The 72,089-nt window shown below is 45.8% G+C and overlaps 1 protein-coding gene across 1 annotated transcript; it reads right to left on the bottom strand.

Annotated features, from left to right (window-relative positions):
- Nucleotides 1-24,456: 24,456 nt before the first annotated feature.
- On the bottom strand, nt 24,457-49,943 carry LOC143930076 (pterin-4-alpha-carbinolamine dehydratase). Its single transcript, XM_077453992.1, has 4 exons — nt 49,794-49,943; nt 34,378-34,509; nt 33,013-33,093; nt 24,457-24,860 (listed from the first exon to the last, which is right to left on the bottom strand). Exons 1-4 carry the CDS (start codon nt 49,794-49,796, stop codon nt 24,762-24,764), a joined length of 315 nt encoding a protein of 104 aa, XP_077310118.1. The 5' UTR covers nt 49,797-49,943; the 3' UTR covers nt 24,457-24,761.
- Nucleotides 49,944-72,089: the final 22,146 nt, after the last annotated feature.

The following is a 72,089-nucleotide window of genomic DNA, read 5'->3' as shown; positions in this document are numbered from 1 at the left end:
GGGAGCAAAAGAGGAAGTAAAACCCATCAGTGTTTACTTCCTCTTTAAAGGCATCCCATTCTATTTGCTCCAATGCTGATCCTTCATTAACTTGCCAATAAGAATCGAAATGAGGCTTTAGCACCTCCTCTACTGAGGGCTCTCCCACGCAGCTAGGTAATAAGTCCCCTTAGGCCTAAGGGTCCCAAGTTGAAGGATAAGCCTTAGTGGGGTATGATCCAATACACCCCCAGGTAGATATGTAACTTCAGATACCATAGGCAGAAGGGCAGCATTGGCAAAAGCTGTATCAGTTCTAGATGAGGATGTAAACACTGGAGATAAATAAGCGTAACACCTATCTGTAGGATGTTTGCCTCAGAACCCATGTAATTAATATGTGTCCTGGATTAAAGGTATGATGTGGCAACCCTAGCTGCCGCCCAGTGAGATAAGTCATGATTGGGTGCCCGTTGTGGATTAGAAGTATCTATGGTATAATCTAAAATGTTATTAAAGTCTCCCACTATTAACAGCTTAAATAGGGAGTGAGGTGCTAATTTATCCAACACATCATAAAGAATGGCACTGGAGAATGGAGGAATATACATTTTTACCAGAGCTAAATGGTGTGAATAGACTTCAGTAAATACCACCATATAACGTCCCCCAGGGTCAGTAATTACCACATCGATTGAGCACGATTAAGGCTTAGGTAGCAAGATTGACACCCCTCTTGCAGAAGAGGAGAATGTGGCATGTATTGCTCATTGGATCCAGGGACATCACAGGGCAAGAGTTTTACTGCCCATCAGGTGAGTCTCCTGCAGGAAAATAATGTAGGGGTGTTGGGCCTGTAAATATTCAGTACCAGGGCCCTTTTAAATTTGGAATTAGGTCCCCTGACATTCCAGGAGATGATGTTAATATTTGATGACATTACTGTAATATCAAATATAACCACTAGATGGGAGGCCAGTACCAGAAATGAAGCCTAGGCCCATACATAGCCACTTACAGTGCTGAAACACATACAAATAACAAATACACTTTATGACATTAAAAGAACCCTTTCTTCCTGAGCAAACCTGTCCAGAAACAGAGGTAAATATGAAAGTGCAAAAAATTAATTCGCATTAGATTAGAGTGTCATAGAAAAAACAAAAAAATATATGAATGCAAAAACTCTGCTACTGTCTCGCCAGCATAGCAAACATGTGCAACAAAAAAACACGCTGGAGGACTTAAATCCCAAGGAAATAACAACAACTTGGATAATCTCCACTGAGGGGGTTACTCCATGAACTCCGCAGAGGAAAAGAGGGGAGAGTTCAAGTCTTAATGTTCCAGACCACAAACAAAAAGTCCCAAGGAGAACTCCGGTTCCTATATACGGTATAGATTCAGGAGATGATATGAAGGTTTGCTATGAAATAGAAGTAGTAAGGTAAGGCCAAAGGAACAAACCAAAAAATAAAGTTAAGTAAGCCTGATTTGCAGTATATGCAAGCCGGTTAGATTTAAAGGATCATATAGGGAAACAGGCTCCCTTTGTCTAAGCTCTTAAAGCGTTTGTATCCTCTGCTTGGTAATTTTTATCTACAGGTAAATCTATAATAAAGCTAACCTGTAGGCAAAATTAATATCTCCTAAACCGCTGACATCAGCGGTGCATGCGCTCTGAAGAAGTTGCCAGGACGGAGGACTCCCGCGTGCATGACGCCAATCACAGCGCCAGAGCCAGCGTAGAAACACTGAGGGAATATTTTAGCTTCCTCAGCAGTGACCAGGTACGCTGTGGGGGCCTTGTTCAAAGGTAAGTATTTCATAATGTGCTAGTATGCAATGCATACTAGCACACTATGCTATTGTCTTGCAGTTTTTGTTTTCTTTTTATTTCAGTGGTTTACTACCGCTTTAACCACTTGCCTACTGGGCCCTTTTACCCCCTTCCTGCCCAGGCCAATTTTCAGCTTTTAGAGACATTTTGAATGACAATTACACAGTCATACAAGTCTGTACCCATTTGAAATTTGTATCATTTTTTCACACAAATGGAGCTTTCTTTTGGTGTTTTTTAAACACCACTGGGATTTTTTTCTTTTTTGCTAAACAAACAAAAAAAGACCAGCATTTAAAAAAAAAAAACGTTTTCTTATTTTGTTATAAAATTTTGCAAACCGGTAATTTTTCTCCTTCTCTGATGGGCACTGATGAGGTGGCACTGATAGGCACTGATAGGCTGCACTAATGGGCACTGATAGGCTGCACTAATGGGCACTGATCAGAAGGCACTGATGGGGCTGCACTTATGGACGGCTCTGATAGGCGGCACTGATAAGTGACATTGATGATGAGGTACTGATGGGCACTGATAGGTGGTACTGATTCGCGGCACTGATGAGCACTGATAGGTGGCACTGATAAGAGGTAATGATGGGCACATATTAGCAGCATTGGTGAGCGCTAAGGCGACCGATGTCCCTCTAACAGAAGCCAGGTAATGTTTTTCTTCTGCTCTTCATGCTGACAATGTGAGGAAAATAAAACAATTACTGGCTTCTGTTTACTTCCGTGATCAGCTGTCATTGGCTGGGGCCTGGGGGGCGCGCCCTCCAGGAAAAGGATGCCCCTGCTGTAGCCATCTTTCAGCTACAACACGGGCTCCAAGTGGTTAGCAATATGCAAAGCAATATCACAACAGAAACATCCACACGGCAAGGAGAAAATTAAGCCAGGGTATCAAGCTCATCTGACGCATCACATAGGTTGGACTTGATGGACTTGTGTCTTTTTTAAACCTCCCCTACTATGTAACATCTGATGATGATTCAAAGAACTTCACAGAGCCCCAATGCTCCACATGCAACTTGCTAGGGTATAGCATGCTGCAGGTGAGCCCTTTTTCACGCAGCCGCTTTCTCACGTCCAAAAAGGTGCAACTATGCCTCTGTAGCTCAGGAAAGAAATCAGGGAAAAAGTGGAGGGTGGCATTTTCATACCTGAGCTGAGGTTGTTTCCTGGCTTCAACTAGGATAAGGACCCCATCCAGGAAGCGGACTAGAAATGGCCTGGGCGGTGACCCCTGCGGTCTTGGGCCTGTCAGAACTCTGTGGGCATGCTCCACGTTGTAGACAGAGGATACCTGTGTCAGCTTAAGGACATCTTTGAAAAAAGCTTCTGCAAAACTAGTAGGATTCGATCCTTCCAAGCTTTCCGAGAGTCCCACCACCTGCACATTATTACGGCGCGCCTGTTTTATGCGTCTTTAGAACGTGCCATCAAAAGTTTTACTGTGCGCTGTAATTCCTCTACATTATGGTGGGTGGTGACAGCAGTGTCCTCTGTTTCAGAAATGTGGGAATTAGCCGTATTTTACCGGCCCCTAAACTTGCCAAGATCTTGTCTGATGAGGCCACATCCAATTGCCAGCGTGTCTGTCCGGCCCATTAGTGTTATCTTGCTGGCCTCTATGACCGCTAGAATGGCCAAGGTGGCTGAGGTGGAGCAATCATCAGTCAGGTATTCTGTACCTACAATCTGGGAGGGTTCCCTGCCATCCATGCCTAGCAACAAGCGCAGGTCAGTCTGCACCGCCACAGCCTACCCGACTCCTGGAGACAAGGCAAGATGGCCACCACACATGTCACCACTGGGGAGGCGGCTGCTTCCTACTCAATCGTCCTTTGGTCGGCATAGAAAGATCAGAGGGGAGTTCCTGACCTGACCGCAATGTCTTTCTGAGCAGAATAGCGCTGGAAACAGGAGAATTCGGTAGGATTATTTAGCATGGGAGCCGGAGCTCTCTCCAAGGCGTCCGCTCTCCTTCACACCTGGTCACGCCCCCAACATCTGAGTAGATTTATAACTTTGGCCATTTCTGTAAATCAGTCACCCCTTCCAGACAACATAACCAGAACAGCAACCTTGCATTCCTCAATGCTGCTTATTATACAGTTTTGAGCCATCCATATTAAATGACGGAGAATAATCATAATGAAAATGTCACAATTCTCCAGTGCTAACTCGACAGATCTATTAAATGTAAAGGTTTATTAGCTCAGAGTGCAGAGAGGGAACTAATGTTTTTTTATGATGGCCCCAGGGCTCTTCCATTGTATGTGTATGAGAGAGATATTAAATTGCCATTTGCATTACTTTTTTTTCAAATACAACTAACATAAGTTCCCAAATCATCACACTCATCAAATAGTTGAACTCATATATTTTATATAGATGTGTTACACACAGTGATACATTTCAAGCATTTCTTTCTTTTAATTTTGATGATTAGGGCTTACAGCTAGTGAAAACCCAGAATTCAGTATCTCAGAAAATTTGACTACTACATAAGACCAATAAAAAAAAAAAGATTTAATTACAGAGATGTTGGCTTACTAAAACGTATGTCCATGTACAGTATATTATGCACTCAATACTTGGTTGGGCTCCTTTTTATATATACTGCATCATTACGGCATGTCATGGAGGCGATCAGCCTGTGGCATTGCTGAGGTGTTATAGAAGCCCAGGTTTCTTTGATAGAGGTCTTCAGCTCATCTGCATTGTTGGGTCTGGTGTCTCTCATCTTCCTCTAGACAATACCCCACAGATTCTCTATGGGGTTTGGGTCAGATGAGTTTGCTGGCCAAGCACTTTTCGCAGTATGGGTAGGTGCCAAGTCCTGCTGTAAAATAAAATGAGCATCTCCATAAAGATGGTCAGCAAAGGGAAGCATGAAGTGCTCTAGAATTTCCTGGTAGAGAGCTGAGCTGACTTTGAACTTGATAAAACACAGTGGACCAATAGCAACAGATGACATGTCTCCCCCAAAGATGACATGGCTCCCCCAAATCATCACATACTGTGAACATTTTTGCATTTCATTTGAAAATCAAGGACCCAGGGTCTGGAGGAAGAGTGGAGAGGCACAGAATCCAAGTCGCATGAGGTCCAGTGTGAAGTTTTTTTTCAGAATTCTGAGTTTGAATGTCAGAATTCTGACTTTCAAATTGAGAATTCTGACTTTCAAACTCAGAATTCTGACTTTCCAACTTTGCATTGTGTAAAAATATATATACATTTTTCCAAACTCACAATTCTGTAAAGAATAAAAATATATATATTTTTTTTCAGATTCACAATTCTGTAAAAAAATAAATAAAAAATGATGATGGTCCCAGGGCTCTTCCATAGTATGTGTGAGAGATAGATGTTAAATTGCCATTTTCATTACTTATGATTTTTTTTTTTCAAATACAACTAACATAAGTTCCCAAATCATCACAATCATCAAAAAGTTAAACTCATATTTTATAAAGATGTATTACACGGTGATATAATTCAAGCATTTCTTTCTTTTAGTTTTGACGATTATGGCTTACAGCTAGTGAAAACCCAAAATTCAGTAACTCCGAAAATTAGAATATTACATAAGACCAATAAAAAACAAGTAGTAAAAACTATAAGTGCAGCGCTATGGGTTTATCCAATAAAAAACAAGAGATGCTTGAACTGTATCACTCTGTGTGTAACACATCTATATAAAATATATAAGTTTAACTTTGTGAATTGAATTACTGAAATAAATTAACTTTTTGATGATATTCTAAGTTTATGAGATGCACCCGTATTTGCTGGGAAGTAGTGGGAAGTAGTGTTGGACTAGTGCAGGAGGAGTCCCATGCAAGGACAGCTATGATTCCATTGGGACTGCAGAAAATATCAGACTAGCTGCTTTCTAGCTATGAAGGAAATTAATGTGTCTACGCAGCCAAACCGAGTAATGGCTTGGAATTTTGTAAGAAGCTGTAGAAGTAAACAGTTTAGTTCCGCCCTCAATTTTAATGCCATATAACAGCGTAAAGGGGTTGTAAAGGTTTGCGTTTTTCACCTTAATGCAGCCTATGCATTAAGGTGAAAAAACATCCGACAATACCGCCCCCCCAAGCCCCCCATTTTACTTACCTGAGCCTGTTCACCTGCTCCGCTCGCTCTGTGTAATAAAGACGCACTCTGTACTACACAATAGGTTGAATTCACAAAGCAATCACACCAGTATAAGGGGATTGCTGGTTTGTATATAATTAAATGGAGTGTTTGTCCTTCAGTTATGGGTGAAGATGAAAACATTATAGAAATGCCAGAATCCCAGTTCTAATTAGTAACAACTTTGAAAATGTGTTGCTAAATTTCAGTTAATTTATGATTGTAAAGCTGCATCTATTCAAGGTAAATATATGATTATCATTTATGGGTGATATTGGTAGAATGCCTTTTCTGGAAGATTTTGTTTACAAGTTTAAATCAGTATTTTTTACTATAAAATTACATATAACCCTCAAATCTTATATATATTTTTTTTAGAAGAGACCCTCGGGAATAAAATGGAGATTGTTGCAATTATTTATGTCATACAGTATTTGCGCATCAGTTTTTTTAATGCAATTTTGGGGGAAAAATACCCTTTAATGAACAAAAAAAAACAATATATACCCCAATTTCTTTGTAAAATATGAAATATAATGTTATCCAGCTGGCCATACTTGTAATTGTAATTGCAATTGTAGTTCCTTCAACCACAGATGGAAGGAAAAGAAATTGCTTGATTCCCCTATTAACACAGACAGTGTTGATGGGGGTAATCCCTCCCTGATATTTACCAGCCCCTTCCCGAATGAACACAATGAGCCATTGGTACCGATTTCTCCTGTGTTCGTTCATGATTGTTTACTATACATTATTTTTATGAATGAACAGGAAGCCTCTGTAAAGATCGCCTCCTCGTCATTCGTTCAGTGATGAAAAGACAATTGATCTGTGTCCCCAATTCGATTGTTTTTCTGTCTCAAACATGAGACATCAATAGTCTGTTTAGACCCCTGATGTTTCACCAAAGCCCCCCAAACAAGGCTAATTAAAAAATTGTATATATATATAAATGAATAACCCGTTAGTCTGCATGGGGATCTCTGTGCAAGCAGTCCCATTCATGTCAGTTGTTATGCAGTGGCACAGCTGTTGCTCCCAATTTGACAGCCTTGTGGGTACATGGCCCTGAAAGTCCATTGTCTGCATTCGGGGCCGAGCACCCACATCTGCACAGCTGTCAGATTGGGAGCAGCGGCATCCCAATTGGCATAAATGTGACTGCCTGCACGGGGATGTGCACAAAGAACCTGGGCATACGTGGTCCTTGCATTCGTGTACACCATAGTATGCCCGTGTGAACGAGGCCCATGGATTGATTTGTACGCGTGCTTTGGTCCATACAGCACGATGAGTGGTTTGTTTATGTGGCTGGAGCTGCGAGCAGGCAGTCTTTGGGGACGCAGCGGCTGGACAAACACAGCCACAGGTTCTAATTTGACAGGTGTGTAGGTGAGCAACTCCAAACGCACCCTGTCTGCGTTTGGGGTCATGCATCCGCACACCTGTTTAGTTAGGACCTGTATATATATATATAGTAGCTTTAGCTGCATAAAAAAAACTCCTCAAATTCTACAAGCTTCAGTGCACATGTAAAGTAGCCCCCAAGACCTCATTCACACACACAGCACATTTCCACACCCAGAAGTCAGAGGTGTTAGTGTGCAGCCTGTACGAATCAATGACAGGCTGACAGATTCTGCAGTTGTACGCATGGAATCTCACATCCTGCATGCAAACTGGGCTGCTCAAAAATTTCTGTATGCATATAAACAATCGGATGTGCGGTTACTTGCCTACAGCCACAATGTCTGTAAGCCTGTCATTAATTTGTACAGGCTGCAGCCCACAGCTGTATGCAAACACCTTTGACTCCTGGGCACAGAAATACACTCCTTATTGATGACGCACATCCTTTATAGGCCATGCATTGTAATAAAATGTATGTCTGCATCATTTTATCACAACTTACACCAATGAAGTACACATATGGTACTGCGTTTTGATGTTAGCTAAATGCATAGATAAAAGTCAACTTCCAAATTGTTTTACAGTTTTGCGTATTGTTCACCATTTCGCAAAAAGGGCACAATTTAAATTGTACAAATATATTTTTTTTTTATTGACTAAATACAGTCAATAAGTCACGTTCCTTTCAGTGCAATGGAACTGTTCTAATCAGAGAGACTCAAGTCTTAGAAAAAGGTTTCTCTACTACTTAGGGGCAACTTCGGAGCGGCTTGCATTGACTTCTATTAAAGAAGTTGTTTGCAAGCTGCACTGAAGTCACGCTGTGTTGGGTGGCTTCAGAGTCGGACAACTTTGAAGCCGCCCCAGTGTGAACTGAGACTTATGCCCTGTACACAGGGTCGGACGTTCGGACGTCAAAATCCGTTGGATTTTTTCCAACGGATTTTGGCCCAAACTTGTCTTGCATACACACGGTCGCACAAAGTTGTAGGAAAAAACGATCATTCAGAACGAGGTGACGTACAACACATACGACGGGACTATAAAGAGGCCAGTAACCAATAGCCTTTGTCTCGTAATTTATTCTGAGCATGCGTGGCACTTTGTCTGTCAGAATTGTCTACCCACGATCGGAATTTAAACGATCAGATTTTGTTGTCGGAAATTTTAGATCCAGCTCTCAAACTTTGTGTGTTGGAAATTCCGACGGAAAAAGTCAGATGGAGCCCACACGATTGGATTTTCCGACGACACGTCCCGATCGCACATTTTCCGTCGGAAAGTCCGACCGTGTGTACAGGGCATAAGTGTATAATTTGCAAAAATATTGTTTGAGAAACAATTGCGCAAATAGCGTGGGAACTGAAAAAACCTCAGTAGCGCCTTTGTTTTATTCTACCGGTCATGCGCTTTCACAGGTATAGTTTTGGGGTGGGGGAGGGTCTTTACAAACTGACAGCTGTAAGGGAAAAAAAAATACTAGAAAAAAATATGGAAAAATTGCAAAAATGTAGAGTGCAGTGCTTGGCAGCGAAAGGGGTTGCTTACATTTTTTTTGCAAATTATGCTTTATTATTCCTTATGTAGGACTTTAAAGAAGGTAGAGGTTTTTTTTTATCTTAATGCATTCTATGTGTGTAGTAGCCTCCCCAGCACCCCCAAGTACTTAACTGAGCCCATTCTCTCTGTAACAATGTCCACGAGTGTCTTAGCTGTCCCAGACACTCCTCCTGATTGGCTGAGATACACCAGGGGCGCCATTGGCTCCAAATCAGGAGAGAGAGGGGCGGGGCGGGGCCGGGTCGGGACTCTGTGTCTGAATGGACACACAGAGCTCTGTCTCAGCTTGGGTGCCCCCTGTAGCAAGCTGCTAGATGAGGGGGCACTCACCAGAGGGAGGGGCCAGGATAGCAGAAGAGGGACGCAAGAAGAGGAGGATCAGGGCTGTTCTGTACAATCACTTCAAGCTGGCCATACACACATAATTTTTTTTCCATTCAGCCCACAAGCTGAACCAATTCACACTACACAGCACAAATGGTTAAAACAAATTGCACTTAGGCTGGGTTCACACTATTGCAAATTGGATGTGGATTCCCCGCATCCAATTCGCATGTCAGAAGATGTGTGAATCTGCTCCATAGAGATCTGGTCACAATCTCCAGAGCGGCTCTGGTTCGAATTGCACAGGAGTCATGTGCGTCTTCTGGTCTGTTTCAGGTCCGAAATCAGCCAAAAATTGATGAAATTGAACCTGAAACAGTGAACGGGGACACACTGGACTCCTGCTGCGAGTTACTCCATGCAGCAGTGTTAGCCCAGCCTTAAACAGTAGGTCGCCTACTGAAATGTTCTAACCTGCCCATGAAAACTATAGCGACCAGTCAATTCCTCCTGTAAGGCTGCTTTCACACTGGGGCGGTATTCAGGCGTTACAGCGCTAAAAATAGCGCCTGTGTAACGCCTGAAAAAAACCGGCCCCTTTAACTCCAGTGTGAAAGCCGGAGGGCTTTCACACTGGAGCGATGCGCTGGCAGGATGGTGAAAAAAGTCCTGCTAGCCGCATCTTTGCAGCGGTGAAGGAGCGGTGTATTCACCGCTCCTAAACCGCTCCTACCCATTGAAATCAATGGGACACCGCGGCAATACCGCCGGCAAAGCGCCGCTGCAGCGGCGCTTTGCGAGCGGGTTTAACCCCTTTTCGGCCGCTAGCGGAGGTTAAAACCACCCCGCTAGCGCCCGTACACCACCGCTAAAACGACGGTAAAGCACCGCTAAAAATAGCGGCACTTTACCGCCGACGCCGCTCCCGCTGCAGTGTGAAAGCAGCCTTAAGGAAATTTGTAAGTTCTGTATATAATTGTATTCTATTTTGTATGCATTGCACACTGCCCTCACTGTGCACACGGCACTAATAATGTTTTCAGTATATGTTTGCATTCTTTCCAGTCCTGATTAGAATTAGCCTGCCTATGGAACGCCCCTTGTTACCATAAATGTAGAATTGTAATATTAACGTGATACCTACGTAATCATGTGTATAAAAACCTTCAATTGCATCATAATAAAGCAGAACAGTTATTTGGAAAGATGCTGAGTGTATCTTTGGTGTCTGTTCCCTACTTCAGTAGTTATTATTAATTTGCAACCACTAATCAATATGAGGATAGGAGTTGCCTATCTATAAAATGGCAAGGTCAGGTGGCGAGCCAGCCAGGAGAGGATTTACAGGTGACCCTCAGTATCCGAAACGAGGAGCTTGAGACGATCCGGGAATTTCTGATAATCAGCCGGCTGAGGTAAGCCTTTTGCTTACATTTGAGATATCAGACTTCCTTGATCGGTAAGGCATTTTCGGGACAAAGGGTACCTATTTTACTCCCCTTAATCAAACTGTATTGATTGGTGGCTATATGTTATGTTGTCACTGTCTACTGTCCATTGGAGTGTTTTAGATAAGAAAGGGAAGAATAGTGCTGTTCACAGGTATATGTAGTATACATCTGCTAGACAAAGTAGTTTAGAGGCAAGAGGGTATAGGCACACATAGAGAAGACTGGCCAGTCATTATGGGCATTAAATTAAGTAAGGGAAAAGAGGAGCGCCATATATGAACCGAAGGTGCGATTCAGCCTATACAGAGCCACTAGATTAATGGTTAAAGTGGACAGGGATCCACAATGGGTAACTGGGTTACCAAAGTCCACAAGGACTAAGAATCAGGGAGTAAACAGCTAGAGAAATAGCTATCTATGTGAGCAGGATGGATCAAGGGTGACAATTAACACTAGAAAGAAAGGGACATTTTAATGTGACGTTGTGGGATATATTTCGGGATCAGGCACTACAACTAGCAAAGTTAAAAAAGAGAGATGAGAGGTAAAACAGAATGATTTACAGTATATGTTGTCAGAGAGGGAAGATGGGATGAGCATTATGGCTGCCCTACTGGTCATAAAATCATAGAAGCTAGAGTATGTGAAGTATGGGATTACAATACATGGGATGCAAAGGATATCAGAACAAAATAAGGAAAGCAGAATTTAATATTAAAGAGTTCAAAGAAAGTGAGAGAGTGATATGCATGTGTTGTGTACAAATGGGAAAAATGTAAATGATTTTAGAGATATATGTGTGTATGTGTGAATGCTGAGAACCTTTAGTTCTATCTCTTGTGTGTGCTATGTATGCAGATGTGACCCCTCCTTTGTGCTCTCATGAAAGAATGTAGCTGGGATGAGAAGTCAGTGATAAGCTGGAAGGGACACCATGCCAATTTAATTTTTTTAGACAAAACATTTATAGCAAAATGTGTCGGGTTAATTAATTTAATGATAAATAATGTGATCCCGGGACATACAGATCTCGGAGGTCCTCCAGGGTATAAAGGAACTCAAGTTAGGAAAGAGACCAGAAGCGGGCAGCTAAACAGTGCTCTATTACAGAAAGCTTGCCGCAGTAATAGCACCGCATCTAACAGCCAGTTAAAAGCGGTTCTTCCTTTACCCTGGACCTAACAGCAAACATAGTAATGATCCCTAAACCGAATCATGACCACTCCTCCTGGGCCAACTTTAGGCCCATTTCTCTTATTAATATTAACATGAAAATTCTGACCAAAATCTTGGCAAACCGCCTAAACTCTTTCCTCCCCCAATAGATTAGAAAGGACCAGGTTGGCTTCATACCTCAGGGGCAGGCGGGAGACGCCATTCGGCGTATATTGCAACTCCAACATATAGCCCACACACGCTCACTGGAATCTATGCTCCTGTCTCTAGATGTGAATAAGGCCTTTGACACTGTCTTGGCCTTACCTCATGTCCGTCCTTCGGGATTATGGATTTGGGGCTTCATTTATGCAATGGATGTCAGTCCTGTACGATTCCCCCCGGGGAAAAGTTAAGTACTATGGGTTTGAATCCCCTCTTTTTAACATCGGCAGGGGCACCCGCCGGGGGGCCGACTTTCGCCTCTTCTTTTTGTCTTGGCACTGGAACCCCTGGCTGAGGCGATTAGAACACATCCAGATATATGTGGCATTGAGGTAGCTACCCTACCAAATTTACAATCACTATTGCACACCTTTGCATCCCTTTCGGGTCTCCGGGTCAACCCTTCTAAATCCAAAGCATTATCGGTTAACCTCTCACCGGGTCTGCTGCGAGACCTACAATCTGCGTTCCCCTTTCAATGGGTCTCCTCATTGCCCTACCTAGGAATTCACCTCACCCCGGTGTACTCTGTCATGTACCAGGCAAATTTTCCTTTATTGTTTAAAAAACTAACAAATATGCTGTCGTCCTGGTCCAATTTGCGCTTATCATGGTTCGGCAGAAATACAGCCATCCGAATGTCCTATCTTCCGAAACTATTATATTATTTTCGGGTCTTACCTATTCTGGTCCCGTCGCATATTCTTCGCATTCACCAAAACAGGATTTTGCAATTTATCTGGGGATCGCCCCGCCCCCGAATAGCCAAGCAGATTTTGTTCGCTAAACGAATTAACGGCAGTCTTTCGGCCCCCAATCTACGGGCTTATTACATAGCGGCCAATATAGCCCCGCTTTCACGCCTCAATGAGACATATCAACTCCCGCTCTGGGCTACGATCGAGTTAGTCGATATCGACCCTACTCCTATTGCTTCACTCCCTTGGCTTCCTCCTGCGAATTGTCCGACGGTCACGGGGCCTTGTATGGCCCACACCCTGCGAATATGGGACTCGGTGAAATACTCGGGAGGATTGATTTCTCCCCATCTTCCTTTATTGCGGCTCTTGCACTGTCCATTATTCCCTCCAGGTCATCATAATCCCACCCAATTTTCATGGTGGACCATGAACGGGTTCACAGATATCCATTCATTGCTCAAGCCCACTAGAATCTTGACATTCGAGGCTCTATGCTCCTCTCATGATATTCCCTTGTGAGAGCATTACAGCTACTTACAACTTCGCCACTTTCTCCAAAGCCTTATAAAATCTCACCCCACGCCTTATACCCTGACTCCCTTTGAGAGCCTTTGCAGATCCAGGCCCCATTCCCCCGGCCTGATATCGCTGATATACTCGGCAGTGATATCCACGAAAAAAACCCCACTGAGTCCTTACCACCTCTAATGGGAGAAAGAACTGGGGAGCAGGTTGGACCCTGAAGATTGGCAGATAATGACAATAGCAATTTATAAATGTTCATGTAATGTATAAATTCTGGCATACAGACTGTGGGTCAGGGTATATACATTTCTCCTCAACCTGTTTCAGGTCAACCTTAAAAGGAACCCTTATGAGGCATTACTGGGCAAGCCCGTTGCCGAACTATTGCGCAAGGAACGACAACTTTCTCAACATCTTTTTACTGCAACTAAGCTGACAATTGCGAGAGTGTGGAAAACCCCTACATTAAGCTTTGAGGCAGTCAAAAACCACCTGAATGATATCATGACCAACGAGAAATTGACGGCTGTCCTTTTTGACAAGCATGACAAGTTCCTCAAGGTTTGACAACCCTGGATTGCATACCACCACCCTTCTAGGTTTGATGTAGCATTGCTATCATTGTAGGACTCTTGTCGCGCTCGCCCCGTGGACCCCCTTACCCCCCCTCTTTCTTTCAGTTCCTCTTCACCTCCTGCCCTCTTTCTAGTCACGCGCCACTCTTTTTCCTATCTTTGCATCCCTACTATTTCTTTCTATTCTCCTAACCTCTTTCTCCTCACGCTCCTTTTCTTTACTCTTCTCTCAAGGATGATAACCTTCAGGTAACAATATGGTGTATTGTACATCCCTAATACAGGTTTATAAGATCCCTGGCATGTGTCGGGACCCGGATCATCTGCTTTTTAGACCCTTCTTGTCAGAATCTAGTTAGGGATCATCGTTCCTGGTTCTTTTATACTGATGAAGTGTCAGAAACCATGAATCAGACTGAGACAGAAGTACAAATAAATAACTCTTGTTTATTAATAAAAATAAAAAAGGTACCGTATATACTCGAGTATAGGCCGACCCGAATATAAGCCGAGGCCCCCAATTTACCCCCAAAAAAACTGGCAAACTTATTGACTCGTGTATAAGCCGAGGGTGAGACATGCCTGTCCATCCCTGTGTGTGTGTCCGTCCATCCCTGTGTGTCCGTCCATCCCTGTGTGTCCGTCCATCCCTGTGTGTCCGTCCATCCATCCCTGTGTGTCCGTCCATCCATCCCTGTGTGTGTGTGTGTCCATCCATCCATCCATCCCTGTGTGTGTGTGTCTCCATCCATCCATCCATCCATCCCTGTGTGTGTGTGTCTCCATCCATCCCTGTGTGTGTGTGTCTCCATCCATCCATCCATCCATCCCTGTGTGTGTCTCCATCCATGTGTGTGTGTGTGTGTGTGTGTGTGTGTGTGTGTGTGTGTGTGTGTGTGTGTGTGTGTGTGTCCAGCCTACCTTTGTCCCGAGCCTCCGTCCCGTGCCTTGCCTCCTTGCCTCCGTCCCGTGCCTTGCCGCCTTGCATCCGTCCCGTGTCGTGCCTTGCCTTGCCTTGCCTTGCCTTGCCTTGCCCCCGTCCCGTCCCGTGCCGTGCCGTCCCGTGCCCTCTTCGTCGGCGGCCATTGTAAAGTTCAAAAGCTGCGCCGCCGCCTTCGCCTGTGATAGGCGGAACACTGAATTTCCCAGCAGCCTGTGTTCCGCCTATCACAGACGTCGTATCATCCTCGTCCGTAGTACGAGGATGATACGATGTCCGTGATAGGCGGAACACAGGCTGCTGGGAAATTCAGTGTTCCGCCTATCACAGGCGAAGGCGGCGCCGGAGGCGCGGCTTTTGAATAGAATGGCCGCTGTCTGTCTGCTCGACACGCTGATCGAGCGGGCAGACAGCGATGACTCGAGTATAAGCCGAGGGGGGCACTTTCAGCCTCAAAAAAGAGGCTGAAAATCTCGGCTTATACTCGAGTATATACGGTAAATAGAAAAAAGCGAAGTCAAGCATAGCCAGAGTCCAATAGCCAGATCGGGTAGTCAGCCAGTCCAAAGTTCATTAACCAGATAACCAGATCGGGTAATCAGCCAGGCCTGAAGTCAGGGATCCAAGGAGAGCAACTGCAAGCAGGATCAGAAGCCAGGAGGGATGTCAGCAAGCCAGTCTTGAAACAAACAGCAGGAGATGGTTCCTTGTGATGTGACCAACGGGAAGGGAAAGGAGAAGTGAGCTGGAAGGCTTTAAATAGGCAGGTCAGACGATCATCATCGCGAACAGCTGGTAACTGTGAAAAGAGTAGAGAGCTGGCAATTAGCTGACAGCCAAGCGGCCAGCCCAGAGGAGGAAGGGCTAAGCCAGCCCTGACATGAAGGCCATTAGGCCCTAATTTACGATGTATAATGAATGTAATACTGCTCTGTTATAAACCTGTACTGTTGCATATATTTGTAAAAGATAAACAATGTGATCACAATTATTTTGAATCTGGTTTCCAAACATGGTAAAATGAAGGTTACATTTAACCATGTATTACACAAATTATCAGGATTATCATTTGAGTATTAATTTTGAGTATTCATTTCTGATATGAGTTTAACAATTTTATTAATAATAGAGATATATTGTAACTAGTTTAGACAACCTTTGGTCGGAAATGAAATCCATGTTATTGGGGAAATTTGTAAGATGGGATTAGTTTAGTTTAAGATAACAATTTTGTAATTTTACATTTATACAATAAGCCCTTATTGAGAGAAAAAAAAAAAAAAAGATTAAGATGAGGTTATTTGGAATACAGCTGCCATAATATTTAACAAATCGAAGATGGATGGGATACATCATTTTCTACAAAAATGAAATCTTAAGGTGTGATAATAACTTAATGTGCGCTCCATGATGTGAGAGTAATAATAAATAAAATTTAAAAATAACAGACCCATCACATCAAGTCCAGACACCCTGTTAGGATCGATGCCACCTGCAGCTAATTGTATCATTTTTGATGTGGCTGAGAGCTTTCTGGTCCATCATATACAAAGATTGTTGGTCCTTTTGTTTTTATTTTTTTTTATTTTTGAAATCCAAAGCATAATGTGTGGATTGTTAAATGATGTGCCCCTTTTCCTTGTAAGTGCCGTGGTATAAGCACTATGACCCCAGGGTATTATCATCATTTATTATAATATTGCCAGGAAAAAGTAGTCTCTTTGAAACATGAAACTGGAGTTCTTACACAAACAGCATGATAGAAAACAAGCCATTGTAATATATATATATATATATATATATATATATATATATATATATATATATATACACACACACACATATATACAAGCTGGACCCAGTAATGAAGGGTTCATGCCGATATATCAGATCTGTAGCTTTTATGAAAAGGTGCTATTAGACAGTTAGACATTATTTTGGTCAAATATTACATTTTTAATGGTCCCACATTCTGCGCAGCAAATATACAGCTTACTAAATGTTTGTCTAATGAAAGGTTCAAAATATGAATTTGTTTTGTTTATGTACAAATCTAACAATGAAAAATGCATACATTTGAATCCAGCCACCTTATTGCCTCTATTGGTGGAAGCTGGAGACAAAAAAAAAAAAAAAAAAAAAAAAAAAAAAAAAAAAAAGCACGTGTTAAATTGATGACGTAGGAATCAGCTTCTGTGAGCCCAGTGCCCAGTGCAGGACACACTCCCTGAAGACCCAGATATTTCAATTTTTGTAGAGCTGATCCCGTTTTTATACTGAGGATGGCAATACCCATACTGAGTATGCAGTTCATGACCCAGAAGGATACTCTGTATTCAGAGTCATTGGATCCTTTTTTCCCAGCTCAAGAAGCAGAGCTCCATATTTTAGCAAAACCCGTGAGCTATAAAAAGAGTACATATTTATATAGATAGTCAAGATATAGAGAGCTTTTGGTTAAATTTGAAGGGCCAGAGGTTTGTTTTTACTTTGGCAGGTAAACCAATCAAGAGTGCCAAGTTAATTTGATCGGCTGTTTTCAGTCTTCCAGGTTCTTGCTGAGGTAGCCATATTAACATTAAAACTCACACATGAAAGCAGACCAGGAGACTATAAGGATGCTGCATTTACAGCCCGGACACTTGCTGGGTCTGTGCAACTCACAGATTCCACTCCCAGTATAGCTGGGATTAATAATTCAACTTTAACCACTTGCAGACCGGACCAATTTGCTGGTCAAAGACCAGACCCCTTTTTGCGATTCGGCACTGCGTCGCTTTAACTGACAATTGCGCGGTCGTGCGACGTGGCTCCCAAACAAAATTGATGTCCTTTTTTCCCCACAAATAGAGCTTTCTTTTGGTGGTATTTGATCACCCCTGCGGTTTTTATTTTTTGCGCTATAACCAGAAATAGAGCGACAATTTTGAAAAAAAAACGCATTATTTTTTACTTTTTGTTATAATAAATATCCCCCAAAAATATATAAAAAAACATTTTTTTCCCCTCAGTTTAGGCCGATACGTATTCTTCTACATATTTTTGGTAAAAAAAAAACAAAAAAAACGCAATAAGCGATTATTGATTGGTTTGCGCAAAAGTTATAGCGTTTACAAAATAGGGATAGTTTTATAGCATTTTTATTAATAATTTTTTACTAGTAATGGTCGCAATCAGCGATTTTTATTGTGACTGCGACATTGTGGGGGACCCATCGGACATTTTTTACACATTTTTGGGACCATTGTCATTTATACAGTAATCACTGCTATATAAATGCAGTGATTCCTGTGTAAATAACACTGGCAGTGAAAGGGTTAACCAGTGGGTGGCAGTGTAGGGGTTAAGTGTTCCTAGGGGTGTGTTACTAACTGTGGGGGTGTTAGGCTTTTATTTAGTGAACACTGATCTCTGCTCCAATCACATGGAGCAGAGATCAGCGTCACTAGTTGCTAGGCAGAATGGAGAAATGTTGTTTACACAGCATTTCCTCCATTCGGCCGCTCCGTGAGATGATCGCGGGGGTTTGCCCGCGGCGATCGAGTCCGCGGATCCCGCGACTGGGCTCACGGGGGTCCCGACCAGCGCGGGAGCGCGCCGCCGGCGGCGCGCTCCCGATGGCAGGGCGGCATTGAATATTGGACGTACCTGTACGCCAATATGCCTGCCCGTGCCATTCTGTCGACGTACATCGTCGTGCGCTGGTCGGGAAGTGGTTAAGGACCCCAGAACAAGAAAAACAAGTGGTCCACAGGGGGCAACTTCTTATGAAGTAGGACTTTGGAAAAGCTGATAATTTATGTCTGCCAGACACCCTTTTCCCTCCAGCTTGACACATGGACCGTGTCATCAGTCACAAGCAGTTATGGCTGCCTTAGTAAATGAGCATGGGATAGAGCCAGGGTTCTCCAGTGTTGTTTTTACAACATACCACTTCTTGTTTTACCTGTTACCAAAAGCTGAATATCCCTTCAAGAGATTACAAAAAGATATATCCAGATGCTCAAGTCAGGATCTTACGAGGATGCATTTTGTCTGTATGGACATGTTTTCTGGATGTCCAGTGGCAAATGCTACTGCAAAGGCCACAGTAAAAAAGTGTTATCAGAAGTAGTTTGCAAGTACAGAGTAAAGAATCTACAGAGAGTAACAGAGGAAATCATTTTTATAGGAGAGTCCTTACTAGAAGTTTTGAGGTATTATTTTTACACCCCCTATTGTCTATAATGTAGCGGAAAAAAAGAGTAAGAAACTAGAAAACTTTTGCCTGAATGTTTTCTTATATTTTATCAAGCCCCTAATGTTGGGCTCTCTCCCAATGGGATTTGGTTTGGGCGCATGTTACTCATTTGCCTATATTTTGTCTCAGCAGCTGAAGTCCTCCATTCGGATCTCACAAAGAATGTTGTTGATCTTTTAAGGTTTTTGACAAACTCATTTATGTGTTTTCTCCCCAATTCCAGATCCTAAAAGTCTGGAAAGATCTAAAACTAAAGCCAGGTGACTTGTGGATTGTTAAAAAAACATATATATATATATATATATATATATATATATATTTTTTTTTTTTTTTTTTTATTTATATTTGGAGACTCAATACAGCGTCTTTTTCATGTACAGTTGTGCAAAACTTGAAGGAAAAGTCATCTGGATCCACCCCAGACACTGCAAAAATGAGTAAATTAAATAAATCTGTGTTTTATTTCTTTCCCTCTTGCACTCACAGTCTAGGGTACTTTAATTGTGTGTATATATATATATATATATACACATACATACATACATACATACATATACACACATACACATATACACACACACACACACACACACACACACACATACATATACATACACACATTTTTTTTTTTTATATTGTGTGTAAATAATGTGATTTGAAAAGTAGTTTAGCCATGTTGAAGTCATATTTTTCTTTTGTGCCTCTTCCATTTTATGTAGAATGGTTTGTGTTTACTGATAAGTCGGCATGCCAACAATTAAGCTAGAAGGCCATTCTGGCCACAGGAGTGTACAGCCAGTACTCTGTAAATATGTCTTATCAATCATTTGTTTTTCACAATGAAAAGTCATTTGGTAATGAAAAAGCTGCTCAGCTATTTCCTCCGCAATGGAGTTTTTGCCTCTTTGGCCAGGACTACCTCCACCTAAGCGTGTGGTGGTTCCAAGTTAAAGGTGATAGCAGGTATGGTTAGTGATCAAAATATTGATCAAAAGAGGAGACTGTTAAGGAAATTTCTAAATTCTGTATATACTGCACTCTGCACATGGCACTAACAATGTTTTCATTACATATTTGCATTCTTTCGAGTCCTGATTAGAATTAGTCTGCTTATGTAACGCCCCTTGTTACCATAAACGTACAATTGCAATATTAATGTGATTCCTACGTAATCATGTGTATAAAAACCTTCAATTGCATCATAATAAAGCAGAACAGTTATTTGGAAAGATGCTGAGCGTATTTTTTTTGTCTGTTCCCTACTGCAATAGTTATTAATTTGGAACCACTAATCAATATTAGGCAACTCCTATCCTATCTATAAAATGGCCAGGTCACTCCTTTATTTTGGTATTGCCATGGTAGATTATGTATAAGATGGATGAGAGTGGTTGCAGTGGGCTACAAAAAGTAGACTTATTTTTTTTTTTCTTTGATCGTACCTGCTTTTTTATACTAGAAGCATTCCTTCACCCAAATTTAAAACAAACCGCTAAAATATTAAATGAACTACAGAGGGAATAGATGCACATTGAAAAATGCTGACAAATCTGCCAAGAGCCACTGCTGAAAGACATGGAAATGGTGTGCCAGGCTTATCTTTTCATATCTCTATGTTCACAACTTAGGCTGGGTATACACAGCGAATGTCTCGATTCCCCATTAGCAGTGTTGATGCGAGTGTTCCAGCAGTCTTCTGGCAGGGGCAGCCAGTGATTATAGTTAGTGGCTATAGCAGCCGCTACCAAAAATTGCAAGAGAATCTGGCAGGCTGGTTGTACCCAAGTTGATCGTTCAACTTAATAAAGTCATCCTGCCCCTTAACGGTTCATATCTGGCCAAGATTCAAACCGTGTCCGGCCGCAGCCCTACACCTGGAAGGATGTGCATGGTTATGTTATTGCATGTTCCAGGGCAACGTTTTGCAGTGGCCTAGCGGTTGCACTCCTACCTTGCAGCCAGGGCCGGTGCACCCACTAGGCGGATTAGGCAGCCGCCTAGGGCGCACTGCCGCCTAGGGGCGCAGCCGACCCTTGCCTCCCCTTTCTTCCTCTTCTCCCACCCCCAAGCTCCCGGCAGAGCCACTGACAGGGGACCCGGGGAGCAAGGAGTTCAGTGCGGCGGGAGGGTGGTAGCCGAGCGGTGTGGTGTGCAGCTTCTCCCCTCTCCCTCCCAGGATTTCACAATGCTGGAGGGAGAGGGACGTCTGTGTAGCAAGGCAGGGAGCCAATAGCGCTCCTCTTCTGAGTGGGAGGGCGTGACTGCTGAGTTGCTCCGCCTCCCACTAACTCCTTAGCCAATCGTATTGTCCAGCCCGCCACATTTGACTAGAAGATGTTGGTCAGAGCAGGGAGGGATGGAGAAGAGGACCCGACATACCTGAGCATGGGGAAGGTATGAGATAAAACTTGTCCCAATGCTGGCTGCAGAAACGTATCAGTGTTCTCCTTCTCCTGTGCTGTGTGTAGGATATGCAGAGATCACACTGATCGGGATGACTTCCCCTTGTCTTCTCAAGCTGCTTCTTATCTGTGGTTTTATTTATTTACACTGAACACAGGACAGGAGAATGCTGATTAGACTTCTGCAAGACCTGCAATGACTGCTGTTTCTATAGCTATATGTGTCCATCCATGATTTGTTTGACCTTTTATTTATCTTTGAAGGAATTAGGTTGGTCAGGCTGGGAGCGTCTCAGACCTGTTAACCATTTACTGTCCTCCTGTGCTTAAGAAATTACTGTTAGTTTTTTTGTTTTTTTGGCACATTGTTATATCTTGTAAACTCCTGTTTACACATATTGCAGTGATCAATGTTTTTCCACACTGGTCACTGCTAGCCTAGGAAACGCTTGTACTATGTCCCCAGTCTCTGACCCTCTTCTGTACCCTGTCCGCAGTTTCTGACCCTCTCCTGTACCCTGTCCCCAGTCTCTGACCCTCTCCTGTACCCTGTCCCCAGTCTCTGACCCTCTCCTGTACCCTGTCCCCAGTCTCTGACCCTCTCCTGTACCCTGTCGGCAGTCTCTGACCCTCTTCTGTACCCTGTCCCCAGTCTCTGACCCTCTCCTGTACCCTGTCCCCAGTCTCTGACCCTCTCCTGTACCCTGTCGGCAGTCTCTGACCCTCTCCTGTACCCTGTCGGCAGTCTCTGACCCTCTTCTGTACCCTGTCCCCAGTCTCTGACCCTCTCCTGTACCCTGTCCCCAGTCTCTGACCCTCTCCTGTACCCTGTCCCCAGTCTCTGACCCTCTTCTGTACCCTGTCCCCAGTCTCTGACCCTCTCCTGTACCGTGTCGGCAGTCTCTGACCCTCTTCTGTACCCTGTCGGCAGTCTCTGACCCTCTCCTGTACCCTGTCCCCAGTCTCTGACCCTCTTCTGTACCCTGTCGGCAGTCTCTGACCCTCTCCTGTACCCTGTCCCCAGTCTCTGACCCTCTTCTGTACCCTGTCCCCAGTCTCTGACCCTCTCCTGTACCCTGTCCCCAGTCTCTGACCCTCTTCTGTACCCTGTCGGCAGTCTCTGACCCTCTCCTGTACCCTGTCGGCAGTCTCTGACCCTCTTCTGTACCCTGTCCCCAGTCTCTGACCCTCTCCTGTACCCTGTCCCCAGTCTCTGACCCTCTTCTGTACCCTGTCGGCAGTCTCTGACCCTCTTCTGTACCCTGTCGGCAGTCTCTGACCCTCTCCTGTACCGTGTCGGCAGTCTCTGACCCTCTCCTGTACCCTGTCGGCAGTCTCTGACCCTCTCCTGTACCCTGTCGGCAGTCTCTGACCCTCTCCTGTACCCTGTCCCCAGTCTCTGACCCTCTTCTGTACCCTGTCGGCAGTCTCTGACCCTCTCCTGTACCCTGTCCCCAGTCTCTGACCCTCTTCTGTACCCTGTCGGCAGTCTCTGACCCTCTCCTGTACCGTGTCGGCAGTCTCTGACCCTCTTCTGTACCCTGTCGGCAGTCTCTGACCCTCTTCTGTACCCTGTCGGCAGTCTCTGACCCTCTTCTGTACCCTGTCGGCAGTCTCTGACCCTCTTCTGTACCCTGTCGGCAGTCTCTGACCCTCTCCTGTACCCTGTCCGCAGTTTCTGACCCTCTCCTGTACCCTGTCGGCAGTCTCTGACCCTCTTCTGTACCCTGTCCCCAGTCTCTGACCCTCTCCTGTACCGTGTCGGCAGTCTCTGACCCTCTTCTGTACCGTGTCGGCAGTCTCTGACCCTCTCCTGTACCCTGTCGGAAGTCTCTGACCCTCTCCTGTACCCTGTCGGCAGTCTCTGACCCTCTTCTGTACCCTGTCGGCAGTCTCTGACCCTCTCCTGTACCCTGTCGGCAGTCTCTGACCCTCTCCTGTACCCTGTCCCCAGTCTCTGACCCTCTTCTGTACCCTGTCGGCAGTCTCTGACCCTCTTCTGTACCCTGTCCGCAGTCTCTGACCCTCTTCTGTACCCTGTCCGCAGTCTCTGACCCTCTCCTGTACCCTGTCCCCAGTCTCTGACCCTCTTCTGTACCCTGTCCCCAGTCTCTGACCCTCTTCTGTACCCTGTCCTCAGTCTCTGACCCTCTTCTGTACCCTGTCGGCAGTCTCTGACCCTCTTCTGTACCCTGTCCGCAGTCTCTGACCCTCTTCTGTACCCTGTTGGCAGTCTCTGACCATCTCCTGTACCCTGTCCGCAGTCTCTGACCCTCTCCTGTACCCTGTCCGCAGTCTCTGACCCTCTCCTGTACCCTGTCCGCAGTCTCTGACCCTCTCCTGTAGCACGTTTTGCAGTCTTTGACCCTCTCCTGTACCCTGTCGGCAGTCTCTGACCCTCTCCTGTAGTATTTCTGCAATCAAGGGGGGCTATAGGTATGTTGGGTGGTGAGGGAAGAGGGCTGTGGGCGCAGTGGGTGGTAAAGCAAGGGAGGCTGCAGGCACAGTAGATGATGAAGAAAGGGGTCCCAGATGCAGTGGGTGGGGATGAAAGGCATGCCTAGGCACAAGTGATGGTTAAGGCGGGCCTGTAAAGAAAAATGTAATGTATAATTCAGGGCAAGGGGCTTCATAATCCAGAGCCCACCAAAATCTTCAGCACCAGGCCCATGATGCTCGTAATCCAGGCTGAGCAGTCGCACTTGCAATTGGCCCTGGTGTTCACAGTGAAATAATTAAAACTGACAGATTGTCACACAATACACACTGGGATCTGTGATCAAAGAGTGTGTTGTGCTATTATTTAATGACACTTCACAAAGCCATGCAGGGTATGTTTTTTTTTTTTTTTGGGGGGGGGGGGGGGGGCGCAAGTAGCTGGTCTTGCCTAGGGTGCAAAATAGTCTAGCACCGGCCCTGCTTGCAGCACTGTGGTCATTGGTTCAAATCCCAATCACAAAAGACCAAAATCTATTTTCACATTGGATAAAAACAAGAGGACATCATTTATTCAAAAAATGTCTAATACTGTTGATGGATTCTAACATTTAACTACTGTAAGAAATTATTACAAAATCAGGACTCAAGTACAAGACGGTTTAGAGCAATGATAGGAGGTTTGCGGCAGTGTGTCAGTTTCTTCCTTTGAATTACTTGGAGAAGGATTTCAGGCTGAAGGCTCAGGAAACTAATGACCATTCCCATCATTCACATCACCAATAAAACACAGACTAGACTAGTTTATTTATCTGGACATCTGACTGCATGGCAATGCTGCCACCTATTGTTAGGAAAGGGTATTGGCAACCTGTTCAATAAAGCTGGCCAAATTGATGTCTCTTTCTGATAAGCCACCACATTCATGAGTGCTCAAAGTTATATGAACCTGCAAACAAAAACATATTGGACACATGTTAATAACATACTAACATTCACTGTCAAATAGTATGTATCAATACTGAAACAAACATACTAAAAATAGTATCCTATCACATCAACAATAGCTTTCCTATATAGACAGCAAGTAGTTGATTGACTAATCCTGGGTACAGCACTGCAGGCAAATGTCTGTTAGAAGAAGGTACATTCATAATTAAAAGGATATGATGCAAAACATGTGAAAATTATCACATATGTATTTACATAAAGTTGAGATTAAAGAGGAAGTAAACCCTTCCAAACAACTTGGACCTACAGGTAAGCCTAGATTAAGGCTTACCTGTAGGTCCAAGCAATATCTCCTAAACCTATATGGTTTAGGAGATATTTGCCCGAAAATGGGCACCGCTGTCTACGGCGCATGCGCCGTAGACAGCGGCGCGCAGGCGCACTAAATGCGGCAAATCCATGAATGGATTTGCCAAATTTGTCGACTCCCGTGCGCATGCGCGGGAGTGACGTCATCGCGGCTTCGCCGAGTGGCAGCGGAGGAGCTGCGAGACGTGACTCCCGTGCGCATGCGCGGGAGTGACGTCATCGCGGCTTCGCCGCTGTGATTCGTCGGAGCTGCGAGACGCCACCAGCAACATGGATGCGGCGGACTACAGGGATCAGCGGCGACTTCGCTGGCTCCTGTGTCAGGTAAGTGACACATAATGAGCTACTATGCGATGCATAGTAGTCCATTATGCTTTACCTTTGCAGGGAAAAAAAGAGGAAGTAAACCCATCAGGGTTTACTTCCTCTTTAAAGTGCTTGTAAACCCTTCCATATATCCAGTGCAGAGACTATCCTTGGATGACACAGAGAGGAAATAAACCCTCCTACACAAGTTGTACCTGTCTATCTGCAGTCTTCTGTACATCTGTTCAAAATACTGAGTTCATAAGCTTGTCTGAGTGACCAAAAAACAAAGGGTGGAGGAGATTTGAAGTTCCACACTGCAGAGCTCAGTGAGGAGAGGTCTGAGAGCCGATTGGAAGGAAGAGACACACCCCCTTCACGCAGCACACAGAAACAGAGCTAAGGGTGTCAATCATCAGGAATTTCCTCCCATGTCACCATTTTTTCTCAGTGTCAGGAAAACTTGTCAGTGGTAATTCATGCCGATAGAGAAATGAAGCAACAGACAGAAATGACACTTAGTGCTCTGGACTGAGACAAGTACACACTACAGAGCAATGTTTCAACTCCAGTCCTTAAGTATCCCCAACAGGCCATGTTTCCAGGCTTTCCATTATTTTGCACAGGTGATTCGATCAGTTTCACCGCCTTAATAAATACCACAGCCATTTCATCTGAGGGAAATCCTGAAAACATGACCTGTTGGGGATACACGAGGACTGGAGTTGAGAAACATATTTATGTGTTTTTTTTCTTTTTGCACACACAGAGGGTGTGAATGGGCTGCATAGGAAACAGTGGTAATTCTCTTGTGGTGCATTAACAAACATTGGGCAACGCACGCTAAATCTCAAAAGGTGCAAACACGGCCTTACGAAGTAGCAAAAAGGTATTTATTAACTAGGATGCAAGAAGTAAAATTAGGTGTTTCGTTCGCTAAATCACTGGTTATTGTGGTATATTTGCTGCTGTACTTGAATTGAATGAATAGGAAATAAGCAAAAATCTGAACGATGAAGATTAGACAGGAGAAATGTGCACAGGAAAGTAGAAATACAATAAAGAGTATCTAAACCCAAGAACAAAAATGAAAGATATTGCAGCATCCCCATCCTTTGATGTGGTGGCTGCATTCATTTTTTGTATTTTTTCCTAGTAATCCTAACAGACAACTTGTCCTAGGGTGACAACGCTCACTCACTACACTGTATCTATGGTTGTCACCCTGGAACAGGAAGTGTGTTAGAACTACAGAACACATGCCACTTCTCATCTCTAGAACATAACCAACAGAACACTAAGGAAGCTAAGAGCCCAATGGATTTCTAGCAGGATCAACAGGAATTTTGTTGCACGAACAGATACATATACGATTGCAAATGTTTTGATATATTAGAGCAAATTAAATTGAATAAGAGAAATTCATTGTTGGGATTTACATATATTTTAAGACTGGACAAACAAACATACTAGGGCAGCACCAGGGGCGGACTGACAACTCAAGGGGCTCCCGGGCAATAGGAGATCATGGTGTCCCCAGTGTCCTGCCCACACTCAAGCCACAAACAAAAGCCCCACCTACATATTGCAGCTCAGCTGCATAGAGGGGGCATTAAAATATCTACTGCAACATAGCGTGCATGGAAGTTAGTGCCCAGCAGTAGTGATGGACGAACGTTTCGCCCGGCGGTCGTTTCGCGGCGAATTTCCGACTTTCGCCGTCCGCGGGTTCGAACGCCTTTTTCCGTCGTTCGCCCCGGCGGACTTACGTGTTTAATGTATACAAGAACTTTAACCTTTCGTGACACGTTTATCATGTGTTACAGGACAACCAATTGAGACATGACAGCTCATGGACACTTGGACATTCCCCCTAACCTATAAATACACCCGATCCGGTGGCCATTTTACATTCTTTCTTCTGTCACTGTAGGGAAAGGATCCTGTGTGGAGTAGGGACAGAGAAAACGCTAGCTATTTGGTACACAAAAGTTCTTTTCAGGACTGGTATAGGTGTTAGGTCAGCAGCCTGAGTTTCTTTTGTCAGTTTAGATAAAGGGACAGAGCGCTGTATGCTGCTATTTTAGGGACAGCTCAGCCAGATTAGTCTTTCTTCATCATCATCATCATCATCATCATTAGCTGTTACTATCAGGTCCACAAAAGAGCTGTTCCAGCTAATCGTTCCAGCCTACTCTTTTTTGCCAATTTGTATAGGGACAGGCAGGAAGCAGTGTGTCAGGCAGTGAGGATAATTTTAAAGACTTGCTGTTACTATTAGTTCCACAAAGGTTCTTTTCAGGACTGGTATCAGTGGTACGGTAATAGGCTTGTACACGTATAATATTCTTTCTTCCAAATATAGAAAGAATATTATACTTGACTGCTGCCCTTCTGCTGCAGTCTGCTAATCATTCACAACTCACTTGTTCCACAAAGCTCTTTATCAGGACTGGTAACTTGGTCTGTCTAGGGTGCTACGGTACATAGGCTTGGGTGCGGTACAGTCTGCTGTTCTGTAAGGACCGCTATCGGTCCACAATACATAGGGTTGCCGTGCACTACTGCTGACCGCTGCCCTATACTGCAGCAGTCCTTCAGCGGTATAGGGACTGACGCACAGTCTGCTAAACACTAATACACAACCTGCTTGGTCCACAAAAGTTCTTATAAGGACTGGTAACTTGGTATAGGGTGCTACGGTACATAGGCCTGAGTGCGTTACAGTCTGCTGTTCTGTAAGGACCGCTATCGGTCCACAATACATAGGGTTGCCGTGCACTACTGCTGACCGCTGCCCTATACTGCAGCAGTCCTTCAGCGGTATAGGGACTGACGCACAGTCTGCTAAACACTAACACACAACCTGCTTGGTCCACAAAAGTTTTTATAAGGACTGGTAACTTGGTATAGGGTGCTACGGTACATAGGCCTGAGTGCAGTACAGTCTGCTGTTCTGTAAGGACCGCTATCGGTCCACAATACATAGGGTTGCCGTGCACTACTGCTGACCGCTGCCCTATACTGCAGCAGTCCTTCATTGGTATAGGGACTGACGTACAGTCTGCTAATCACTAACACACAACCTGCTTGGTCCACAAAAGTTCTTATAAGGACTGGTAACTTGGTATAGGGTGCTACGGTACATAGGCCTGAGTGCGTTACAGTCTGCTGTTCTGTAAGGACCGCTATCGGTCCACAATACATAGGGTTGCCGTGCACTACTGCTGACCGCTGCCCTATACTGCAGCAGTCCTTCAGCGGTATAGGGACTGACGCACAGTCTGCTAAACACTAACACACAACCTGCTTGGTCCACAAAAGTTTTTATAAGGACTGGTAACTTGGTATAGGGTGCTACGGTACATAGGCCTGAGTGCAGTACAGTCTGCTGTTCTGTAAGGACCGCTATCGGTCCACAATACATAGGGTTGCCGTGCACTACTGCTGACCGCTGCCCTATACTGCAGCAGTCCTTCATTGGTATAGGGACTGACGTACAGTCTGCTAATCACTAACACACAACCTGCTTGGTCCACAAAAGTTCTTATAAGGACTGGTAACTTGGTATAGGGTGCTACGGTACATAGGCCTGAGTGCGTTACAGTCTGCTGTTCTGTAAGGACCGCTATCGGTCCACAATACATAGGGTTGCCGTGCACTACTGCTGACCGCTGCCCTATACTGCAGCAGTCCTTCAGCGGTATAGGGACTGACGCACAGTCTGCTAAACACTAACACACAACCTGCTTGGTCCACAAAAGTTTTTATAAGGACTGGTAACTTGGTATAGGGTGCTACGGTACATAGGCCTGAGTGCAGTACAGTCTGCTGTTCTGTAAGGACCGCTATCGGTCCACAATACATAGGGTTGACGTGCACTACTGCTGACCGCTGCCCTATACTGCAGCAGTCCTTCAGCGGTATAGGGACTAAGAGTTTTGTCACAGGGTGATTTAAAAAATGACAGGCAGAGGAAGAGGCAGGCCCTTCCGCAGGGGTGGTAGGGGTAGGGCAGGAGCAACAGCCTTGAGCCAAAGTGGGAAGTTGCAGAAGGTGCGTTCAATTACTTTAAAGGACGCACCAGACTTGGTTGAGTGGCTCACTCAGCCTTATTCTTCTGCACCCTCCTCATCCTCTCGATCTGCACCCTCTTCTTCACTCTCTGCTATGTGCACCCCCAAAGACACTACCACCAACAACACCACCACCACCACATACCTTCCGCTTGAGTGCAAATGGGGGCCTTCATGCTCCAGTGTTTTAATAGGGACCCCCGTATAAAAAGCATGAGGGTCAAGGACCAGTACTGGGTGGCAACGTACTTAGATCCCCGGTACAAACACAAAATGGCGGAAATGTTACCGCCGTCGCAGAGGGCTGTCAGAATGCAGCACTTCCAGGCCTTGCTTCGAGAAATGCTGCATTCTGCTTTTGCGTGCGCTGGCAGAGGAGCAATTCCCACTCCCAGAGAAGGATTTGCGGGTACCAATCCAACAGCGCCTGCAAGAAGAGGCCGGTTTGAAGATGTGTTGGTGACTTCGGATATGAGGTCATTCTTTCAGCCGACCCATCGACAGGTGTCATCCGGATCCAGCATCAGGGAACGCCTAGACCGTCAGGTGTCCGACTACATTGGGTTAACGGCCGATGTGGACGCTCTGAGGAGTGATGAACCCCTAGACTACTGGGTGGGCAGGCTTGACCTCTGGCCAGAGCTTGCCCAATTTGCAATCGAACTGTTGGCTTGCCCCTCATCCAGTGTCCTGTCCGAAAGGACGTTCAGCGCAGCAGGGGGGATTGTGACCGATAAGCGTACTCGCCTAGCTCACGACAGTGTTAACTACCTCACATTTCTAAAAATGAATGAGGCATGGATCTCGGAGGAATTCAACACATGTGATCAGTAGACCATGTATATGTCTATAAACAATTTTTGGAATCAAGCACACAGACCTTCTTAATTCATTTGGCTCACTTCCCTGACCCAAAAAAGCACACCGTACTATATGCCCCTACCCTCCTCTTTGAAGAGGTTGAGCGGTGTCATATTTCTACTGGGGCTGCTTATTATGAGGGGTTCCCACCATCCCTGTGCTGTGCTGACTTCCTCCTGGGTGTTCTTATTATGAGGGGCTCCCACCATCCCTGTGCTGTGCTGACTTCCTCCTGGGGGTTCTTATTATGAGGGGATCACACCATCCCTGTGCTGTGCTGACTTCCTCCTGGGGCTGCTTACGGTGCTGCTGTCAGCGCTGTATGTCACGGAGCTGCTGTCAGCGCTGTATGTCACGGAGCTGCTGTCAGCGCTGTATGTCACGGAGCTGCTGTCAGCGCTGTATGTCACGGAGCTGCTGTCAGCGCTGTATGTCACGGAGCTGCTGTCAGCGCTGTATGTCACGGAGCTGCTGTCAGCGCTGTATGTCACGGTGCTGCTGTCAGCGCTGTATGTCACGGAGCTGCTGTCAGCGCTGTATGTCACGGAGCTGCTGTCAGTGCTGTATGTCACGGAGCTGCTGTCAGCGCTGTATGTCACGGAGCTGCTGTCAGCGCTGTATGTCACGGAGCTGCTGTCAGCGCTGTATGTCACGGTGCTGCTGTCAGCGCTGTATGTCACGGAGCTGCTGTCAGCGCTGTATGTCACGGAGCTGCTGTCAGCGCTGTATGTCACGGAGCTGCTGTCAGCGCTGTATGTCACGGAGCTGCTGTCAGCGCTGTATGTCACGGAGCTGCTGTCAGCGCTGTATGTCACGGTGCTGATGTCAGTGCTCTGTATTACGGTGCTGCTGTCAGTGCTCTGTATCTCCTGCACCCTCTTGTTTGCCTACCCTGGTCCCTGACCTTCCCTCTCCTCCATTGCCTTCATTAGCTCCATAGTCCTGAATTGTCAGAACAATTTCCCAAATAAAAAAAAAATGCTTGTAGTTATCGATCCCAAATTCACCTCATACATGTATTATGCTATTGTCCAGGTGGTGGGACTACGTGCTACCCCCTAATAATTACCCCGTGGCCGCAAATTCGACCTAAAGGTTTGCGAAATTCGCCTCCCATTGAAGTCAATGGAGCCCGCGGCGAACGGTCGTTTTCGCGAACGTTTGTGTCCGTTCGCGTTTCGCGTTCGCGAAACGTCCCGTCGGAAGTTCGTCCATCACTACCCAGCAGTTTCTATGGAATGAAGCCACTAAAAGCACAGAAAGAAGTCATGCATAGCAAAAACTAAGTGTGGTTTTCTGGGCTGTAACCTGCTGGTTACATAGGACAGTAAAGATGCCCGATGATGTGCGGCCATTCAGCTCCCACCCAACTCCTTCCCGACAGGGTTCCCAACTTTTTTTGTCAGCATTACATTGTATATTGCTGTATGTTGTGGTGCTTATCTAATAGTTTCTTGAAACTATCAATGCCCCCCGCTGAGACCACCGCCTGTGGAAGGGAATTCCACATCCTTGCCGCACTTACAGTAAAGAACCCTCTACACATATAAATAAGAGAGAGATAAAATTAAGAGGGGGATAAGAAAAAGAAAGAAAAGAAAGAAAAGAAAGAAAAGAAAGAAAAGAAAGAAAAGAAAGAAAAGAAAGAAAAAAAAAAAAAGAAAAGGCTCCCCTATCCTGCACCAAGAGACACCCCTCCCCCCACAATTACACCAGGACACCCCCCCTTAAAATGTTATACTGTATAATCCTATCAGCGGGGTTCCACTACATCGGCCGTAATGAAGGGGTCAGTGTTCAGCCATGCCACCTAATATTATGGACTCCTCTCACCTTTCCACTGCTTGCTGGCATCATTACCAGCACCCCTCAATTGGCAGTCACTTGATCTGGGAACCATCCCGCTAGTCCCTGATCAGAAGCTGTGACTGACAGCTATGGGAACTGGGAGCGCGCCCTCAGCATACAACCTCAGGCTGCTGTGGATGCGCATGTGTGGCAGCGGTAGCGCATTAAAGCCCACTTTTCTTGTGTTATGCAGAGGTTAAAAGGAGTCGTAAAGGCAGTTTTTTTTTTATCTTAGTGCATTCTATGTATTAGGATAAAAAGCCTTCTATATGTGGCAGCCTCCCCTAATACTTACATGAGCCCTATCCAGCGATGTCCACAAGTCCCTGGGCCATCTGGGACTCTCCTCCTGATTGGCTGAGACACAGCAATGGCACCATTGGCTCCTCCAGCTGTCAAAGTCAGTTAGCTAATCAGGAGAACGGGTGGGTGGAGCTGGATGGCAGCTCCATGTCTGAATAGACAAACAGAGCTGCAGCTCGGCTCGGGGACCCCCCAAAGCAAGCTGCTTGGGCCCTCGACAGGAGGGAAGAGCCAGAAGAGGGACCTGAGAAGAGGATCAAGGCTGCTCTGTGCAAATCCACTGCAACAGGGAAAGTAAGGAGGTTTTGTTTTTCTTTAACTAGACTTTATAGATCACTTTATCGAAGTGAAAAATACTTTTTAATACATTTGTGTTGACTGCTTTACCTTGTTATAGACATTAAACCATTCCGGGTGGTGATCTAATTTTTCAGCCTGTAGTGCTACCCGGGTCATAAATCCAAAGGCCTGCAATAAAATAAAAGAATTGTACATTGGGGCATACAGATATACGTGTTAAGTCAAGTTGTACAATGAAAACCATAGCCAAATTACAGAGCTTTCATCAAAGCCAACTATCAAGACATCAAATGGCTGATGTTGTAGCTGATCTTATAAGTAGCACCAGGGCAATTGCAGATCCAGAGGCTAATATGGCAGCTTCCTTGGCTGTAAAGGACTGGGGGGTGTAGTTCCGCTTGAACACAATCTACTGGAAGATATTCATAACTGAATTCAGCGACTTCCTCCTGTTACGATGTAAAGCTGGGTGTACACTCGTAGCATTTTGTTCTAAGCTTCTGTGTGAAGAACATTTAATTTCCTTATAGATCATGGGTGATCAACCTGTGGCCCTCCAGTTGTTGCAGAACTACAAGTCCCATCATGCCTCTGCCTTTGGAAGTCATGCCTGTAACTGTAATCTGTGCAATGCCTCATGGGACTTGTAGTTTCGCAACAGCTGGAGGGCAACAGGTTGAGCACCAATGTTATAGATGGTAGGGTTAAATTGATGTTCATTTTTGACCGCAGTGATCAGAAAGTTTGAAGGAACAGGATAGAAAGTGTTCTTTCGAACAAATTCATTTCTAACAGTATATGTGTTTTTTGTTCGGCAACATCCATTCGCTCCAAAAGTCGAATGCCAAAAGAAAATGAAAATTTTGAACTACTTTCTAATGACATTGGTCAGGCCGTCAAATGTATTGAGACTTTTTGTATAAATTTTTATTTGAAAGAGCCTCCTTTGGAAAGATTATCTAGTAAGCTGGAAATTCTCTTCATCTTAGAGCAAACCTTTCCCTTTTTCCAAATGGGCGATTCTGAAGCAGAGATTCTTCACTGCTACAAATCGATACTGCCAGTGATCACCTATTCAACTTTAGCCAAAATATATTTTTATCTACTGGCACCCCCTTACCTGCCTAGGTAGTTCTCTAGTAAAGGTAAACGTACCCTTTAAACGAACTGGGGTGTTATTCATTTAGTATATCTTTTGCATTTAATGCTACCTTAGTGATGGACATGTATCTGTTGGGAATGCGTCTGCCCAACTAAGGCCAGCTTTCAGAATAAAGTGCAAAGTTACCGCTTGTTAGCAGTAATCCAATTTACAGCACCTTGAAGTCCAAGGGTTTTAAATGAATCGAGGGAGCGAAGGATAACATCATTCAGCAGTGTGACATTAAAAATGAACTTGCATATTATTCATTAGATTTGTGTTAGAATATTTAATATGTGTGTCTTGCTTACCCGATTAAAATCCTTGAAATGGAATTCTTTGTAAATAGCATCTCGGCCATCCAGCTCATTCCATCCAACTGCCCTGAGGTTAGGTAAGAGCTGATCTCGTTCTTCCCCGCTGAGTCTGTGAGCTTTCCCAGCCTGTTGGCATAAAAGAGATAAATAACTAAATCAATTGCAAAGTGCCATTTGCTAGAACTTACAGATGATTATATCTCTTCTAGGGCCCATTCGTACCTACATGTTGCAGCAACATGCTCAAGGGCACTGTTTTATATGCAGCGCCATTAATTTTCAATTACACTCCAATGTACTGTATGGCGACTTAACTGTGGCATTAACCCTACTACATTTCAGCAGAGCCTGTCTCAACCTTTTTATACCCAATAGTTACATAGTTAGTAAGGTTGAATAAAGACACCAGTCCATCCAGTTCAACCTGAGTGAGTGTCTACAATTGTCCCTATCCCTGTACATTGCACACTCACATCAGTCCCTACCCTCAAGGAGCCCACAATCCAAGGTCCCCATTCATATACTAGGGCCAATTTGGGACAGAAGCCAATTGGCCTACCTGCATGTCTTTGGAGTGTGGGAGGAAACAGGAGTATCCAGAGGAAACCCACACAGGCACAGGGAGAACATGCAAACTCCAGGCAGGTAGTGCTGTGGTTGGGATTCAAACCAGCAACCCTTTTTACTGCTAGGTGAGCTTGCCAACCACTACACCACTGTGCTGCCCAAATGGACCTTTGAAAAAATGTTTAGATTCCCAGAGAACCCTGTGCTAAAATTGATAATACCTACAGTCCATGGTACATTAGTGTGATAAGTTGGAGAGAGAGTGTTAGATAAAATAATATGACATACATCGCATATTTGAAATCCAGAGCTGATAATTGTATTGGAATCCACCTGTGGTAAATTCAGTTGATTGGACAGGATTCGTAAAGGCGCACACCTGTCTACATAAGGTCCTACAGTTATGGCTTGGTTTGTGCTCCGACATACCCTATAAAGTCCAAGGAATTGTAAGTAGACCGCCGAGACAGGATTTTATTGAGGCACAGATCTGGGGGAAGGTACAGAACATTTTCTGCAGAATTAAAGGTCCCAATGAGCACACAGTGGCCTCCATCATCTGTAAATGGAAGAAGTTTGGAACCACCAGGACTCTTTTCCTAGAGCGGGCCACCCAGCCAAACTGAGCGATCAGTGGGAGAAGGGCCTTAGTCAGAGAGGTGACAAAGAACACGATGGTCACTGACAGAGCTCCAGCATTTCTCTGTGGAGAGAGGAGAACCTTCCAGAAGAACAACCATCTCTGCAGCACTCCACCAATCAGGCCTATATGGTAGCCACTTCTCAGTAAAAAGGCACATGACAGCCAGCCTGGAGTTTGCTAAAAAGCACCTGAAGGACTCTCAGACCATAAGAAACAAAATTCTCTGGTCTGATGAAACAAAGATTGAACTCTTTGGCCCGAATGGCAAGCGTAATGTCTGGAGGAAACCAGGCACCGCTTATCACCTGGCCAATACCATCCCTAAGTGAAGCATGGTGGTTGCAGCATCATGCTGTGGGGATGTTTTTCAGTGGTAGGTACTGGGAGATTAGTCAGGATTGAGGGAAAGATGAATGCAGCAAGTGCAGAGACATCCTTGATGAAAACCTGCTCCAGAGCACTCTGGACCTCAGACTGGGGCAAAGGTTCATCTACCAACAGGGAAACGACCCTAAGCTCACAGCCAAGATAACAAAGGAGTGGCTACAGGACAAGTCTGAATGTCCTTAAGTGGTCCAGCCAGAGCCCAGACTTAAACTAGATTGAACATCTCTGGAGAGACCTGAAAATGGCTGTGCACCGATGCTCCCCATCCAATGTGATAGAGCTTGAAAGGTCCTGCAAAGAAGAATGGGAGAAACTGCCCCAAAAATAGGTGTGCCAATCTTGTAGCATCATACTCCAAAAAAGACTTGAGGCTGTAATTGGTGCCAAAGGTGCTGCAACAAAGTATTGAGCAAAGGCTGTGCATACTTCTGTACAATACATGTGATTTTTTTTCCCCATTTTTAATAAATATGCAAAGATTGCAAACAAACTTCTTTCAAGTTGTCATTGTTGGGTATTGTTTGTAGAGGTTTGAGGAAAATAATGAATTTATGAATGAATGCATTTCATTTTGCAATAAGGCTGTAACATAACAAAATATGGAAAAAGTGAAACACCGTGAATATTTTCTAGATGCACTGTAGGATATACAGTATAAGACCATCACTTTAGCAATGATTAATCGATAATGAAAATCGTTGTCAACGATTTTCATTATTGATTAGTTGGTCTAACGGCACCTTCCTCCCTGCCAGTCCCATCTCCATCCCAGTGAATCCTGTGTACAAGGTGGTGGCACAGCCGTATTCTCATAAGAATACAGTGGCGCTCATGTGGCCAGGCCCAGAGAGAGGTGAGAAGAAGCCGTGATATAAGGTAGTGGCTGTATACAATACTGAATACTCAGTAGTAGTACATTGTGAATTTGTGATGACAAGTTGACAACACAATTGCCCCTTGAACATAAGTATTTCTAGGGGGTGGGTAAAATAGTGCCCCACCATTGGTGTTCCCGGGAGGAATAGTGCCCCACCATTGGTGTTCCCGGGAGGAATAGTGCCCCACCATTGGTGTTCCCGGGAGGAATAGACATGACAGGATACCTGTATACGACTGCCATGCATTCATTGCATTATAATATTACAGTACTGTCTGAAAATCTGCAGAATAGTATTTCAGGTCTTTTTCATATTTTTTTTCTTCTGGTGTTCTGAGAAGCGACATTACATTTTTTTTATCCCCTAATCATATAGCTGGTTATTATATCTTAACACCAGTGCATATAAATATTGAAGATTTTTTTTTTTTATAAAACTGTACAATACCTATTAAATTGCACTCTATCTGCAAAAAATAAATTATTATAAAAATGGCAGAGGGTGTTGCTGCTGACACGACTTCAGAAAAAAGTGTGCGACCCAAATCTTCTAAGGCAGTGGTCTCCAAACTGCAGCCCTGGGGCCGGATGTCGCCCTTTGCTTGCCTTTATTCAGCCCTTGAGGCGTTATTCCTGCCAATGTCACCAACAATGGGGCATAATTCCTGCCACTGACACAACATTGGGGCACCATTTCTTCCAATAACACCCATGATGGGGCCTAATTCCTTCCACTGACATTAAAAAATGGGCACTATTCCTTCCAACGACACCAGATCGGACATTAAATCCCACTGGGCACAGTTTGGCCCCCCTGAAGTCTGAAAGACAGTAAACTTGCCCTTTCTTTAGAGAGTTTGGAGACCCCTGTTCTAAGGCATGGGATCATTTTAAAATTTAAATGCTGCAAAGAAGGTGGTCACCTGCAAACTTTGCAAAATGGAACTTGCATGGCATGGAAGCACAACAACGATGAATGAGCACATGAAACGGAAACACGTGGGGCTCACAGAGGGACGGTAAGGTAAACCCAAATGATATATTGAGTTACACAGAAATAGCTTTTCCTGCATGCTAATCATTCATATTACCTTTGCAGAACAAAACAGCGCACCATGACAGTTTGTGCAGCAAAATCGTCAGTGCACTCCCCAACAATCAGCAGTTATAACAGATTCTAACAAAAAAAAAAAAAAAAGCTAGTCACGGACAGTGGACACTCCACTGTCCATAGTTTAAGACCGAGGATTTAAAAGCATGATCAGTGCATTGAACCCTGGATATACTTTACCGTCAAGAACCCATTTTACCAAAACTAGTGGAGAGAAAGTACCAGGAGGCATTTCAGAATGTGAAGGATGCCATCAGCGCTAATGAACACAGAATTGCCATTACTGCAGGACAAGTATAGCGACCGAGGATTTCCTTGGCATTACATAGGGGAGGAGTGGAAGATTATTTCTGTCTGCCTCATTACCATGCCTCTGCAAGACAGGCATACAGCAGCAAATATTGCAGAATGGTTGGAGGTCACTGAAAAATTTGAAATTCCATACCAGAAAATAAATTGCCATTGTGCATGACAATGGTGCAAATATTGTGGCTGCTGCAAAAATCCTGGTGGACACGCATGGCTGGGCCAGTATCTGCTGCACTGGCCACACCTTGCAACTGATGATCAGTGCGTGTTAAAGAATTCTGGAATCGAGAGAGCTGTTAGTGCGGCAAGAGGACTAGTTGAACTTTAAAAAAAAAAAAAAAAAGAAGTGAATTAGCCAGCAGCAAATTGAAGGAGAAACAAAAGCAAATGGGTACATCTGAGCACAGGCTTCTTCAAGATGCAATAGCACTTACTATATGATTGAACGACTCGTTGAACAAAGGTGGCCGGTAACTGCAACTCTGTCTGACCCATCAGTTACACAAAGGGGCAAACATCTGGGCTTAAAACCAGACCAGTGGAGTATTCTTGAAGAACTTTCCACTGCTCTAAAGCCCTTGGAATGCTGCACTGTATTCATGAGAGGCAAAGAATATATGTTACCCTATCATCCATGCCTGCACTGGTAAAGGGGCTGTTGCGGTCCAATGAAGATGCTTCTTTTGAATCATCTCCGCTGAAGAGCTTCCAAGCCACTGCAACAGATCAACTTCAAAGCAGATGGAAAGGGATCTTTGAACACGTCTCAGACACCGTAATCCTTTCCTCTGCCATGGACCCACAATTTAGAAGAGAACATTTTTTAATCACCAGAACAAATCATAAATATGGAGGCAAAAGTACAGACAGAGGAGCTTGCTTTAAGAAGGGAGATGGTGCAGCAGCAAATGACCACCACGTCGCCTGTAACTAGAGATGCTGAGCCTTCAACGTCTACAGCATCTCATTCTCTACTTGACGCACTCCTTGAGTCTGGGGGCAGCAGTGAAGAGGAAGAGGGGCAACTTGAGGAGGATATTCAGACACAAGTACGAAATGAAGTGCAGGCTTATTTTGCTGAGAAGCCACTTCCGAAGTAGGGAAACCCTTTGAATTGGTGGAAGGGTAATCAAGATAAATATCCTACTTTGGCAAAACTTGCAAAATCATTCTTGTGCATCCCAGGCACCTCCACTCCAGAGAGCCTCTTTTCTGCTGCAGGCAACATAGTTTGTAAAAAGAGAGCCAGCCTTAGCCCCGAGCATGTTAACATGTTAAATTTTTTACTAGGGCTGTTACGGATTAAAATTTTCGATTAATCTTTTTAAATCAATTAATCGACTAATTTTGATTAATTATGGACGCACATACAGATCCAACTACTTTTAGCTGATCTCCTTGCATTGCAACTTGGCATTAGTCAGTGGTAAATGCGGTATACACTATATACAATCACCCGACACTAGTTTGTTTCCACAATCCATGACTTAACTTCACAGTTCACACAAATACGTTTTAAATTCAAACTGTAGCATTGACGTAAGTAATTATTTATTTTTTTCCACAGTAGCGTGACAATCCCTCCACCTCCGGTCTGACTAATCCCTCTCACCTTATGGCATGGACCCCTGTGCAAACAGGTGGTCATGCAAGCGGGTATCAAAAGGGTTAACACGGACCATGAACGTCTCTCACATCTCCTTAGATCTCTGCAAAGACGCCAGGTCATGGGTAGAAAGAAAAGATCTAAGTGCTCATCGCTTAAGTAGAAGATAAAAATGTTTGCGTTCAAACACAAACTACTCACATAAAGATGATAAAAACACAGCATGTAAATCCGGCAATCATTTTAGTTCCGTAGGGCAGCAGTGGGTGATGTCATGCATGGCTCCTCCCCCATACGCATTACGTTCAATCAGAACTTCGATGTTACCGGACTCCTCCCCCCTTCCCTTCGTTAGCAGACGGAGGCACTTGGGGAAGGGTGGAGGAGTCCCGTGATGTTTATGTCCTTGACCTCACCGGATCTCCATCGGAACTCCCTGAAGACCCGGAAGCTGTCGGAGAGGTGAGTACTGATCAAAAGAATTTTGATCGATCAAAAAAAATTAATCGATTGAACTTTAAAATTTCCACAGCCCTATTTTTTGCATTCAAATGCAAAATTTCTTGAACAGTTATAGTTCAACTCTTTTTAGAATGTTTGTTGTTTTTGTACTGTTGCACAGTTGTGTAATATTAATGTAAAACATTTTTTATTCTGCAGTTTGAGTGTAACACTCGCTTTTTTCATTATTACTTTTAAACAAACAGAAAATGGCATATTACGTTTTTGTTTTTACGATTTTATCCGATTGATCGAAACGAATCGATTTTGAAAATATTCATTAGTTGCAGCCCTACATCTCTTATTAATCAATTTTTACAGACATGCCGATATAGGATATAGGAGACCATCTCTTATTAATCTCAATGTGGTGTACATGATGAATGTAAACAGGAAAAAAGCGATATCACATGCATTGCTCATTTCACCGTGTGATGCGTAGTGACAGAGGATGTCTGGTAACTTAGCAACTAGATGAAAAAATAAATATTGCTCAGTTAACGATAGGGGGAAAAAAAAAAAAAAAAAGTGTAATAACAAAGCTGTATTGTTAGAAGGAAAAAAAGATATTCCATAAACTGCCTCCTAGGAAAATGTTTGAAATGGAAATCAATGAAAACTAGCATCAAACACGCCTGAAGATGAGCTACTAGTCTATTTCCATCCATATAATGAGGCCATCATGGCTGATTCACTTGCTCAGTAAGAAAAAGTATATTCATGAGCAAGTATTCTCAACTAGATGTTGTTTTTTATTGGATATATTAAAAAAAAAAAAAAAGAAGATATTATTTAAATGCCATGATAGCCCTCCAAAAACACACATTTCTTCTCCTGGCGATTGGAGAGCAGGTCGTACTTTCAACCAAGGGCTACTGATGATGTCCTTGGATCTATGATTTTTCTGACCACATCGATGGTTGGTGGCTGGTTCGTGATGCTCACTGAACCTTCCAGTGGACAGGTCACTCTCGCCAGGGAGTTTATACAGTATATGGCAACCAACCAACTGGTGTTCATTCTGCAAACGTGACCAAACCAAACCATACTGCATTTTTGGATTTGTTCTTTGACTGAAGGTTGATGGGTGCAAATTGTCTGGGCTGTCTCATTCTGATGACAATTAGGAAGACACCCAAAATCTGTCAGGCATCGCATTTGGAAGGCACACATACTGTACATCAGAAGAACATATGGGATAGGGTAGGGTGTAGGTGCTATTGTTCCTGAGAAAAGTTTGCTTAGTATGTAGACATAGTGGCAATATGTAATTTCCCTACAAAATTCATTCAGACTGTGAATATGTGACCATCATATATCGTAGAAGGTCATGGAGCTATGCTGGAGGCCAGCTGAAAATATACATTTAAAGTATATACACTATATTACCAAAAGTATTGGGACTCCTGCCTTTACACACACATGAACTTTAATGGCATCCCAATCTTAGTCTATATGGTTCAATATTGAGCTGGCCCACCCTTTGCCGCTACAACAGCTTTAACTCTTCTGGGAAGGTAGTCCACAAGGTTTAGGAGTGGGTATATGGCCTCGATTGAGAATCTTGGCACCCCAGATGTTTTGGGACTATATTTCCCATGATGCTCAACTACACTGCAGAGTACATAAGCATTATGGGAAATGTAGTTCCAAAACATCTGGGGTGCCAAGGTTCTACATTCCTGGTCTATGGGAACGTTTGAGCATTCTTCCAGAAGCACACTCCTAAACCTTGTGAGGTCAGGCACTGATATGTGCAAGAAGGCCTGGCTTGCAGTCTCTGCTCCAATTCCTCTCAAATGGTGTTCAATTAGGTTTAGGTCAGGACTCTGTGCAGGCCTGTCAAGTTCCTCCACCCCAAACTCACTCATCCATGTCTTTGTGGACCTTGCTTTGTGCATTGATCCAAATCATTTGATGGGGGGGGGGGGGGGGGGGATTATGGTGTGGGGTTGTTTTTCAGGGGTTGGGTTTGGCACCTTAGTTCCAGTGAAGGGAACTCTTAAGGCGTCATCATACCAAGACATTTTGGACAATTTCATAATCCCAACTTTGTGGGAACAGCTTGAGGATGGCCCCTTCTTGGTCCAACATGACTGCACACCAGTGCACAAAGCAAGGTCCAAAGTCCTAACCGCAACCCGATAGAACACCTTTGGGATAAATTAGAGTGGAGACTGCCAGCCAGGCCTTCTTGTTCAACATCAGTGCCTGACCACACATATGCCCTTCTGGAAGAATAGTCAAACATTCCCATAGACACATTCCTAAACCTTGTGGACAGCCTTCCCAAAAGAGTTGAAGCTGTTATAGCTGCAAAGCGTGGGCCAACTATTGAACCCTATGGACCAAGAATGGGATGCCATTAAAGTGATTCTAAAGGCAGAAGGTTTTTTTATCCTAGTGCATTCTATGCATTAAGATAAAAAAACTTTCTATGTGCAGCAACCCCCTACCTGAGCCCCTTCACGATCCAGCAGTGTCCACGAGTGCCTCGGCACTCCAGGACTCTCCCTCCATATTAGCTGAGACACATCAGCAGCGCCATTGGCACCTGCTGCTGTCAAACAAAGTCAGTTAGTCAATCAGAAAAGAGAGGGGGCAGGACTAAACCATGGCTCCAAGTCTAAATGGACACACAGAGATGCGGCTCGGGTGCCCCCATAGCAAGCTGCTTGCTGTGAGGGCACTGGACAGGAGGGGAGGGGCCAAGAGAGCCAACGAGGAACCCGAGAAGGATTCGGGCTGTGCTGAGGAGGAAAGTATAACATGTTTTTTTTTTCCTTTAAAAATAACAAAAGACTTTAGTATCACTTTAAAGTTAAAGTTAATTTGCTTATAAAAGGCAAGTGTCCCAATACTTTTGGTAATATAGTGTACATAGTGGCCATAGACAGTTGTCTATAGGGCTGTCCTTAAAAAAAAAAAAATAATAATTATAAGCTGTGTGCTGATGAATGCTTAGGACACCAGGGTAAAAAAGTAACATTGGTTCAGTAATTTATATTCTCTCTTTGCCAATGGGAATTCTAACAGAGGTTCTGTTCTTTTGTTCCTGTCTATGTCCCCTCTGAAAGTTGTGCCGTCAGCTCTGCCAGATTATCTTCTGCTTAGCCCTTGTACACACGGTCGGGCATTCAGACGGAAGATGTCCGATCGGACCGTGTTGTCGGATAATCCGACCGTGTGTGGGCTCCATCGGACTGTTTCCGTCGGAGTATCCGACCGACAAAGTTTTAGAGCTGGGCTTTAAAATTTTCCGACAACATGATCCAATTTCTAGAGAATTCCGATTGGACAAAGTGCCACGCATGCTCAGATCAAATTCCTAGATCAAAGCTATTGGCTACTAGCCTGAACGTAGTCCCGTCATAACGAAATAACGTCATCACGTTCCGAACAATCGGATTTTTCGACAACTTTGTCCGACCGTGTGTATGCAACACTAGTTTCGGACAAAATCCGTCGGACAAAATCCGACAGATTTTGTTGTTGGAATGTCCAACCGTGTGTACAAGGGCTTAGACCTTACAATGTGCTTACTATGCCCTCAAAAGGTCTATCATATACTAGGTAGTACCAAAAAAAAAAAAAAAAAAAGTTTTGGTATGCACTTATGTTTAATGGAAGGAATTAGTTGTAATGTGAAATTTTAAATACATCTGCATTTCTAGGATTCAGTGCTACCATAAATTAAAGACCATGAAGTTTCTGTCCTCTGCAGATCACGCTAATTCTTTCCTTATGCATAGACATGTGGAATATTTCAGGCTGGTCCTTTGAAGATAAACAGCGCAAACCTTGTACTGAAGATTTCTTTGGAAACATGGGGTGTGTGTGATTGGCTGTACGTATAAATAGAATATGCTCCCTATACATTTGTGACTATTGCTTAAATTGTATGTAAAGCCAACAACATTTTTTTTTTTTAGTTCAGAACAGGGAGGGGTTATAACCCATCAGTTTATTTTTTTCTGATTCTGTCCTTTTGGAGAAAATTCCCTTAAACTTTCCTGTAATGGCGATGCAACGGGAAATAAGAAAAAATCTCACCAACGCAAGTTGCATTCTCCTCTTGGACCAATCATTCTGAGCCAGGTTTTCTGTATAACCCTGGGGTTCCTCCAGAGGTTTTCAGGGGATCCTTGGGCTAAGGACTAATTGACCCCCCATTTGATAGCGCCTGCACAATTCCAAGGCCAGCACCAATTGGCATTCCCATCTGCAGGACACCAATGATTTTTGTAAGGGAGAGGGGCATTCTTTCCACTGGCCAACAAAATAAAGGGCATTTTACCTTAGTGTTTGGCACAGGTGCCATATTCACAGAACACTTTGCAATTTATCAATGAATGCAAAGCGGTCTCTGATTGGATAAGGTGGGACAGTGACATCATGATCTCCACTGCTGGGCACGGTGTTCCAAAAGCTAGTGGCAGTCACTGTGCTAGAGGCGCCTATTACATTGTTTTCCACCTTCCACAAGTATTGGACAGGTATGGCACATGCATGCGTATTCAAGCTGAACCAATGTACCTATGCAAAAATATTCATATGCAAACTTCTGCTTTAAAGCCAACAAGCGCTTTACCCATTAGGGCAAAGGAACAGGTTTGTTTTTGTAGCGGCGACACTTTTGACAAGGTGTCCGCTATGTACAAATTTAGTTTTTTCCTCAGAACAGTAAAGAGGTTCTGAGGGTTGATTGTGTAGGTTTAACTTTGGCATCAGTTTGGCTGGGCTGTATTAGGATTCTGCCTGGTCATGTGTACAGTTAGGTGCACATGACAGGCCCAGAATCAGGCCTGGTTGGACGCTTTGAGTATCAGCATTCCCCGGAGCCAATCAGTGGGTGCGTCTGGCCCACCTGAGGAGTCTGGGGAAGGGTACTGAAGATGCTGAAGTCCCGTGTTCGGGGTTCGTTAGGCCAGAGCTGCCTGTTCCTGAGTCTGGACCGGGGTAGCCCCGAGAGGAGTCCCGGTCACGTGTGCCACCCCGCGACATGGTCAGTTTGACTAGCCCCACTAGAACCACATGGTCTGGGGTAAGGATCCATCTGTTCCAGAATCTAGGCGCAGTACTTGAGGGAGGATTCAAGGCATCCGGGTGTGTTCTCAACTTGGAGGGGCACCGCAGCTCATGTAAGCGACAGGGGGAGGACTCTTCGGAGGAGGTCCAACAAGCTGGCATCCCAAGAAGTGCCTGGTTGCTGGGTTGTTAAGGACACTAACGAATCCACGCTTTTCCAGTACTGCCAAGGAGACAGAGCACATTCCAGGTACTGAGGAAGGGTTCCCGTTCACTTTCGGTTGCAAATATATTCAAGGCCAGACACTTTGCAAGTTCCGGATTAAGCTGCTGACTGCCAAAATATCTGGCTAGAGATTTGTTCAGCTTTGAAGCGCCCAGTTGCGAGTGGTTACTCTCTGGGAGGCATTAGAGACTTTCTAATGATTAGCAGTTCAAGGTGCCTCAATTTTTTCACCATTGCCCTCGGTTCCCATACGAGACTGTGTTTGTTGGATGTTACCCCCTGCAAATAAAAACCTTTCTAAAAGGACTTTTATGGTGTCAGCGTCCAAAGTCGTTGGGTACCAACCCTGGGAACCCCTAGACATGGAAGAACAAGCCAAGCGGAGGTAACTGGTAAGCCCAAAAGTCAAGGCCGTCCCATGGAGGGTTATGGCCGCTACACTTTCATTTCCCCATTCCCCAGGAGCAGCACTGGAAGCTGAAAGAAACACACTGCACTTTCATATATGGGATGGTACTGGCACGTGAGGAGTCCATAACCTTGTGTACGTTTTGACTCTGGAGACTTGTAACTCACATAGGGCTTTGCCTTCACTCCTGGATGCTAATGGAGAAGTGGGGGAGAGAAAGGTAAGTAAATGTATGCCAATGAGGTGGTTTGCATTAAAGTGAACATGTTGCTTTGACCTCCATGGGGGTATCCCCCCCCCCCCCCCATCATGCTGGAAGGCTAGCCCTGAGCATCATTGGTCATCCTTGTTAGTCTGTGCATATCCTAAACCTCATTGGCTCAAAAAAGGAGCACATTTAAGAAGGTGAATGGGGCTAGATTTCGCCAACCAAACATCTAAAGTCAATATTTTCAGGTTTTGGTTAGAATGTGAAAGCGTTGAAACCCCTTAAGTTTTTATTGTTGTCTGTGTCCCCACTGGAAAGATTCACCCCCCCATTAGTTAGTCCGACGGATTGTGTCCGAAACTGTTGCATACACACGGTCGGACTAAGTTGACGAAAAATCCGATCTTTCAGAACGTGATGACGTAATTTCGTTACGATGGGACTACATTCAGGCTAGTAGCCAATAGCTTTGATGTAGGAATTTGATCTGAGCATGCGTGGCACTTGGTCCGATCAAAATTCGCTACACATGATCGGAGTATGTCCGATCGAACCAGTTGGTCGGGAAATATTTCCAACATGTTGGAAAATTGGGTCCGACGGATATTCGGACGGAATCAGTCCGATGCATACCACACACAGTCGGATTATCCGACAACGCGGTCCGATAGGACACATTCCGACGGATTCTCCGACCGTGTGTACAAGGGCTAAGAGCTGTGAAAATGTGGAATAGACTCCCTGCAGAGGTGGTTCTGGTCAGCTCAGTAGATTGCTTTAGAAAGGCCTGGATTCTTTCCTAAATGTACATAATATAACTGGGTACTAACATTTATAGGTAAAGCTGATCCAAGGAAAATCCAATTGCCTCTCGGGGGATCAGGAAGGATTTTTTTTCCCCCGCTGTAGCAAATTGGATCATGCTTTTCTGAGGATTTTCACCTTCCTCTGGATCAACTGTGGGTGAAAGATACACAATATGGAATTGTACGTTTTATTTATTGGTTGAACTAGATGGACTTGTGACTTGTGTGTCAACTCCTCTTCACTTCCTTTTGTCTTTCCAGAACAGGAAGTGAATGAAAAATTTGCAAACCCAGATATTATCTTGTAAAGTAGCAGGGCCATCATCACTGTGCTGTACATAGTCTGTGCAGAGAGGAGAGCTGTGGGAGTGGCCCAACAGGCTCCAACCGCTACAGTCTGCCTGCAGAAAACTACAGGAGGGGGGCGGAGACAAGACCAGTCACCCTGCACAAGGAAAGGGAGCGGCAGTGAGCGGTCTTTATTATAGGAAGATCCTGCACAGATCTGGAAGCAATTCACAAAGCACACGCAAGATTCAAGGAAGAATATATAATATATCTTTTGTATTTAGGAAATATATTCTTATACTGGAGTTCACCTTTATTATGGTTTTTAGGTAAACTTTAGAGTTGTATACACAATGATTTAGGCAAGACTCACACTGCTGGACTGCAGCAACATGTGGCAATTAGTGATGAGCTCAGGCGTGTTCCCATGGACCATGTGCAGAGCCCGCCAGGAAGTCGGCGCAGCGCTGTGCTAATCACAGACAGTGAGACATTGCCCGATGTCTGCAGCCACACATCGGGGCAATGTCTCACTGCCTGCGATTAGCGCAGCGCTGCGCCAACTTCCTGGCGGGTTTTGCACGTGGTCCATGCGAACACACCAGAGCTCATCCCTAGTGGCAATGCATGTCATGCTCATCAGTGCCCTGTGGTGTTCTTATATCAGAATGCCATTGCTGATACTGCTAAAAATATTAAATGCATTGCAAGAAATAGTGCATGCACCCTTTTCTGTGTACTTTGATGCATTAGCTAGTTCAAATAAAACGGCTGCCTTAACACAATGCACATCAACACACAACGCAAGACATTTGTGTTAAACACAATGCACAAATGTCAATTGGTGCTTACAAAATGCATAAAAGAGGGTCTTTATTTTGTTACGGTTTGTTCTGCTGTAATAACTATAGACTGCCTTGTATAGTTGTGCTGAAGCCAATCTGAGCACAAAATGTTTAAAAGCAAAAATATATATTTCTCCCCGTCCAAGTTATGTCTACAATTTGGGTTGCTTGGAAAAAAATAAGTCTCAACATGTGATTATTTAGTATGTTTGCATCATGGGATCTACAAAGGCTTCCAGATGTCCTTTGTTGTGTTTTAAATGACATTTGTAGTCTTATTGGCAATGCTAATTAAACCAGCCAGAGAGAACTGGAAGAAGCCCTCTGCAAACCTTCCCCTCCTCTACAGCCCAGCTCATTAACCGTCTCACTTCCAGCATAGGGATGGGACTTTATTAAAAGCACCCCTATCATCAGGGCTACATGGATAGCTTTTACTTTGTAGCCATTAAGCTCTCTTTCTAAAGTATGCGGCTAATAACCGTATATTTTCCAATATTTACAGTTTGTATGGAGACAGAAATAAAAGCCTGACAGAGGATGTAAAACAAACTATGTATCGCTCTTCAGGAGGGCAACACTTGCATAAACAAACCCTAAGGCCGGTGTCTTGTCAAATAACGTCCTCCATCGGATAGTGTCCGCTGCGTACTGCGCATGCGCAGTACACAGCAACACAGATTCCGAAAATTGCCGAGGATGAACGACGCCCGCACCGTGAGTCCAGGTTCTAGCCCCACTATCCAAGTGGACATAGAGTAGGAATAAAAAAGAGCCGAGCGCAGCGAGGCCGAGCCCGAAGCGTGGCGAGCTAAGCTCGCCCGCGAGGGGCCCTCTAAAATTCACAACCCTATGTCCGCTTGGATGGTGGGGCTACCACCTCCACTCACAGAACAGGCGCCGTTCAGCTTCGGAGATTTTCCGAAGCTTCGTCTGCTCTGTACTGCGCATGCGCAGTACGGAGCGGACACTATTTGATGGCCGGACACTATACGGCAGAACACCAGATTCACACCTAGGCATTTTTTGTGTTTTTTTTGCATTTTGCACTACAGGACATTTTCCATAGAAAACAATGTTAAATGGACTGTAGTAAAAATCTGCAAAATGCAAAAAGCATTGAAACTGCATACGTGTGAATCTAGCCTAAGAATGGAATAAAAGTAACAAAAAAGTAAATAAATAAAAAGTTAAAAATATAAAAATACAAAAAAAGTCAATAAGTACAATAAATAAAAGCCATTGAGTAAGAACAATGCTATAGTCTTCATACTTCCGCCTTGCTCTCAGTCAATAAAACAGAAGCTCAGAACATGGCGGGGAGCTCAGGTAGGTACATAGGTTATAAATTTACAATCCGAGGCTGGGATTGGTCCATATCGCCAAACTCTCTACCTTCCCCAATATGTACATTAGAGGAAAGGAAACAAAGCCTTATCACACTGCATTACTGCCTGAGCTATTCATTAACTAATGTACTTTGACTTCAGATGAGACTCATTACCTGCACATCAATCAGAGTCATTTTTTTTTTTTTCTAAAATAAAAGATGATAAAGAGAAGGAAATCAGAGGCAGAGACATTAAAGCACCACCTTACCATGTCTTCACAAGGGATTTAGCAACTGGTGGCTGAGCCTGTGTGCTGTCACTGGTCCCAGCTGAGCTGCTGCTGCTTGTCTAGCTGTGTGATGGGAGGAGGCTTGACCTGGGTGTCCGCCCATTGTAAATAGCCAGGGCTGAGCCTCCATCCCAGTCATTCAGCAAGCACAGCAATCCCCATACACCGCAGCCAGGAGCCATGTTTGGAGGTGAACATGCTGCTCCATGCTGTCTGCAAATCATTATCGCTGCAACCGGTTAATGATCTCCCATGTACTTTATACACAAGAACTGCTTACATAAAGTATCCACTGTCACTGGTGTTATCAAAGTGCAATCATTTCTTTCTTATGACTGGTACACACAATGAGATTATCGGACAAATGACCGTCCATTTTTTATTTATTTTTTGCATGCTAGTCTTATCAAAAAGGAAGTTTACTAAAGTGACCAAAATTCTCATACGACAGAATACAAATTTCATGTGATGTAATGTGTTGTACAGTATTTGTATAGTATTTTTTTCGAATGACAACTATACAGATTAAATGAAAATCGCACAATTTGGTATTGTACGAGAAAGTTTTTTGTGCTTGTCCCATCAAACTGTCGTGATCGGCTCTCCAAAGCTGCGTACTGACGATCAAATTATAGTACGATCGCTTCAAAAGCAGTATTTTTCATACGATTTTCTGATCATGTGTACTAGGGGTGCTGGATTGAATCGATGCATCGCGATTCGGGTGTCCCCGATGCGGCATCTATACATACAACCGTAAAAATAGATTGCCGGGTGACGTCATCCCGACTTGCCCCGCCCCTCCCGGGAAAGCACTACGAGCATATTGTTAAAATAACTGTGTTTTAATAAATCCCGTGTTGTGTGTGTACAATACATGCAGCTCGTGATTGCCCGGCCCGCCTCTCTCCTCTCATGTCTCACATCTCTCCTGACATCAGCGGGGAATTCTCAGCCCCACCCACCAACTGTAGCTATTAGACATGTGCGATTCGTTTCGCACAAATTTCCCTAAATTCGTACGTTCGAGAGGATCCGAAATACAAATTGCCATGCGTCCGAATTTTGTACGAAATACAAACTTTTGTTTACGAATCCCCAGGAGGAAGTCAGCATAGCACAGGGATGGTGGGAGCCCCTCATCTAATGAAAATTCGTATTTCGGATAGGAAATACTTCAACGGAATTTCGTAATTCAGATAAAAACCAAACTTCGATCAGCATCGACTGTCATATTGAGGTATATTTTTGCCTTTAAATTCATCGGAACGAACGTTCGTACAAGTTAACGAACCTAACGACAATTCGTATTTCGTATGAATTGAAATTGAATTTCGGACACGAAATACGAAGTACAAATTAATTTTAATATGAACTGTAACGGAACAGAACGAAACAAATTTATTGACGGGGCCCATGTCTAGTAGCTATCAGATCAGAAGAGAGGCGGGTGGGGCTGAGAATTCCCTGCTGACATCAGGAGTGACGTGAGAGCAGATCGGTGAGCCAGGCAGTTGCATCGGGGGTGCCAATGTTCGTGGCCGGCTGTCGCGATGAATGATCGCGGGCATGAGAGACAGAACACTGGGCTATGGAGGTAGCAGAAGCAGCTGGCTAAGTCTCTCAGCGGCTTGCTGAAAGGCTGAGCCAGGTGCCGATCCAGGCATGTGGGTGGATCCCGAACATATGGTCATGATCTTTCCCCAGCCTGGACTGGATCTTTTATGTCGGCTCACAGCGGGCTTCAGTGAATCCTGTGTGTTCCAGTACCGCATTTAAATGGCACTCCATTCATGCGATCTGCTACGGGTGTCAGTGTTTAATTACCGATACACCGAAACAGCTTGCAAAATGCAGTGCGATTGCCAGAATCAGATCACATGGATGCAATCCGATTCAGGTGCAGCGGAAAAAAAAAGGATCCTGAAACATATTGGTGCAGATGTGGTGGGATTTGATCCATATAAAATGAATGGCTAAAACCGCACCGCACAGACATTGCATGTGATTTGCACAGGAATGCAGTGTGCATCCCACAAGTATGAACCTATGATCTCCCTCTTCTTTCTAGAACAATCTGGAAAGAGTGGAGAGGAGTGGTGGAGCAGCCTGGGTTGTTTTAGGGAGCCCTGGCCAATCCCCAACCTGGATTGGTATGGGGCAGGCCTCCTTAAATACCCAGGGTCAGTGGAGAGATTGACAGAGAGGAGTAGCAGAGACAGAGCGGTTGGTAAGGTGGATGAGTCTGGCTACAGCATTCATGATGGACTGAAGAGGGGATAGAGTATACAGAGGTAGGCCAATGAGAAGGAAGTTGCAGTAGTCAAGGCGAGAGATAACCACGGAGTGAATTAAGAGCTTTGTTATGTCATTGGTTAGAAAAGGGCATATTTTGGAGATGTTCTGGAGGTTGAGGCAGCAAGATTTGGACAGTGAGTGGACATGGGGCTTAAAGGAGAGTTCAGAGTCCAGGACTACTCCTAGGACCTTGGCATGTGGGGATGGGCTGATAGTTGTGCCATCAATTTTGACAGAGAGATCAGGGGAAGTGGCATGTGGGGGAGGAAAAATTATAAGTTCGGTTTTGGATAGATTAAGTTTGAGGAAGTGGTGCGATATCCAGACTGATAAATTTGATAGTAAAATAGTGATACGCGTAATAGATTTGAGTGTCGTCAGCATAGAGATAGTATTGGAAGCCCTGGGAAGCTATCAGCTGACCCAGGGAGGAGGTGTAGATTGAAAATAGGAGAGGTCCAAGAACGAAACCTTGGGGGACCCCAACAGAGAGGAGAGGAGGTAGTAGAATTATAGGTCATGCTAAAGGTGCGTTTAACCACTTGCCGACCGCCGCACGACGATATACGTCGGCAGAATGGCACGGGCAGGCATATGGGCGTATATATAAGTCCCTGCCTTCCCGCGTTCAGGAGCGATCCGGGATGAGGGGGCGGCCATTCATTCATGGCCACCCCCTCGCGATCGCTCCAGACGAATAGAAATGCTCCGTGACATCACTTCCTCTCCTGTAATGTAAACACAGGAGAGGAAGTGATGTAATCTCTCCTCCGTGTCGGTATTTTTCGTTCCGGCACCGAGGAGAGAGGATCGGTGAGTTGCACCAACACACCACACGTACAGTAGAACATGCCAGGCACACTCACACCCCCCTTTACCCCCCGATCACCCCCCCAATTACCCCTGCCCCCCCCAGTCACAGTGACACCAATTGCATTTTTTTTTTTTTGCATTGGTGTCATTTGTGACTGTAATAACTGTTAGGGCAGTTAGGGTTAGCCCCCTTTAGTTCTAATGTGCCCCCCTAACCCCCCCCAATAAAGGTTTAACCCCGTGATCACCCCCCGTCGCCAGTGTCACTAAGGCTGCGTTCACATTGCAGCGGTTTATGAGAACGAATGTGATTCGCACCGCACTGCAGTGCAAATCACATCCGATCTCTGTGCGATTCGAGTTCAGCCATACAGATAGTATGGCTGAATTCGCGCCGCACCCGCCGCAAATTCGCACGGGACCCTTTTTTTGGTCCGCAGCAGAATCGGATCGCATGGGTGTTCACACCATGCGATCCGAGTTTGCAGATCGCACTGCGATATGCGAACTGATCTGGGGGTGTCATTAACATTTCACTGACACTCCCAGCAGTTCGCATAGGGCAGTGTGAACTGCCGCCGGGAGGCATGCGATGCGGGAACCCGCTGCGGATTCGCGGCGTTCCCGCATTGCTCCAGTGTGAACCCAGCCTAATAAGCGATCGTTTTTCTGATCGCTGTATTAGTGTCACAGGTGACGCCAGTTAGGCAGGTAGGTATTTAGGTTCGCCGCAACTTTTTATAGCACCAGGGACCCCCATATACTACCGCATAAAGCCCCCTGATTGCCCCCTAGTTAACCCTTTCACCAGTGATCACCATATAACTGTTACAGGTGACGCTGGTTGGTTAGTTATTTTTTTATAGTTTCAGGGCACCCGCCATTTATTACCTAATAAAGGTTTAACCCCCTGATCACCCGGCGGGTGTCATTTGTGACTGTAATAACTGTTAGGGCAGTTAGGGTTAGCCCCCTTTAGTTCTAAGGTACCCCCCTAACCCCCCCAATAAAGGTTTAACCCCGTGATCACCCCCCGTCGCCAGTGTCACTAAGGCTGGGTTCACATTGCAGCGGTTTGAGAACGGATGTGATTCGCACCGCACTGCAGTGCAAATCACATCCGATCTCTGTGCGATTCGAGTTCAGCCATACAGATAGTATGGCTGAATTCGTGTCGCACCCGCCGCACCCGCCGCAAACTCGCACGGGACCCTTTTTTTGGCCCGCAGCAGAATCGGATCGCATGGGTGTTCACACCATGCGATCCGAGTTTGCAGATCGCACTGCGATATGCGAACTGATCTGGGGGTGTCATTAACATTTCACTGACACTCCCAGCAGTTCGCATAGGGCAGTGTGAACTGCCGCCAGGAGGCATGCGATGCGGGAACCCGCCGCGGATTTATGGCGTTCCTGCATCGCTCCAGTGTGAACCCAGCCTAATAAGCGATCGTTTTTCTGATCGCTGTATTAGTGTCACAGGTGACGCTAGTTAGGCAGGTAGGTATTTAGGTTCGCCGCAGCTTTTTATAGCGCCAGGGACCCCCATATACTACCGCATAAAGCCCTCTGATTGCCCCCTAGTTAACCCTTTCACCAGTGATCACCATATAACGGTTACAGGTGACGCTGGTTGGTTAGTTATTTTTTTATAGTTTCAGGGCACCCACCATTTATTACCTAGTCTCACTAGTGTACCCCTAAATTTAGGGGTGTCTACTTTCCAAAATGGGGTCATTTGGGGGGCGTTTGTGCCGTTATCTTGGCATTTTATGGCCTTCAAAACTGTAACGCCCTTAGAAAGCCTGAAGGCGGTGCTTGGTTTTCGGGGCCCCGTACGCGGCTAGGCTCCCAAAAAGTCCCACATATGTGGTATCCCCGTACTCAGGAGAAGCAGCAGAATTTATTTTGGGGTGTCAATTCACATATGCCCATGGCATGCGTGAGCAATATATCATTTAGTGACAACTTTGTGAAAAAAATAAATAAAATAAAAAAGTTTGTAATTTTCCCGCAACTTGTGGCAAAATATAAAATATTCCATGGACTCAACATGCCTCTCAGCAAATAGCTTGGGGTGTCTACTTTCTAAAATAGGGTCATTTGTGGGGGTTTTGTGCCATCTTGGCATTTTATGGCCTTCAAAACTGTAATAGGTAGTGAGGAGTGAAGTCAAATATTTACGCCCTTAGAAAAGCTGAAGGCGGTTCTTGGCTTTCGGGGCCCCGTACGCGGCTAGGCTCCCAAAAAATCCCACACATGTGGTATCCCCGTACTCAGGAGAAGCAGCAGAATTTATTTTGGTTATTTCACATATGCCCATAGCATGTGTGAGCAATATATCATTTAGTGACAACTTTGTGTAAAAAAAAATAATAATTCTTTTTTTGTCATTATTCAATCGCTTGAGGCAAAAAAATAAAATATTCAATGGGCTCAACATGCCACTTATCAATTTCCTTAGGGGGTCTACTTTCCAAAATGGGGTCATTTGGGGGGGTTTTGTACTGCCCTGCCATTTTAGCACCTCAAGAAATGAGATAGGCAGTCGTAAACTAAAAGCTGCGTAAATTCCAGAAAACGTACCTTAGTTTGTAGATGTGACAACTTTTGCGCAAACCAATAAATATACAGTTATTGACTTTTTTTTTGCCAAAGACATGTGGCTGAATACATTTTGGCCTAAATGTATGACTAAAATTGAGTTTATTGGATTTTTCTAATAACAAAAAGTAGAAAATATCATTTTTTTTCAAAATTTGCGGTCTTTTTCCATTTATATCGCAAAAAATAAAAATCGCAGAGGCAATCAAATACCATCAAAAGAAAGCTCTATTTGTGGGAAGAAAAGGACGCAAATTTTGTTTGGGTACAACATTGAATGACCGCGCAATTACCAGTTAAAGCAGCGCAGTGCCAAATTGTAAAAAGACCTCTGGTCATTGACCAGCAAAATGGTCCGGTCTGAAAGTGGTTAAATAAGTAGGTAGAGAACCAGCGAAGAGTAGTCACGGAGACCAAAAGTAGGGATGAGCTTCGTGTTCGAGTCGAACGTACGTTCGACTCGAACATTGGCTGTTCGTGCGTTCGGAATTCCGAACGTTTTGGCCGTTCGCGTCAAAATTCGAGTGACGCGCGCGCGGACCATAATGCACTGCGTTGGCGCAGTGCATTGCTGCCCGATGATTGGCCAAGCATGCACTGTGACCCCGCATGCTTGGCCAATCGCAGCGCCGGCAGCGGGGAGAGCCATGATTGGCCACAGGCATCCTGCCTGTGGCCAATCATAGCTCAGGCTGTGTAGTGCACGCCCCACACTATATAAGGCCGCCTTTGAGGCGGCCTCGTGTAGTGTGTTACTTAGCATCTGAAGCAGTGGGTGTTCTGTGTACCTTCAACACAGTACACACCAATCGTTTTTGGCTGATTCCCTATCTTGCTGCTGTGTAGTGGTTGTTGTCTGTGCCCTGACTGCAGTATACACCACTATATTCACCTCACCTATATAGCTAGTGATCTAGCTTTAACCACTTAACAACTGCCCATTGCCGATTAACGGCTTCAGGGCGGTTGTTTAACTCTGAGAGGCCGTTAATTACCGGCCTCCCAGAACTCTGCTCTCGCGTGCCCCGAGGTGTGCGCACTCGAGAGCATCCGTGACTGCCGGGTCGCATCACGGATCACGGTAAACGGCCGCTCATAGCGGCCGTTTACCACGTGATTGCTCCGTCAAATGACGGAGTGATCACTTGGAAACAAACCGGCGTCATGTTATGACGCCTGTTCCTCCCTCCCCTCTCTGTACCGATCGGTACAGCGGAGGGGAAAGAGAACGGTGTCAGCAGCGATGTGGGCTGCATCTGCAGTGCCCACATCGCTGCTCACCGAATTTAACCCCTCAATTCCCTGCCAATACTCTGCAATACCAGTGCATACTCTGCAGTACCCTGCCATTACTCTGCAGTACCCCGCCATTACTCTGCAGTGCAGTACCCTGCCATTACTCTGCAGTGCAGTACCCTGCCATTACTCTGCAGTACCCCCCATTACTCTGCAGTAACCCCCATTACTCTGCAGTACCCCCCAATACTCTGCAGTACCCGCCATTACTCTGCAGTAGGGATGAGCTTCGTGTTCGAGTCGAACGCATGTTCGACTCGAACATCGGTCGTTCGTGCGTTCGCCGAATTCCGAACGTTTGGGCCGTTCGCGGCAAAATTCGTGTGGCCCACAATGCACTGCGATGGCGCAATGCATTGCTGTCTCACGATTGGCCAAGCATGCACTGTGACCCCACATGCTTGGCCAATCGCAGCGCCAGTAGCGGGAAGAGCAATGGTTGGCCACAGGCATCCTGTCTGTGGCCAATCATAGCTCAGACTGTGTAGTGCACGCCCCACACTATATAAAGCTGCCTTTCAGGCGGCCTCGTGTAGTGTTTGTTAGCATCTGAAGCAGTGGGTGTTCTGTGTACCTTCAACACAGTTACACACCAATCGTTTTTGGCTGATTTACTATTTTGCTCTTGTGTAGTGGTTACTGTCTGTGCCCTGACCGCAGTATACACCACTATATTCACCTCACCTATATAGCTAGTGATCTAGCTTTAATAATAGAGCTTGCAGTCAGTAGTGTTAGTGCGTGCTGTGTGCCTGCTCTGTACCCAGTACATACCGCTATTATCCACCTACATAGCTGTTCTCTATTTGGGCCCGATTGACATCTGCTGGAGTTATTGGAAGTTGTGTGTGCTTCCAGCACAGCACAGTATACATCTGTATATACCCCTTTAACTCTGCTGTTTTCTGGTTATTGTCTGCGTGCCCTGACCGCAGTATACACTGTGATATTCACCTCACCTATATAGCTAGTGGTCCATCTTTAACAATAGAGCTTGCAGTCAGCAGTGTCACTCAGGAGATAGTGCGTGCTGTGTGCCTGCTCTGTACCCAGTACATACCGCTATTATCCACCTACATAGCTGTTCTCTATTTGGGCCCGATTGACATCTGCTGGAGTTATTGGAAGTTGTGTGTGCTTCCAGCACAGCACAGTATACATCTGTATATACCCCTTTAACTCTGCTGTTTTCTGGTTATTGTCTGCGTGCCCTGACCGCAGTATACACCGTGATATTCACCTCACCTATATAGCTAGTGGTCCATCTTTAACAATAGAGCTTGCAGTCAGCAGTGTCACTCAGGAGATAGTGCGTGCTGTGTGCCTGCTCTGTACCCAGTACATACCGCTATTATCCACCTACATAGCTGTTCTCTATTTGGGCCCGATTGACATCTGCTGGAGTTATTGGAAGTTGTGTGTGCTTCCAGCACAGCACAGTATACATCTGTATATACCCCTTTAACTCTGCTGTTCTATAAAAAAGGCATCTGCAGGAGTTAGTGGGTGTTGTGTGCCTCCAGCACAATATAAACTACCCAACTACTGTTTTACCCAACTCCCTTCAGGCCATTACCATGTCTGGAAGGCCAGCAAGGAGAGGCAGACAGGCGCGAGCCGATAAAAGAGGGCAAGCAGGCTCTGTGTCTAGAGACAACAGTGCTGGTCGGGGACGCGGTGCATTGTCATCAGCACGTGGCCATGGGACATGCTTGTCCTTCTTTTCTGCAGCTGGACATGTTGAACCGCAACATGCCAACGACTTGGTAGAGTGGATGACCAAGCCCTCTTCATCCTCCTCATCCTCTCTCACCCAGTCTCAGGGTAGTAGAAAAGCAGCTGCTAACACATCGTCGTCCCTCCTCTCAATGTCATCATCAGTGACTCCTTCCCTAGACCCACCACGTCCTCCTGAGGAGTCTCCTGAACTCTTTGAGCACAGTGTTGGGTACATGCTCCAGGAGGATGCCCAGTGTTTGGTGGGCTCTGATGATGACACTCAGCTAGAGGAAGGCAGTAGCGTGAGCACAGAGAGAGGGGATGCTCAAGAAGGACAGCAATCTGGCAGTCATGTTCCACAAGCTGCAGCATACTGCCAGGTTTGCTACAGCGATGAAGAGGGAGGGGATGATGAGGGCACTGACTCCACGTGGGTGCCTGGAAGGAGGGAGGAGGAGGAGGAGGAGGAGGAGGCACATGTCCAACGAGGCAGGATGCCCTCCGGGGGCCAGCTTAGGGGCAGCACACCGACTGAATCACACCGCAGAGCTCCGCCTGCGCAGAGCGCTTCCTCTGCGCGTTATTCTAAAAGTTCTTTGGTGTGGGCCTTTTTTGAGACGAGTGCATCAGATCGCACCGCTGCTATTTGCAACATATGTCTCAAGCGTATCTCACGTGGCCAAAACATCAGCCGCTTGGGCACCACATGCTTGACCAGACATATGTTGACCTGCCATGCAGCTCGTTGGCAAGCATACCTCAAAGACCCACACCAAAGAACAAAGCGGACCTCTCCTTGCTCCTCATCAGCTGGCATCTCCAACCCCACTAGACCTTCAGTCCTCTCTGAAACCTGCTCTGAGAGGAATGAAGGTGTAGAATTAGGTGTGTCACAGCCAAGTGCTTCCGGGAACTCTGCTAGTGGTACATCCACGTCCGATTATAGCAGACAAATGTCCCTGCCCCAGCTGCTGGACCGGCGGAAGAAATTTACTCCCAGCCATCCACATGCCCAGCGGTTGAATGCTAGCTTGGCTTAATTGCTAGCACTTCAACTGCTGCCTTTTCAGTTGGTAGACTCGGCCCCCTTCCGTGAGTTTGTACAATGTGCGGTTCCTCAGTGGCAGGTCCCCAAACGCCACTTTTTCTCACGGAAGGCAATTCCGGCTCTCTACCGGCATGTGGAAGGCAATGTCCTTGCCTCGCTGGACAGGGCGGTCAGCGGTAAGGTGCATATTACCGCTGACTCATGGTCCAGCAGGCATGGACAGGGACGTTACCTGTCTTTCACGGCCCATTGGGTCACTCTTCTGGCTGCTGGGAAGGATGCAGGACAAGGTGCAGTAGTATTGGAGGTTGTTCCGCCACCACGCCTCCAAAATGCTACTATTGGTTGTGACACACCTCTCTCCTCCACCCCCTCCTCTTCTTCTTCCTCCATGGCCTCTTCCAGTGCTCTGTCCTCAGAACCAGCGGTGCTCCGTAGGCGTTGCAGGGGCTACGCAAGTACGCAGGCAAAACGATGCCATGCCGTGCTTGCGCTGGTTTGTTTGGGGGACAGGAGCCACACTGGGGCGGATGTTTTGTCAGCTCTGCAAGGGCAGGCCGAGAGGTGGTTGACGCCACGCCAGCTTAAGCCAGGAATGGTGGTTTGCGACAATGGCACCAACCTCCTCTCTGCCCTCCGACAGGGACAACTGACCCATGTGCCCTGTGTAGCTCACGTCCTTAACCTGGTGGTGCAGCGGTTCTTGGGCAGGTACCCCGGCTTACAGGATGTCCTGAAACAGGCCAGGAGAGTCTGTGTGCATTTCCGCCGATCATTTAATGCCTGTGCTCGGCTGGCTGAGCTCCAAAAGGAGTTGAACCTGCCCAAGAACCGCCTTATATGTGACATGCCCACCAGATGGAACTCAACATTGGCCATGCTGCAGCGGCTGCACACGCAGCAGAGGGCCATCAATGAGTACCTGTGCGACTACGGCACCAGGACAGGGTCAGGAGAGCTTGGTTTTTTCTCACCACGCCAGTGGGGCATGATCAGGGATGCATGCACTGTCCTGTCACCGTTTGAGGAGGCCACAAGGATGGTGAGCAGTGACAGTGCATGCATCAGTGACACTATACCTCTTGTCCACCTCTTGGAGCATACGCTGCGTGGAATAATGGACAGGGCACTTGAGGCAGAACAGAGGCAGGAAGAGGAGGACTTCCTTGCCTCTCAAGGCCCCCTTTATCCAGACAGTGTTCCTGCTGTGCCACCCATCACACAGGAAGAGGGTGAGGAGGAGGAAGAGGAGGAGGAGGATGATTGTGTCAGCATGGAGGTGGAGGCTGGCACTCAGCATCAGCAGCAGCAGTCTTATAGGGATGATTTACAGTCCCAAGAAACACGTGGACTTGTACGTGGCTGGGAGGAGGTAGCTGCGGATCATGTTGTCCTTAGTGACCCAGAGGACTCCGGACCGAATGCCTCAGCTAACCTACGCTGCATGGCCTCCCTGATCCTGCAAAGCCTGCGGAAGGATCCTCGTATTCTTCGGATCAAGGAGAGGGACCATTACTGGCTGGCCACTCTCCTTGATCCACGGTACAAGGGTAAGGTTGCCGACCTTATCTTGCCATCGCAGAGGGAGCAGAGGATGAGACATCTCCGGGAGGCCTTGCAGAAAGCTCTGTGCAACGCGTTCCCAGAGACTGGGAGGTCACAAACTCCTGGTCCTGGACAACGTGTTGCTGAGGCATCAGTCAGAAGGAGCGGTGGAGAAGGTGGCCGTCTGACTGATGCTTTCAGACAATTTTTTAGTCCGCAGCCCCAAGGTATGATTGGTTCCAGCACCCATCGCCAGCGTCTAATTTACATGGTGCAGGAATACCTAGGGGCAAGGTCAGACTTGGACACCTTTCCCACTGAAAATCCTCTGGCTTACTGGGTCTTGAGGATGGATCACTGGCCAGAGCTTGCACAGTATGCAATTGAGCTACTGGCCTGTCCTGCATCCAGCGTTCTTTCGGAACGCACCTTCAGTGCTGCTGGTGGCTTCGTTACCGATCACAGGGTGCGCCTGTCCACCGAATCAGTTGATCGACTGACCTTCATCAAGATGAATCAGTCTTGGATCACCCACAGCTACCAAGCACCTGAAGCTGATGTAACCGAATAATTTTTTTTGAAATACCACATCCCTTCAAGACTGCCTATGCTGATGCTGAGTGACTGTCCTGTTATGTTGATTGTCTATCCTCTTCCTCCTCCGCTGATATGTTGGAAGAACATTTTTGGTTCTGGGTGATGCCAGCAGCCCAATTTTTCTGCCCCTGTTTAACAGGGCCGTTTAAGTACAATTTTTGATGCAATGCTTTGCAGCAGGGCTAATTCCTGCAAAAAAACTAGAGTATATGGCAGAGGTTGCAGTGTGATGGCACCAGTGCCTAAGGCCCAATTTTTCTGCCCCTGTTTAACAGGGGCGTTTAAGTAAAATTTTTGATGCAATGCTTTGCAGCAGGGCTAATTCCTGCAATAAAACTAGAGTGTATGGCAGAGGTTGCAGTGTGATGGCACCAGTGCCTAAGGCCCAATTTTTCTGCCCCTGTTTAACAGGGGCGTTTAAGTACAATTTTTGATGCAATGCTTTGCAGCAGGGCTAATTCCTGCAATAAAACTAGAGTGTATGGCAGAGGTTGCAGTGTGATGGCACCAGTGCCTAAGGCCCAATTTTTCTGCCCCTGTTTAACAGGGGCGTTTAAGTAAAATTTTTGATGCAATGCTTTGCAGCAGGGCTAATTCCTGCAAAAAAACTAGAGTGTATGGCAGAGGTTACAGTTTGATGGCACCAGTGCCTAAGGCCCAATTTTTCTGCCCCTGTTTAACAGGGGCGTTTAAGTAAAATTTTTGATGCAATGCTTTGCAGCAGGGCTAATTCCTGCAAAAAAACTAGAGTGTATGGCAGAGGTTGCAGTGTGATGGCACCAGTGCCTAAGGCCCAATTTTTCTGCCCCTGTTTAACAGGGACATGTAATTACAATTCTTGATATAATATTTCACAGGAGGGCCCCTTCCTGTGCCCACCCAGAGTAACTGTGAGGACTTATAGTGTTGTGGCACCAGCACCACAACCACCAAAGGTCAATTTTTCTACCACTGTTCAACAATGGCATGTAATTACAATTCTTGATATAATCGTTCACAGCAGGGCGCTCCAGCGGCCACCAAGAGTCACTTTGAGGGCTTACAATGTTGTTGCAAAACCAACACCTTGTTCCGCCATTTCTGCAGAGCATATAGGGCAGGCCCCTACTTTCAAACATCCAATTTACAAACATCTCCTACTTGCAAACGGAAGGAGACAACAGCAAGTGAGATGAAAAAAGATGGACGACAAAACAAATTATACAGGGGTGATAACCCTTCCCTATGTTTTCCAAAAAGCTTAAAGATATTTTTTTTGACTGGAGCTACACTTTAAAAATGTACCGGTTGAAAATGACAAACAGATTCAACTTAACACAACAAACCTACACAGTCCCTGTCTTGTTTGCACCGCCTGTATACTGCTGTTCTGAGTATATAGGGCCTGGGGGCCACACGCATTTCCTTTTTTTTAATATGGGTACAGGGTTCCCCTTAATGTGCGTACAAGACCCAAATAGGCTGGTAATGGGCAGGGAGGGCTACCCATGCCATTTTTCTGAATGATTTTCAACCATATTGCAGGAACCAGATATAACATTAAAACCGCAAGCAGTTTTAGAAAAAAAGAACGTTTATTGAGCATACAAAATACATAGGATAACAGTAACACATATGGGGTGCAACATACACCAAATATACGGATATAAAACAGCTGCTAACAATACCACAGGCTGAAAAACACAAGGAGGGGGGGGTTCTTTGTTTACAGATTGCACGTTACATAAAAAAAACAAGGGGCAATATAGTGTGTTCAGATATGGGGGGAAAAGAGGAACTCAGAGGTTGGGAATCATATGCCGAGCCATAATACATTCTACTCAAAGTAATTTGCAGAGAGGAGCAGGAAATCATTATTATGAGGGCGGGGAGCCCAACTACAACCACGGTGACAGCCGGACTCGCCGGGCCGAACCCGGATAGGTGTAAAAAGGCTTACAGACCACAGACTACACTAGTCGGTACATGTATCTGAATCCCCCATCCATTTATCCCACAGCTTGGCAAACTTGCTCGGGCAGCCTCTATGCATATACAGCAGTTTTTTATAGGGGAGAGTGGCATTGACAGCCGCCTTCCATTGTCGGGCGGTGGGGGGCGCAGAGCGCAACCAGGTGCGGGCTATCTGCAGTCTGGCTAGGTATAGGGTCTCCTGTAGAAAAACAGTCGGGATCCTTGCCTCCTCGGATACGAGGAGAATCCCCAGCAAACATTGGCGGGGGCATAGCGTCAGAGGGGAGCCCATTTGGTCATGTAGGAAGTCAACAATTTGCTTCCAGTAAACCTGCAACTCAGGACAGGACCAAAGGAGATGGTAGAACGTGGCCTGAGGATCACCACATTTAGGACATGCTGGATCATAGCCAGGTCTAAACTTGGACAGCCGCCCAGGGGTCAGGTATGACCTATGTAGCATGTAGAGGTGTGTAAGTCTGTCAGAAAGTTTCGGGGGGACCAGCTTAGGGGTGTCAAGTGCAGTTTCCCAGTCCGCGTCTTCGATAACCCCCACGTCGGCCTCCCATCTAGCCTTAAGTCGGTAGGCGCGGGCAGTCGCCCCAGGCGTGAGCAGGTTGGTGTAAAAAAAAGAAATCAGTTTCTTAGGGTCATCACCTAGCACGGCTGTTGCTATCGGAGGTGTTTCAAGCCTGGGGATATGGGAGCCAAACTGAGAGCTAAGGGCATGGCGGAGTTGAAGATACCTAAAAAACATTCTATTAGGGAGGTTGAAGTCAGTTCTGAGGGCCTGGAAGGGTCTGACAGAGCCATTGGTAATAACCTGGGACAGAAAGATAACGCCCCCGGCTAGCCACACAGAGCGGTCGGGGATCGTAGAGAGTTCGGGAAGTAGGGGATTGTCCCAAAGGGGGGTGTGGGAGTGAAACCTAGGGGCCCCAGTAATGGACGTGGCCTGCTGCCAAATCAAACAGTGGTGGGACAACATGTCTCTCATCGGGACGGAAGGTCCCCCGGAGCCTCGCAGAAGGAGACGGAGCGGGTGTACGACCAGAGTGTAGTGTGGGGAGCATACCAGTGAGGCATAGCGATCTTTGTCAGTCTGATTGAAATAGTAGAAATGGGACAGTTGAGCGGCCAGATAATAATAGTGCAGGTCTGGTAGGGCGGTGCCGCCCAGGTGGGTAGGACATTTCAGAACACTCCATGAGAGCTTGTGTCGAGACGAACCCCAAACAAACGTGTTTAAGATGGCCTCCAAGGATTTGAAGGTTCTGAGAGGGATGCGCAGGGGAGCATGCCAAAACACATAGAGCAGCTTGGGGAGGAGAATCATTTTGACCAAATTTACACGGCCCATCACCCCAAGGGGGAGACGGGACCAAATCTGGGTTTTTTGCTTGAGCAGGGTGAATAAGGGTTCCACATTTAAAAGGGTGTAGTCAGTCAGCAATCGTGAACATTGCACTCCCAAATATTTCACCTGACTTGCCCTGACCAAGGGCATTGCCGCCTGATCAGCGGACGGGGCACCCAAGTCTAAAGGGAGGATCTGGGACTTGGACCAGTTAATACGTAATCCAGAGTATTCCCCAAACTGCTCTATCAATAGCAGGGCTGCTTGCAAAGAGGGACCCGAGTCTTCGAGGTATAATAACATATCGTCAGCGTATAAACTGAGGGTTTCTGTCAAAAGGCCCGAACGCAGGCCCTTAATTTGCGGGTGAGCACGAATGGCAATGGCCAGCGGCTCAACCGCGAGGGCATACAGGAGGGGGGACAACGGGCAACCCTGGCGAGTACCCCTAGACAGAGGGAAAGGATCCGAGATCCTGCCATTAACCTGGATCCGGGCAGTGGGAGCGCTATATAAAAGCTGAATCCACTTAATAAAATTAGGGCCAAAGCCAAAGTTAGTCAGGCATTCCCATAGGTAACTCCATTCAACGGAGTCAAACGCCTTCGCGGCATCCAGACTCACGACTACCCGGGAACCGATGTTATCGTGGGTGGCCTGCAGATTCATAAAGAGTCTGCGGAGATTGAAGGCAGTATTTTTATTAGGCATGAACCCCGTTTGATCTGGATGTATAAGGCTGAGGACAACTTTATTGAGTCGCAGGGCCAGAATTTTAGCCAGGATTTTTACATCCAGCTGTAGGAGGGAAATCGGGCGGTACGACTCTGGGTAGTAGGGGTCCTTACCGGGCTTGGGTATGAGGACAACAAGGGCCTCCCCCATGGAGGCGGGAAGGGACATTGTGTCGAACATATGGGTGTATAACGTGTGCAGTTCTGGGATTAGCGTGTCTTGAAAATGAGAATAAAATTCCAGGGGCAGCCCGTCCGAGCCAGGCGCCTTGGAGGATGGGAGGGAGGCAAGTGCCTCGGCAATACAGTCAGGGGAGATGGGGGCTTCCAGGAGGGTTCTCTGCTCTGGGCTGATAGAGGGGAAATCTATGGAGTGAAGGAATTGGGTGAGGTCAGCGTGTGTGTGTCTGGTTGTGGAGGTATATAGATTGGAGTAGAACATTCTAAACTCACGTAGAATCAGGTCAGGGTCAGAGATCAAGTCGTCGGCGGCGCCACGGAGCTGAACCACCACCGGAGGGCTATGGTCAAGCCGGGCCATATAAGCTAACAGTTTACCCGCCCGCTCGCCGTGTTCAAACACACGCTGTCTACTAAAGAAAAGGCCCTGCTTCGCTCTCTCATAATGAAGGTGATCAGTCAGTCGGGACTGGAGGCGGAGCTGGGTGGCATGTTCCAGGGAAGGGTCCGTCACAAACAGTTGCTCAAGGGATTGTAGGCGCTCCTCAGCCTGTGTCAGTGCCTGTCTAGAATTAGCCTTGTACCTGTTAATACGGGTGATCAGGAGCAGCCTAGCATGAAGCTTAAACGATTCCCATATTGACCCAGGGGACGCAGATCCCGCGTTTGAGCGGAGAAAAAAAACTAGTTCCCTCTGTAGGTCCTCCAGATCTGGGATAACCGTGAGCCAGAAGGGGTTCAGTCTCCACACACGGGGGGGGACAGTCGCAGGCAGTCTCAGCGTCAACCAGTATGGGGAGTGGTCCGACAGCACCCTGGCGTCAAAGCCGACCTCCAATAGTTCGGGAAGCAGGGAGGGAGAGAGCAGGGCCATGTCTATACGAGACATAGCTCGGCGGGCGGGGGTGAAGCAAGAAAAGGCCTGTGTTGTTGGATGCTTATGTCTCCAGGAGTCTGTCATGGCCAGTTCAGCTGCAAATCTGCCGAATCTAGTGGTATGAGGGGGGGAAGACGTGCGGTCAGGTGCGCCAAGTCGGTCGAGACCGGGGTTGATGGTCATGTTGAAATCACCTATCCAGATTACCGGAACTGTAGGGAATTTGGTCATAAAATTAAGACCTTCGTGCAGGGCCTGAAACTGGAAAGGTGGTGGTATGTAAAACGCCATAATAAGCATCGTCAGGCCGCTCACAGTGGCATGTAAAAATAGGAATCTACCGTGGGGGTCTGAGCATAGGTCATGTAACTGGAACTGCACAGTTTTAGCAATTAAAATGGCTACACCTCGGGAATGGGAAGTGTGAGGGGCGCTGTACATCCAGCCGACCCAAGGTTTTCTAAGCGCCCTTTGGGACTGGCCTGTAAGGTGAGTCTCGACGAGGATCGAGATGTCCACTTTCAGGCGTTTGAGGTGAGTAAGGACGGCTAATCTCTTGGGTTTAGCGCCAAGGCCCCTGACATTCCAGGTTACAAATTTAAGCGCAGCCATGGAACATGTCGGCACAGATTAAACTAGTGTAGGCCCCCGGCCCAGAAAGTTCGGGCATGCAGGGCGCCTGGGCAACCTCCGGATCCTCCATGGCTGGCAGCAACAAATACAAGAACACATTTGCAATAAAGTTACAGCTGTAAATAACACAATATAAAACACATAGAACCAGTAAAACAGTCATAACAATGCCTACTCTGGACCAGCGGGGCAAAACAAAAAAACTGTCACTCGCCGCAGCCGCGGTAGTGACTTCGCAAGCAGTTTTAAATGGTGTTATTTCCGTTTAATGTCATTTTGTGCAGGGACTGTTCTAAACACGGGAAACATGTGGCACTTCACAGGCATACTATATAGACACCCCCCAGGCACCATATTTAAAGGAATATTTCACTTTTTTTTTTTCACTTTAATCGTCATTAAAATCAGTGCTCCCGCCAAAACGGTAGTTTTTAAAACTTTTTTTTGCAGTGACCCATGTCCCCTGAGGCAGGAGGCAGATCGCCAAACCCTTTTTAGCATACTATCTTGCATATTAGCCGTTAAAATTAGCACTTTCCAATTCGAACGTTCGAGTCCCATAGACTTCAATGGGGTTCTAACGTTCGTGCCGAACGCGGGGGTCGTTCGCAAGTTCTGGTGCGAACCGAATCGGGGGGTGTTCGGCTCATCCCTACTCTGCAGTACCCGCCATTACTCTGCAGTACCCCCAATACTCTGCAGTACCCTGCCATTACTCTGTAGTACCCCCCAATACTCTGCAGTACCCTGCTATTACTCTGTAGTACCCCGCCAATACCCCGCCAATACTCTGTAATACCCTGCCATAAATTGCCATACCCAGCCATACTCAGAGATACCCAGCCATACTCAGAGATACCCAGCCATACTCGGTGATACCCTGAAATACCCAGCCATAGACGCCCCCCCACCCCTCACCGCCCTCCGGTGCTTCTACCAACTCGCCAGTACGATCAAAGCCAGAATCTTTTTTTTATTTTTTATTTCAGGCTTCCCAGCCTAGCGGTGAGATGTGGGGTCATATTGACCCCCCAGATTTCACTGTAAAGAGGACCTGTCACCCCATATTCCTATTACAAGGGATGTTTACATTTCTTGTAATAGGAATAAAAGTGATCAAAAATATATTTTTGGGGAAAAAAATGTCAAACTAAAATAAATAAAGTAAAATGAACAATAAAAAAATAAAATAAAAATTAAAGCGCCCATGTCCCCATGTGCTCGCATGTGCCACACATGTGAGGTATCGCCGAGAATGTTAGAGCGAGAGCAATAATTCTAGTCCTAGACCTCCTCTGCAACTCAAAACATGTAACCAGTAAAAAAAAAATGTAAGCGTCGCCTATGGGGATTTTTTAAGTAGCGACGTTTGGCGCCATTCCACGGGCATGTGCAATTTTGAAGAGTGACATGTTTGATATCTATTTACTCAGCATAACTTCATCTTTCACTTTATGCAAACATTGGGCTAACAAGTGGTTAATAATAGAGCTTGCAGTCAGTAGTGTTAGGAGATAGTGCGTGCTGTCTGCGTGCTCTGTACCCAGTACATACCGCTATAATATAGGGCAGGCCCCTACTTTCAAACATCCAACTTACAAACATCTCCTACTTGCAAACGCAAGGAGACAGCAGCAAGTGAGATGAAAAAAGATGGACGACAAAACAAATTATACAGGGGTGATAACCCTTCCCTATGTTTTCCAAAAAGCTTAAAGATTGTTTTTTTGACTGGAGCTACACTTTAAAAATGTACCGGTTGAAAATGACAAACAGATTCAACTTAACACAACAAACCTACACAGTCCCTGTCTTGTTTGCACCGCCTGTATACTGCTGTTCTGAGTATATAGGGCCTGGGGGCCACACGCATTTCCTTTTTTTAATATGGGTACGGGGTTCCCCTTAACCACTTCAGGACCGCCGTATTGCCAATGTACGTCAGCACAATGGCACAGGCAGGCACAATCACGTACATCTACGTGATTGCCTTCCAGCGGGTGGGGGGTCCGATTGGACCCCCTCCCGCTGGTTACGGCGGTCCGATTCGGCCCAGGAGCGCTCCGTGATGAGGGGATGGCCGTTGGTTTTCGGCCACCCCCTCTGGATCACTCCTGGCCAATGAGAAGCTTCCTCCCCTGTGTATTGTTTACACAGGAAGGAGGAAGTGATGTCATTCTCCTCGGGGCGGTCTTTTTGACCGGACTACGAGGAGAAGAGTAAAAGTAAGTGTGCACCAACACTACACTGACATGTAGGTACACACAGGCACACAAACCCCCCCCCCGATCCCCCCCCGATCGCCCCCCGATCCCCCCCCCCGCCCCCCCTCCCCCCCGTCACAGTGTCACTGATTGCATTGATCATTTCTTTACTGATCAATGCATTCAGTGTCAGTTGTGACAGTAAAAACTGTCAGGACAGTTAGTGTTAGGTCCAGGGTAGCCCCCTATCACCCCCCAATAAAGATTTAACCCCCTGATTGCCCCTAGAGTTAACCCTTTCACCCCCTTTTGCCAGTGTCACTAAGCAATCATTTTTCTGATCGCTGCATGTGTCGCTAGGTAGCTAGTTATTTTTTTAGGTTCACCGCCAGGTTTTTATATCGCTAGGTACCCGGATATACTACCCAATAATGGGTTTAACCCCCTGATTGCCGCTAGTTAACCCTTTCACCCCCTTTTGCCAGTGTCACTAAGCGATCGTTTTTCTGATCGCTGCACTAGTGTCGCTACAGTCGCTAGGTAGCTAGTTATTTTTTTAGGTTCACCGCCAGGTTTTTATAGCGCTAGGTACCCCGATATACTACCCAATAATGGTTTTAACCCCCTGATTTCCGCTAGTTAACCCTTTCACCCCCTTTTGCCAGTGTCACTAAGCGATAATTTTTCTGAACGCTGCATCAGTGTCGCTAGTGTCGCTAGGTAGCTAGTTATTTTTTTAGGTTCACCGCCAGGTTTTTATAGCGCTAGGTACCCCGATATACTACCCAATAATGGTTTTAACCCCCTGATTGCTGCTAGTTAACCCTTTCACCCCCTTTCACCAGCGATCACAGTATAAGTGTCACTGGTGACGCTGGTTAGCCAGTTAGTTATTTAGGTTCCCCGTCAGGTTTTTATATAGCGCCAGGGACCCCCATATACTACCTAATAAAAATTTGAACCCCCTGATTGCTCCTAGTTAACCCTTTCACCACTGATCACCGTATAAGTGTTACGGGTGACTCTGGTTAGTTTGCTTTTTATAGCATCAGGGCACCCACCATTTATTACCCAATAAAGGTTTAACCCCCTGATCACCCGGCGGGTGATATCAATTAGGTTTTAGGGTCAGGGTCTGCGTCGCCCCAGGCAGCGCTAGGTTAGTGCCAGTACCGCTAACACCCACACGCAAAGCATACACCTCCCGTAGTGGTATAGAATCTGAACAGATCAATATCTGATCTGATCAGATCTATACTAGCGTCCCCAGCAGTTTAGGGTTCCAAAAAAACGCATTGTTAGCGGGATCAGCCCAAATACCTGCTGGCACCTGCGTTTTCCCCTTCTGCCCAGCCCACCCAAGTGCAGTATCGATCGATCACTGTCACTTACAAAACACTAAACACATAACTGCAGCGATCGCAGAGTCAGGCCTGATCCCTGCCATCGCTAACAGGTTTTTTGGTAGCATTTTATATTCAAATCCGGAAGGCAGTGCTTGGTTTTCGGGGTCCCGTACGTGGCTAGACTCCCAAAAAGTCCCCCACATGTGGTATCCCCGTACTCGGGAGAAGCAGCAGAATTTATTTTGGGGTGTAATTTGACTTCTGCCCATAGCATGTGTGAGCAATATATCATTTAGTGACAACTTTGTGCAAAAAAAAAAAAAGTTTGTAATATTCCCGCAACTTTTGGCAAAATATAAAATATTCCATGGACTCAACATGCCTCTCAGTAAATAGCTTGGGGTGTCTACTTTCCAAAATGGGGTCATTTGGGGGGGTTTTGTGCTATTTTGGCATTTTATGGACTTCGAAACTGTGATAGGTAGTGAGGAGTTAAATCAAAAATTTGCACCCTTAGAAATCCTGAAGGTGGTGATTGGTTTTCGGGGTGCCGTGCGCGACTAGACTCCCAAAAAGTCCCACACATGTGGTATCCCCGTACTCAGGAGAAGCAGCAGAATGTATTTTGGGGTGTCATTTCACATATGCCCATAGCATGTGTGAGCAATATATCATTTAGTGACAACTTGGTGCAAAAAAAAAAAAGTTTGTAATATTCCCGCAACTTGTGGCAAAATATAAAATATTCCATGGACTCAACATGCCTCTCAGTAAATAGCTTGGGGTGTCTACTTTCCAAAATGGGGTCATTTTGGGGGGTTTTGTGCTATTTTGGCATTTTATGGCCTTCGAAACTGTGATAGGTAGTGAGGAGATAAATCAAAAATTTGCACCCTTAGAAATCTTGAAGGTGGTGATTGGTTTTCGGGGTGCCGTGCGCGACTAGACTCCCAAAAAGTCCCACACATGTGGTATCCCCATACTCGGGAGAAGTAGCGGAATATATTTTGGGGTGCAATTCCACATATAACCATGGCATGTGTGAGCAATATATCATTTAGTGACAACTTT

This window comes from Lithobates pipiens, unplaced genomic scaffold (assembly GCF_037356315.1).
Source record: "Lithobates pipiens isolate NorthernLeopardFrog02 unplaced genomic scaffold, aLitPip1_a1.2 Scaffold_25, whole genome shotgun sequence".
NCBI classification, from domain to species: Eukaryota; Metazoa; Chordata; class Amphibia; order Anura; family Ranidae; genus Lithobates; species Lithobates pipiens.
This window is presented reverse-complemented; position numbering and strand designations above follow the sequence as displayed.

What these genes read in the sequence shown, in the direction of transcription:
- LOC143930076 (XM_077453992.1), bottom strand. An exon ending in ATTTCAAGGATTTTAATCGG is followed by an intron (nt 33,094 to 34,377) that starts GTAAGCAAGACA and finishes ATTTTATTGCAG; the next exon opens with GCCTTTGGATTTATGACCCG. An exon ending in GGTTTAATGTCTATAACAAG is followed by an intron (nt 24,861 to 33,012) that starts GTAAAGCAGTCA and finishes TTTTGTTTGCAG; the next exon opens with GTTCATATAACTTTGAGCAC.